Source organism: Cnephaeus nilssonii, assembly GCF_951640355.1.
Source record: "Cnephaeus nilssonii genome assembly, chromosome: 13".
Classification (NCBI taxonomy): Eukaryota; Metazoa; Chordata; class Mammalia; order Chiroptera; family Vespertilionidae; genus Cnephaeus; species Cnephaeus nilssonii.
In genome coordinates this window covers 81,380,490-81,449,834 of record NC_137084.1, presented here as the reverse complement: position 1 = coordinate 81,449,834, position 69,345 = coordinate 81,380,490, and the positions used below count along the sequence as shown (strand labels likewise).

At 59.4% G+C, this 69,345-nt stretch overlaps 1 protein-coding gene across 1 annotated transcript; it reads left to right on the top strand.

The window, feature by feature from the left end:
* Positions 1–24,670: 24,670 nt before the first annotated feature.
* TMPRSS13 (transmembrane serine protease 13) lies at positions 24,671–49,815 on the top strand. Its single transcript, XM_079786979.1, has 13 exons — positions 24,671–24,794; positions 34,360–34,681; positions 35,024–35,128; positions 37,439–37,561; positions 38,455–38,584; positions 39,967–40,059; positions 41,020–41,063; positions 42,273–42,435; positions 43,212–43,384; positions 46,351–46,449; positions 47,512–47,654; positions 47,779–47,931; positions 48,550–49,815. Exons 1-13 carry the CDS (start codon positions 24,774–24,776, stop codon positions 48,574–48,576), a joined length of 1,596 nt encoding a protein of 531 aa, XP_079643105.1. The 5' UTR covers positions 24,671–24,773; the 3' UTR covers positions 48,577–49,815.
* Positions 49,816–69,345: the final 19,530 nt, after the last annotated feature.

The window sequence follows — 69,345 nt, the reverse complement described above, 5'->3', positions numbered from 1 at the left end:
AATCATTGGTCGGCTGCCTCCTGCACGCCTCTTCCCCCACCCCACCCCGCCCCGCAATCCCAACTGGGGATGAAGCCCACAATCCCGGCTTGTGCCCTGACCGGAATGGAACTGGGACTCTTCAATCTGCAGGCGGACGCTGTAACCACTGAGCCACACCGGCTAGGGCGGTGCTGAATTTAAAAAGTACCTGCCTGTGGCTCGCACTGTGGCCCGGCGGGTATTTCTGTTGGACATGCTGGTCACAGGGCAGGCGTGGCCACTTCCCACGTTCCGGATGAAGGAACCAAGGGGTCAAGTAACCGTCGGGGCGGAGACTAGCAGGTGGGAGGCAGGACTGACTGGGCCTTGGTCCTGGCCACCACGCCTTCCTCTGCGCTGTGAGGCCTGCCCTGCGCTGGCGGACTCCCGGACTCCCGTGTGGGCGAAGCCTGGTGAGCCCGGAGTCCGCGCTCCCTGGGCACAGGCTGCCCTAAGGCCCGCTCCCCTGGCAGGGCCCGTGCAAAGCGGCAGCGTGGTGGGAGCTGGCATGAGAGCCCCCGCCCGCCGGCACCGCCCCTTCATGCGCATGCGCTCCCTTACCCTCATGCCCCCTGCACGAGGTTGCGGGGAGCCCCGACTTAGGGCGGAAGGAGGGAGAAGCGGTGGCTAGATCCAGCTGTTGCCCAGGGCACAGCCTGTGTGTGGTGTGGCTGGGTCTCAAGCTTGGCTCTGCCCAAATGGAGAGTTGGTGCTGTTAACCCTACTGTGCCCACCCCAGGCAGGCGGGCCTCGGGCACACTCAGGGCACCCCAGGCGGGCGGGCAGGCCTCGGGCACACTCAGGGCACCCCAGGCGGGCAGGCCTCGGGCACACTCAGGGCACCCCAGGCGGGCGGGCAGGCCTCGGGCACACTCAGGGCACCCCAGGCGGGCAGGCCTCGGGCACACTCAGGGCACCCCAGGCGGGCGGGCAGGCCTCGGGCACACTCAGGGCACCCCAGGAGGGCAGGCCTCGGGCACACTCAGGGCACCCCAGGCGGGTGGGCAGGCCTCGGGCACACTCAGGGCACCCCAGGCGGGCAGGTCTCAGGCACACTCAGGGCACCCCAGGCGGGCGGGCAGGCCTCGGGCACACTCAGGGCACCCCAGGCGGGTGGGCAGGCCTCGGGCACACTCAGGGCACCCCAGGCGGGCAGGCAGGCCTCGGGCACACTCAGGGCACCCCAGGCGGGCGGGCAGGCCTCGGGCACACTCAGGGCACCCCAGGCGGGCAGGCCTCGGGCACACTCAGGGCACCCCAGGCGGGCAGGCCTCGGGCACACTCAGGGCACCCCAGGCGGGCGGGCAGGCCTCGGGCACACTCAGGGCACCCCAGGCGGGCAGGCCTCGGGCACACTCAGGGCACCCCAGGCGGGCAGGCCTCGGGCACACTCAGGGCACCCCAGGCGGGCGGGCAGGCCTCAGGCACACTCAGGGCACCCCAGGCGGGCGGGCAGGCCTCGGGCACACTCAGGGCACCCCAGGCGGGCGGGCCTCGGGCACACTCAGGGCACCCCAGGCGGGTGGGCAGGCCTCGGGCACACTCAGGGCACCCCAGGCGGGCGGGCCTCGGGCACACTCAGGGCACCCCAGGCGGGTGGGCAGGCCTCGGGCACACTCAGGGCACCCCAGGCGGGTGGGCAGGCCTCGGGCACACTCAGGGCACCCCAGGCGGGCAGGCCTCGGGCACACTCAGGGCACCCCAGGCGGGCAGGCCTCGGGCACACTCAGGGGACCGTCCCAGTGGCTGCCCAGGCAGGCTCTCGGTTTCCCGGCGGAGATGTTAAAGGCAAAGACGGGGCAGGAGAGGGAGGAGACAGGCAACCCAGCAGGACGGGGCGGGGCGGGGCCGGGTGCCCTGAACTCCCGCTGGTAAGCAGGGTAAGGAGCCTCGAGAGCTGCCCGGGAGTCAGCGCATCCCATCGGACCCAGAGGTTCTGGCTTCAGGCTGCAGGGCGCTCCCCACAGCCCAGCCCGTGCCCACGGAAGGTGTCGGTGTCGCGAGGAGGGGGCTGCAGGGTGGGACCCAGGGCCTGGCTGAGAGGCAGGGCGTGCTGTGTGTGGGCAGTAAGCACTGGGGTCTCTCTGGAAGGGTCGGCTCAGTGAGTCCTGGTGAGAAAGGCCTGAGAGCCTGTTAGGTTTACTCCTCTGCATGGGTTCGCTCACATTGAAGGAGCAACTAGTTCTCCGAGGGTTTGCTCCAGGGGAGAGAGTTCCTGTCTCTGCTGACGAGAAAATTCTGGGCGTGTGGCCCTGGGCTTCTGGGCGGCTCATCCCTGAGTGCAGCCGGGACGGTGCACTGGTGTCCCTGGAGGCTGGCCCGGCTGCTCCCCCTGGCTTTGTCCCTGTGGGTCCTGGACTGTCCCCAGGTCTGGATCTTTCTAGAAGGGCTGCGTCTGGTGTCTGCTCCCAGGTGCCAACGCAGCAGCCGGGACAGGGGTGCTGGGCCGCAGGTCACCTGCCGGGAAGGAGGCAGGCGCCTGAGGGCCTTGAATGGACTCACGGATTCTTTTCACCTCTTCCTTTTGCTTCCCAGCTTCTGTGCAGCGCAATCGCTTCTACGAATACGTGGACTGTTCTTGCTTATCTTGTGTTGAGGGTCCATCTGCTTAAAAATTGAAAAACTTAAGTTTATGCTTTGGTGCCCATCATCTTCAGGACCCGATCTTCTCGGAGAATTCGCACACTAAGGTCTGGGCTCTGCAGCTGAGACGGGACGGAGGCCAAGGCCTCCCCATGGCCTCAGGCTGCCAGCTGCCACTTTCCTGGACGACGTCCACATCCACGTTTCTCACACGGCACCAGTGACATTGTGGTCTGGATGGCTCTGTTTCGGGCCTGTCCATGCTCTGAGGGATGTTGGCAGCATCCTGGCAGCACCCATGTAACCGGACAACCAAGGGGCCTGGGCCGCCCGTCACTACCTGAGCCAATTCAGCAGAGACAGGGTTAAATCATATGAGCATTTATTCCAATCCTGCCGCAGCGTGGGAGAGCAGCAGGTCACCGCCCCCCCCCCGACATCTGCTCTCCCCCCACCCCCCAGCCAGCTACTATATTGGGTGGAAGGACAAAGATTACATGGGGAAGGGTGTGCCAGATGGGCCGGTCACAGGTAATGGGGGCTGGATTTGCAAAGGCCTGTGGGTAAGCAAAGGCTGGGGGCCTCAAAGGGCTGGCGGCTCTGGTCTCTGCAGCGAGGTTGCTCATCTCTCCATGATCACAGGAGCTCCCAGAGGGGGAGGATGGGCTGCATTTCCAGGTGAGCTCCCAGGTCCCACTGCAGCTCCCACCAGGTTAGCCTGCGCCTTCTGTGATCAGAACAAAGCGATCCGGCCACAGAGCAGGACTCCCGTTCCGTACAGTCACAGCTGGCCCCCACATTCTATCTCTGCCCCTGTCACCCATTGGATGCCAGCAGCACCCACCACCAGGGTGACAACTAAACCTGTCTCTGGACATGGCCAGGTGGGCAGGGTGACAGCCACTCCAGCAGGCGAGGCTCCTGTCAGTTTGCACAGACAGCTGCTCTGGGGCTCCCAGGAGGGGGCCTGCTCGCGTCTGCGTGTGTCTGCGTGGCAGGCGGGTGGGCAGGAGAAGCGTTCGTTGGCTTTTGAGTTCCTTCCGTGTGTCACAGGGTGAGGTTCAGGGTCAAAGGCGACCTCTCCCACCCACTAGCCATGTCATTGTCAGCAAGTTCCTCAGCCTCGCTCAGCTTCGTTTCCTCATCGTTAGCGTGGAGATGACCGCGGTGCCCGGGGCGGAGATGAAATGAGATGCTGAAGCAAGGACGGTGGGGTCCCGGTGCCGCGGCAGCTTGTGAACAGGCAATGGACATTGGGAAGTCGCCCCTCAGAGTCAGCCGCGCCTCCCTGCCCTGGGGACCCGGCTCGGACAGCTCAGCCAGGGCCAGGCCCGTGTGATCACAGGAATCCCCGGGGCCGGGAGCCCTGCTCGCCTGAGCCTGTTTTCAGTTCTGCTCCATAGGGGGCAATTTCAGTTCTTCCCTGATTTCCACCAAAACCAAAACAGAAACAAACGTAAAAGAAAAACCACCCTTGCAAAATACCATCTGTGAGTGAGGTCAGTGTGCTGAGAACGAGGAGGAGGGAGAGGAGGAGGGGGGGGAGGGGGAAGAGGAGTGGGAGGGGAAGGGGGAGGAGGACACGTAACTGAACTTGTCCATCCACGTTCCATCCTTTAAAGGCACATGGTCACCTGGCTCTTCCTCCTGAGGCTTCGCCCTGATGGTGAAGGGCCAGTGCTAACACCTTTACTGCTCTCCTCCCCGCCCACGCCTCTCCTCCCTCTCTTTGGGTCTCCTCACCTCTTGGGTCTGGCTGGGACCCTGCAGCCCGGCAGCACGCAGGAGGGGGAGTGAGCAGGAGAGCCTCTCCTAGAGGCGCCACCAGGGGGCGCCCTCGGCTGACCACTGGGAGGCCAAGTGAGCCGAGTGGGAGGCTGGTCTCCAGGCCACTTCCCAGGAAATGACTCCCAGGATGACTTCACAGTGGGTGTCCTTCGCGGAGCCAGTGGGCGAGACCCAGGAGCACTGTCACCCCATTCTACCTGAGGTGACAGGTGCGGCCGGGGTGGTCTTACTGGCTCGCTCATCATTCTGCGTGTGTCACGTTCAGTGAGTGCCTGGTCCAGAGAAACCGCACACACGTGTCTCAGAGACACCGCCTTGTTCCCCTTTAAAAACGTATATATATATTTTATTGGTTTCCGAGAGGAAGGGAGAGGAGCAAGAGCTAGAAACATTAATGATGGGAGAGAATCATTGATGGGCTGCCTCCTGCACACCCCACACTGGGGATCGACCCCACAACCCAGGCATGTGCCCTTCACCAGAATCAAACCCGGGACCCTTCCGTCCACAGGCCGACGCTCTATCCACTGAGCCAAACCAGCCGGGGCTCCTTTTGAGTTTGGGGAGTGAGACAGAGGTTGGGGGTGAGGGCTAAAGACCAGTATCCGATCATGAAACGGGGGGTGTGGATGACACAGTGGGGAACAGCCACCCGCCCCACCCACAATTCTCTCCTGCACTCTCCCTCCTCTGCGATGGGCACCTTTATCGACGGGCCACATCTCTGGCAGTGATGACAAACTGCCTTCTAGCCTGATAAGCTTTCCGAAGTATATGTCTTATCTCTGCGGCCCGCGGAACGGCAAAACACGCGAGGTCAGGAGTCACGTCCTGTGCGTCACTATCGGCCAGTCCGCCCCCGGCCGCCACCGCTCCCAGCACAGGGGCTGGGACCTGGGATGCTCCCTGGGGACCTGGTGCGGCTGGGGCTGCGGCCTCTGAGTGCGGCCCTGGGGAGGTGGCCTGCCAGCCTGAAGGTCACAGCTATTCATAAAATGCCAGCGGCCCCGACGCAGGGTGCGTGGGCTGCACGCCAGCCGCTCTCTCAGCGGCACCAGGTCTCAGGAGGCCCGCGTCCCCCTCATTGTCACTCCTGTGCCTCCATAGTCGACCCTTTGAACAACTTGGGTTTGAACTGCACAGGTCCACAGAGAAGCAGATTTCCCCCCAACAGGTACCTGTTTGATTTGATCGGGAGCCCCCGGATGCTCGGTCTGCGCAGGACTGGAGCGTCTGCAGAATCCGGTAGGGGCGGGGCGGTGGGTGCTGGAGCCAGCCCCCCACAGATACAGAGGGGCAGCCAGGTTTTTGTTGAGTCAAAAATTACACGGGAACTTTTTACTGCAAAGTGGGTCAGTATGCCTAACCCCCACGTTGTTCAAGGTTCAACTGTGTATCTCAGATGAATAGGGATTACATTTATCCTAACAGTGTGGGCCCCATGGGTTTGAAATCTCCCAGTGATAAAAGGAGACAAGCCAATGTTATTCCCTGGGCGCGACAATAGGTAATGATAGTCATCATTCATTCATTCATTCATTCATTTGTTGAGCACCTACTGTGTGCCACTTATATGCCCGGTACTGGGGTGCAATAATAAACTGGAACGGCATGGCCCTGTCCTCACTGAGTTCACACTCTTGGCAAACAGCAATCAAGTTATCTCACAAACACAAAGTCACTACTGTGACCAGTGCTTCCGAGGAGCGGTGACTGGCGACAGGAGAGCTGGTCCCCGGGGAACCTGGCCAGGGAGGAAGCCCGCCCACCCCCAGAGGCAGAAGCCAGCATGGACACCGGGCAGAGCGAGGGGTGCCCTCAGTGAGACCCCCACTCCCACGTGACCTCTGTCCCCGCAGAGGCTAGTGGACTGGCCGCTTTGTTATGTTTATTTGTTTGTTTGCTTTTAAATGTATTTTTATTGATTTCAGAGAGGAAGGGAGAGGGAGAGAGATAGAAACATCAATGATCAGAGAGTCATTGATCAGCTGCCTCCTGCACCTCCCCCACCGGGGACCAAGCCTGCATGCATCCCTGACCAGAATCGAACCCAGGACCTTTCAGTCCACAGGCCGGCGCTCTATCCACTGAGCCAAACCAGCTAGAACCACTGTGTCCTAAGTAGGTCCTGGGAAAGGCGTCCCTTGAGATAAGCTTAACCGTGCAGGTGTTGGGACATTTAAGTAGTTGCTAGCGAAGAGGCTACTCTACACAAGCAGGACCAAGGGCAGGCTTAGGACCGAAAAGATCAAAAACCTTAGTCTTAGTTTCAAGTGTATGCAAAACAAATTAATTAACTGCCGGAGGAGTTACGCCACATGAAACATATGCAGTTGCAAATCACACAGCATTTTATTACTCACACAAGTTCGTGGTGCTGCGGGTACAGGCTTAACAGGATCCCGGTGGTGCTGTCCTCTGGGGTCCGGCAGCTGGGCTGGTCCGGTCCGGATGCAGGCGGCTGGCGTTCCTCACCTTCGGTCGCGTCTGGATCGGGAGGTACCAGCCGTTCTGTGGCCTGTCAGGGAGCGGAGCGTGGAGCGGCACAGTGTGGTGTCGTCTGTCGGATGGCAGAAGGACGTGCCTTCGTGGCGGTCTCAGCAGGCGAGCACTGCCGGCTGGTCAGGACCCGTTTTTACAGCCTGTTCGTACCCGCAGCAGTTCAGGTGCCTATCAATGAGTTATGTCAATGCACACAGGTTAATCTTAACAGGGCGAGGGGCTACATGTGGTTACCAACCAGGGTGTGCACTCGTGGGTGCATGTCTGGGGAGAGGACGTCACTCACACATAGGGCTCTCATAGCAAGTCACTCTAAGTCAGTCACCGAAGTTCAGATCCTTACCTGTGGGGTACGCACGTTTAGGGCAGTGCGGAATGTGTCCTTAATGTCACGCCTTAGGTTTCAGGAAAGTTAACTCAAACATTGTAAAGCCTTTTTAACAGTTTAGATATTTCTGTATCTTACTACAACACTCTGGCTGCTTTGAATTGGAATCGGGAGAAGGGCCTGCCGCGGGGAGCCGCGGCCACAGAAGCGGAACCACCTTACGGGTTTGATCAAACAGCAGGATGCCGGGCTGTCGGACGGTGGGCACTCTCCTGTCACGTCCGGTGGGAAGAGCTGCTGGCAAGAGGGCGGTGAGCGGCGGTGGGACGACCCCCTCGTTCTGGGTTCCCCAGTCCTGCGACCCCAGAAGCCCCAGGGTCCTGGGCGACCAGGACGGTCACCCATGCCCCGTCCCACTCGGCTCCTCAGCCGCCCCCATGAGGAAGGTTGTCCTAAATAGCAGTTCTCGGGCCTGGCCGCCATTAGAACGACCTCGGCGCCTGGAAAACACCCCGTCGATTTGGTCGGGGTGACCCAGGGATCGGGGTGCTGGGGTGAGGCCTGGATCGAGAGCCATTGCTCTGGGCCCTCTCAGGCCTTTCTGGTGTCCTGTTCCTCCTCCATGCAGAGTAGCTATGCTGACTCATGTATGATTACATGTACATGTATGATTACATGTATATGACATTCTAAAAAGGCACCAAATAATGACTCTGAGGCTGTCAGGGCCTGGGGATGTGGACACAGGGTTGACTGAGAAAGGGTATAAGAGAAATTTTGGGGGAGGTGAAAATATTGTGTATTTTCAATGTAGCAGTGGCTATGCAACTGTAGTATCTATCGAAGTTTATCAAACTTCATATGTAAAAAAGGTAAGATTTATTGTGTATAAATCATACTTCACTAAATCTAATTTTTAAAAATATATATTTTTACTGATTTCAGAGAGGAAGGGAGAGGGAGAGAGAGATTGAAACATCAATGATGAGAGAGAATCATTGATCGGCTGCCTCCTGCACGCCCCACACTGGGGATCAAGCCCACAACCCAGGCCTGTGCCCTGACTGGGAATCGAACCATGACCTCCTGGTTCATAGGTCAACACTCAACCACTGAGCCACGCTGGCCGGGCACTAAATATACTTTTTAATTTTATTTTATTTATCATTATTTTTAATAAATCTTCATTGTTGAAAGTATTACATATTTTCCCCCATTGCCCTCTTCCCCTGCCCCCAAACCTTCACCACCCACTGTCTGTGTCTGTGGGTCATGCATATATGAGTTCATTTGATCTCTTCCCCCCTCTACCCTTCCCTGCCTTCCCTCTGAGGTTTGAGGGTCTGTTCAGTGCTCTATGTCTCTGCATCTATTTTTGTTCATCAGTTTATATTGGTCATTATATCCCACATATGAATGAGATCATGTGATATTTATCTTTCTCTGACTGGCTTATTTCACTCAGCATAATGCTCTCCAGGTCCATCCGTGCTGTTGCAAATGGTAAGAGTTCCTTCTTTTTACAGCAGCGTAGTATTCCATTGTGTAGATGTACCATGGTTTTCTAATCCACTCATCTGCTGATGGGCACTTAGGCTGTTTCCAAATCTTAGCTATGGTGAATTGTGCTGCTATGAACACAGGGGTGCATATAAGAATCAGCTCAGGCCTCCCCGCCCCCCCCCCCCCCCCCCCCCGGCAGCATTTACTTAAAAGGGCTCAAGGCTTCTCCGTGTGCTTGGAATGAAATTCAGGCTCTGCCTGTGGTCCGCGGAGCCTGGCGCTCCTCTAGGCCCACCCCCGCCCTGGCGCTGTCTTTTCTGTCCCTCACACCCACCGAGCTTCCTCCCACCTGGGGCGCGGCCTCCAGCCCTTCGCCTCCTGGCTCTTATTCCCCAGGCTGTCCTGGCTGCCCGCCCGAGGCCGCCCCTCACTGCTCGGCGAAATGCCTGCGTATTTCCTCTCCTCGGCTCACTGCCTGTTTTCCTCAGTAGCAGCTCCCCAAGGACAGGGCCTCCTCTGTTTTGTTCACTAGAATTGGTTCAGATTTTCCACCAGATTATTTAGAACCCCAGCTCCTAGGCTAAGCCTGGCGCACTGGAAATTATGTGTGTGGGAAAGTTCCTTAAGAGATTAAACACAGAGTTCAGCCTAGGACCCGGTAATTCCACTTGCAGACATAGACACAAGAGAACTGAAAACAGGAGCCCATGCAAAACCCCGAGCAGACAATTTCGTTCATAGCAGCATCGCTCCTGAGGGTCAAGAAGTGGGAACAGCCCAAATGCCCACCCCGACGAGGGGTGAAGGAAATATGCTATCGCCGCGCCCTGGAACATCCACACAGAAAGGAGGAAGCAGTGATGAAGCCACAGCGGAAATACACGGTGCAAATACCATGCGTGAGCAAAGCCAGTCACTAAAGGCCACGCGTGTGTCCAGGGAGAACGTGGATTGTGGTGGCTGACAGCTGGGGAGGGGGAGGAACGCAGAGTGCTGCTGACAGGTTGCTTCTTTTGGGGTGACAAAAGGCTTCTACAGCAACTTGTGAGGGTTGCCTGACTAACACGAGGGTCCTGAAAGCCACTTGATTGTGTACTCTGGTGGGTGAATTGTACGGGATGTGACTTCTCTCCCAATAAGGATGTTACAGTTTAGCCTGAACCGGTTTGGCTCAGTGGATAGAACATTGGCCTGCAGACTGAAGGGTCCTGGGTTCGATTCCGGTCAAGGGCACGTACCTCGATTGCAGGCTCAACCCACAGCCCTGGGCAGGGCATGTGCAAGAGTCAACCAATTGATGTGTCTCTCTCACATCGATATTTCTCTCTCTGTGTCTCTCCCCCGCCTTCCACTCTCTCTAAAAATCAATGGAAAAATATCCTTGGGGGAGGATTAACAAAATAATAAAAACACTATTCTTTAAAAAAAAACAAAAGATGTTACAGTTTTGTTTCTTGGGATGAATGGATGAATGTGTTCCTTCTGACAGCCTCCCGCTGCCGGGGAAGTGAGCTGGTCACCGGGGCTCCGGCCTGGGCCTGGACTGGACACTCTTCTGGAAGCACAGGCGAGCAGGCACCTCGCTCCGTCTGCACGGCCCCGCCCCGCTGGGGTTCCGTCCCGGCAGCTCTTCTGGGTCTGTGGCACCTCCTGGGAAAGGGCCCTGGAAGGCTGGACAGGGTCTGGCCCAGGAGGGGTCCCGGGACGTGTCTCTCCTTTCCTCTCCGCCAGCTGGGCTGTCGCCGCCCAGTAATTGCCGGGCCGGCCCCTGCGTGTGTCACCCGCACTTGTGGCTGATTAGCTGCAGGCAGGGCTGACTCCGCATTGCCTCACACCTGGGCCGTGCTGACCCGGGGAACCGGCTCTTCAGGACACGGGGAGTGGGCCTGGCACGGAGAGCAGGTGGGAGGTGTTGGCACAGGCAGGCTCTGGTCTTCCTCACTCCCCACACCAAGGCTGGACCCAGCCCGGGCCGCGTGGCTCCGTGGTTGAGCGTTGACCTATGAACCAGGAGGTCACGTTAGATTCCCAGTCAGGGCACATGCCCGGGTTATGGACTCAGTCCCCAGTGTGGGGCGTGCAGGAGGCAGCCGATCAACGATTCTCTCTCATCACTGATGTTTCTATCTCTCTCTCCCTCTCCCTTCCTCTCTGAAATCCATAAAAATATACTTTAAAAATAAAGAATAGAAACTGGAACCCAAAGCAGGTGGGGCCAGGCTGGCTCCCGCGGGGCAGAGGACTGCCGGCTGGTGAGCCGTTCGGTTAGCCTGGATGCTCTCACGCGGTGAGCCGGGGCCTGTGGTTCGGCCGACGACGCCTCGGGCAGCATCCAGACTCCAGGGGATGGGCCACCCTGGAGGAAGGCCGCCGGCAGGAGCAGCTCTCCGAGTCTGCCCGGGACGCTGAGGGTTCCCCGACCAGAGTGATTCAGAAAAGACGACCTCGGGGCCGAGTCCTCCCTGCGCACTTGATCCAGGACGCTCAGACCGCCGAGGCGCACCGTCCCGCCACGCGTCTCTGATGCGCAGGCAGCGGCGAGGTTTCGTTCTTAGCAGCTCCTACTCGACACAGCGGCGTCAGTGCAGCCTGTGGACTGACGGACCGGCCGCCAGATGGGCGCCGGGTGTTGTGGGGCGCGCAGAGGAGTTCTGTTAACTGACTGCGTTCCCAGCGAGGCCGTGTCTGAGCAAAGCATTGGCCAACTTGGAATGGAGACCAGACTTCCTTGAAGTTTTACGTTTTGGCAATTAATTGAGCTAAAAATAACCCTGTCCAAAGTGGTTGAAAGGCAGTGACACACTGTGCCACAATAGGAGGGATCCCGGCTCTCTGCCTTGTGAACAGGTACTGCGTCTCGTGTTCCGTCCGTGACCCGCGTCCTGACACGGAGCTCTGACCCCTCGGGTGTGCTGGGTGACAGGTGTCTTCTGTCCTGTGAAGTGACTCTCGTGGGCCCGGGATGAGGGCTGCCCCCAGGGCGATGGAGCCATGGTCAAAGCTCCGCGTGTTCCGCCCGCCCCCCATCGTCTGGAGAGGGGCGGGGCTGGGAATGGAGCGAGTTGATCAAGAGGAGCCTCCATACAAATCCCAGTGTTCTGGGGTTCGGGGAGGGGGGGCAGGTGGGGAGCACAGCCACATGCCGGGGAGGAGCACCCAGCTCCCCAGAGACAGAGCTCCTGAGCGTCTCTCCACGGCGCTGTCCATGTTTCTTTAATAAGCTGGTAACTGTTTGCCTGGGTTCTCCGAGCTGTTCCAGCAAATAATCAAACCCCTGCAGGAGGCGGTGAGGGAGGGGCATTGGATCCAGGAGCAGGGGTCATGGGAGTTGGTAGCCAACTTGAGCAGACGTTGGGGTTCCCTGGGACAACTACGCGTGTGGTTAGTATCTGAAGTGGGGGCGGTCCCCTGGGACTGAGCTCTTGCCCTGCGGGCCTGACGCTACTCCAGGCAGGTAGTGTCAGGAGTGGGTTAAGCCCGGCTGGTTGGCTCAATGGCTGAGCATGGACCTATGAACCAGGAGGTCACGTGTTCCATTCCGTGAATATGTCCAGGTGTCAGGCTTAATCCCCAGGAGGGGGCGTGCGTGCAGGAGGCAGCAGATTGATGATGTTTCTCTCTTGCTGCTGTTTCTATCCCTCTCTCTCTAAAAATCAATAAACATTTTTAAAATGCAGTAGCCCACCCCTGTAAAGCCTCGAATTGAGACCAATTCCTTAAATCAGCCCCACTTCATTAAAAAATGTTTTGAGTTAAAATGTAGGACACCCAGCTGTGTAAGGGAGAATCGCTTGGGGGGACCCCACACTCGGGTCAGGAGTGTGAGTGGGAAGTAGGGTGAGCGGGAAGCAGAGACACGGAGGGACACGGGGCTTCCCACCGGCGTCTTCACGGCTGGAGCAGCCAGGGCGCGGCGTCTGGTTTAGACTCTAAACCTGCTGAGAAGCTCCATGCCCAAGCTGTGGACGGAGGCGTGATAAACGATGGTTGTGCTGCATGCACGGCCGCATACGTGGCCACTTTATCAGGTGTTGTCTCATGTAAGCCTTTGCCCACGGACAGGAATGGGAGTGCATGAGCGGGGGATGCTGTTATCAGCCTCTTCCTTTCACAGATGAAGACACTGAGATTCAGAGGAAACTTAGGAATAACACGACCAGCATCCCCACCTTGGATGCGGTTTTGTGTTTTCACATGCTTAGCCGTGATGTTCTATTGCCTCACAGGGCCTTAGGCCAGAAAGCAACACAGAGAAGATGGGAAACTTCTACACAAAGACTGTCAGTAACACCCTCCAAGGTCTCTGAGACGACAGACCGTGTCCAAAGCTTCCTGAATTCCTGGGACGACAGAGAGGCCACGGCAGTCTCCGCTGAAGTGGATACTGGCTGGGAGACTGTCCATAGCGTAGCCTTACAGGCAGTTTCAGCCCTGGCCGGTGTGGCTTCGTGGATAGCGCGTCGGCCCACGGACTGAAGGGTCCCGGGTTTGATTCTGGTCAAGGGCACGCACCTTGGTTGCAGGTTCCCTGGTCGGGCGTGTGCAGGAGGCAACCAATCAATGTGTCTCTCTCACATTGATGTTTCTCTCTGTCTCCCCCTCTCCTTCCACTCTCCCTAGAATCAATGGGGAATGTCCTTGGGTGAGGATTGACAACAACAAAGCAGTCTCAGGAGGGAGACAGAATTGCGTGCAAACCCCTTTTCAGCGCGTGCTGGGTATGTGGTCTGGGCAAATCTGTTCCTACGGCTGGTGTGGCAATGAACGAGGCACTGCTCCTACAGGGGTTCAATGCACATGCGCTCTTCTTTCCTGACGGGAAAGTCCTGAGTGAGGAGGGCGAGGGCCGGGGACGGAGCTCCTCCTAGGAGGGCGAGATCCCTCAGGGCAGGCGCGCTGCTGGGCTGTCCATGAGCGTTACCAGGCCCGCGATGGCCGCCTAGGGAAGAATTACCCACAGACGTGTGGACAGGGAGCAGATGTCAGGGGCTGCGTGAATGGGCTCTGGTTTGGGACGTGGAAGGAGCACAGCACGGTGGTCCGTGCACTAGCTTTGGCCCGGGGGCCTGAGCCTTCTGTTGGGACTGAAGAAAGGGATCTGGGAGTGGCTGCAGTGCGGGGCGCAGCCTGCTGGTGGGTGGTCCCAAGGTGCCCAGCACCAGAGGCCAAGGAAATGGATGGTTCCCGGGAGGGTGGTGGGAATCAACTGGAAACGTGTCTTGCTTGAGTGCTGTTCTGCCCTCAGTGCTCTGCTGCAGGGGCTCCATCAAGAACCACTGGGGCCCGGCCGGCGTGGCTCAGCGGTAGAGCCTCGACCTATGCACCAGGAGGTCAGAGTTCGATTCCCGGTCAGGGCACATGCCCGGGTTGCAGGCTCAATCCCCAGTGTGGGGCGGGCAGGAGGCAGTCGATCCATGATTCTCTCTCATCATTGATGTTTCTCTCTCTCTCCCTCTCCCTTCCTCTCTTAATTCAATAAAAAAATATATATATATATATATTTTTTTTTTTAAAAAAAAAGAGCCACTAGAAACATCCTGAGTGTGGGAACTAAGGCTGAGCAGAAAAGCGTGAGGACCTGTACAACCTGGGAAGCTGAACTGAACGTGGATGTGCGACCAAGGACGCATCTCAGAGCGCGAGCGCGTGGAAGGGGGACTGACTGTGGGAGGGCCTGGTCGCGTGTGGAGCTGATGGTCACGGCCCATGTCCTTGGAGGGCTGCCGCGGTTCCCAGCCGCAGACGCCGTCTCTGGTCTCCAGGGGCAGGCGGAGGAGCCCTGTCGTTGCTGGGTCACCTCGGGAGAACTACGGTGACGTCATGGCCAGCGAAGCTTTGCTGCGGGGAAGCGGCCCTGCCGGGCTGGGCCTGTCAGGACGCGTTGTCCCGGGGCTGTTGGTGGGAGCTGGAGACGGGTTCGAGGGAAGTATTCATATCTTTATGAGTTTCACGTGGACCTCGTTCCCGAGGGCTCTGAGGCTGCGTGGGACGTGCCACCAACGTTGCAAAGTGCCCCGTCTCAGAGACACTCGGACGCAGCCAGCTCAGCTGGCCGCAGCCCTGGGACCGCGGGCCGCGCTGGGCTCTCCCAAGCTCACACCGTCCTGCTTACCTCAGAGGGTTGTCTTAAGGGCTGGCTGAGATCAACAAAGAGAAAGCGTGATTATTCCAAGTCTTCGTATCCACGCGCATAGAAGAAACATATTCTTTTAGATTCACTTGTTCTTAACTGAGTCTTTTTTTAAAATGTTTTTATTTATTTCAGGGAGGAATGGAGAGGGAGAGAGAGATAGAAGCATTAATGATGAGAGAGAATCATTGATCAGCTGCCTCCTGCACACCCCCCACTGGGGATCAAGCCTACAACCCGGGCATGTGCCCTGACCAGGAATAGAACCGTGACCTCCTGGTTCATAGGTCAATGCTCAACCACTGAGCCACGCTGGCCGGGCCTTAGCTGAGAAGCCTTTTGAGAGCTGAAAACGCAGCTCACTTTCCTCTCCAAACTCCAATGACCCTCAGGAGGACAGATGATGCAGCCGCCTCTTCAAATACCTGAAGCTTCTCGAGTTAACGAGATGTGAAGTCTAGTTAACTGTGTATCTTTTTTAATGATTCGCATTCAAAAGCAAAAAATTCAAAATGTACAACTTAACTGAGCAAACAACATAAACATCTATCTTTTGGTGACAGTTGGCCAAACACAGCATGTGGGGCCTCAGGGGGCTCGTGGGGGGCCTCAGGGGGTTTGTGGAGGGGCTGCAGGGGATCAGTGGGGGGCCTCAAGGGGTTCGTGGGGGTCACAGGGGGTTCGTGGGGTCACAGGGGGTTCGTGAGGGCCACAGGGGGTTTGGGGGGCCACTGAGGGTTTGTGGGGGCCACAGGGAGTTTGGGGGGCCTGCAGGGGGTTCGTGAGGGGCCTCAGGGAGTTCGTGGGGGTCACAGGGGGTTTAGGGGCCACAGGGATTTGGGGTGGCCACAGCGGATTTGGGGGGCCACAGAGGGTTCGTGGGGGCCACAGGGAGTTTGGGGGGGCCACAGAGGGTTCGTGGGGGCCACAGGGGGTTTGTGGGGGGGTCACCGATGCCCAGCCAAGGGCCCAGTGTCGCTTTCCCAGCTGCACACTTGCCACCTGCTCAGATCCAAACACATTAAACAGCGGAAAGACAGAACTGGGGAAGCATTGCATCAGAATCAACTCGCCTTTACAGATATCCACGTCTCGGAGAAAGAGAACCGTTCTGATAAGAACGCGCACGTTTAACACCTCGAACTTTATGATGAAAACAGCATATTGATATCCAAGAACATTTAAAAATAGAATCACCCACTCTGCCTCTCTGTTACAGCGACACCATCAGGTTGAGAACGGGACTGGGAGGCAGGGACTGCGATGGAGCGCAGCTTCCTCCCGGCTAAGCTGCTGGCGCTGGAGGTTTGTTTCTCTGAGCGTTTGCTCCCTCGGTGCCAAGCGGGAGAAGGAGAACTGCATGCAAGTGTGCCTGCGGACAGAGCGAAGTCAGACGCGTGCCACTGCTGGTACATGTGAGATACTGGCTCCTGGTGCTTTTATTTTAGCGATGAAAAGTACACACACACACACACATATATTCTCTCCTCTCATGGTTATTGGTTGCACACTACGCCCGCCTTGACCATCGCTGCCCTGTCTCTCTGACCACGTCTGGACATTTTCTTCCTCAGGGAACAGCTGCTTCCCTTCAGCCTCTGTCCTGCTCCCGGCAAGGCGCTCAGACCCCTTGCCAACTCCGGAGAGAAAGTGCAAAGCCCATCCACGCCTCGGCCCGGGTTGTGGGTTTGATCCCCAGTGGGGGGTGTGCAGGAGGCAGCTGATCAATGATTCTCCCTCATCATTGATGCTTCTATCTCTCTCCCTCTCCCTCTCTGAAATCAATAAAAAATTTTTTTAAAAAGACTCAGTTAAGAACACGTGAATCTAAAAGAATATGTTTTCTTCTATGCACATGGATACGAAGACTTCGAATAATCACATTGCAGGCCTCTCTGCTAGAGACCCTGAGCTGCGGGGTGAGAGGACCTCACTTCTCAGAGGCTGGAAAGCGAGAAACCGAAGCCCCAGCCACCCGGGGGGCGGGGGGCGGGGGGGAGGGCGCGGAGGACGAGGCTCCAAATGGCAGAGCCCAACTGAAGCCCGTCCACGCCCCGGCCCAGGGCTCAAAGCCCAGATCTAACTCTCTCCACAGCTGCTCAGGCTCTGTTTGTGTCCAAGCAACTTTAGGAATGATAATCCTATCACAATGGCCACTATTTAGCGATGGGCACCACGTACCAGGTCCTGTGCCGAGGGTTTTGTACAAATGATTTCCCTGAGTGGACAGAAATACTCCACTGGAGAGGAGCCACCATTCCCATTTCATGGATAGGGAAACTGAGGCTGGGAGACGGTAACTCCCCAAGGACACAGAGGCCGTCGCTGGGAGAGCTGTGGCTCTGTCGCTGTCTGGGATGAGGTCTGGCCCAGACTGCTCCGTGCCCCCTGCTCTGGGGGTTGGTCCCAGGCCTGGGGCGCCCCCGACAGCCGCCGAGGGGCAGGCCGCCTCCCTGCCTGTCCCCCGCCTTGGAGCGGCCTCCTCAGGTGGGTCGGAGAGGGAGGATGCCTGCCTGGAGGTGGGTCTCTGGGCACAGCATTGCGCTCCTCATCGCCCTGCCTGTCAGGTCGCTGTCTACCTGCGGCTGCATCCGCTCCTCGAGCACCAGCAGCCCAGCCGGTGGGCCCGGGGCACCTGGCAGCTTTACCGGAAGCAGCAGCCATGTGCACGCGGCTGGGGGCCTGGGCCACCGCCCAGCAGGGCCAGGGTAACCACCTGTCTGTTCTGGAGAAACCAGGGAGGTGAGGGGACTTAACGTGACTCACTGCCCCCCGCCAGGAGAAGTGGCGGCCGGGGTGGCTCGGGTGGGAAAAGCGCAGAGTCCGGAGGCGGGCACACGGCTGCCTGGAGTGCGGGAAGGGCTGCGGCCCGGCAGTGGGGTTTCACTGTCTCTCTGTGTCCCATGGAGGGAAGGAGGCTCCGGGGGCACGGGGGTGGGTGAACCCCAGGAGGAGCGGCTGTCAAATCCTCCTTCGGAATCAGGTGGCAGCTAAGCAGGATGGACGGACGGTGGCATTTTCCACTCCCTGGAGCCCCCGGCACCGCGGGGCCGCTACCAGGTCGGGCCTCTGGGAGCGGCCGGCTGCCTGGCCTGGGGGTCCTCGTGGCTCACCGCCCACCTTCCCTGCGGTGGTGCCAGGGCTCTGACCTGTCCCATCTGATCGTGGGCTCTGATGACGCGAAAGGAGCATGACCATCACGGGAGAAGAGGGGGGTGTCCCTCTGCCCATCTTGGTCCTGAACAGGACACAGAGGGAGCAGCGCCAGCCGCTGGGTTTGGGTTCCGCACTCTCAGGCACAGATGCGGGGCAGCAGCCGGCCCTGGCCAACCCCACGCCCCCCCGCGTGGATATTCTGGTTCCCTCCTGGGCCTCCCTCCCTCGTCCCCGATGCCCAGCCAAGGGCCCAGTGTCCGCGGAGGAGAGGGGCCCACGGCTGCCCACCAGCAGGGCCCGGGCCGTATGGTGCCTGAGAGGCAGCTGGGGACCCGGGACCCTACTTAGGCTCACAGGCGGTTTTCTCTGGGCTTAAAAAATAACCCCTCCCTGACCTGGCCCCCTCACAACACCCAGGGCCCATGCGAGGGCCCGAGGCCTGCACAGCAGCCCTGCTGGGCGGGCAGAGGGGGCTCTGGGCTGGGGCAGGAGGCGGAGCTGGGGTCACCCAGGGGGAGCTGCTCTTCCGTGTCCCCCTCAGGGCTGGAGGGAGCCCTCCCTGTGCTCTGAGCCGTGAGGACCCCGGAGTGGGGGGCAGAGGAGGCAGGCACTTAGGGGCTCCATGGGGAGCTGAGCAGGATGAGGCTCAGGAGGAGGACTGGCAGAGGACCCCAGTGACGAGGCCGGAGTGATGGCCTGGAGCCCTGCATGCCGTCTGCGGCCCCAGGAAGGCGCTCCCGACGCGCTGGACCGTGGCGGCTGTGCAGCCCAGAGCAGAGAGTGGGCCTCATTCTCACAATGGCGCGGATTCCGTCCTCCTCCCCTCACCTGGCCGCCTGTGCCCTGTGCCCGGGAACACATGTGCCCGCAGGTACACAGCTGCTACGGACTCCCTCCGCCTCCAAGGGAAGTGTCTGGGAGGGGGCAGGGGACCGGGCACGCATGGGGCTGATGGCTGGCCTGGAGTCCCGGCCTGGGGCAGGTACAGGGTAGGCAGCTGAGCATGAGGGTCTGGGCAGGCTGATGGAGGGGAGGGGGCGGAGGAAGGGGGTGGTCAGAGGGAGGCATACAGAGCAGAGCCAGGAGCCCAGGGTAGGGCAGGCCTGTGGGGGCAAGAATCAGGTCTTGTGCCTCCCAGTACCTTCTCTGGAAATAGAAAAACCGCCAGCAAGAGTTCCCTGCCTCAGGGTCCCCTCCACCCGACACGTGTGCCCTGGAGCCCGAGCAGTGCGGCCTTGGCTGAGCCCGCCCTCCCAGGGCTCACGCCCACACGCACGCCGGCACACGGCTCCTGTGCTTTCTGCTCTGAGGGACGTTTCCCTCCTCTAGCTCACTGCATAGAACTGACACAACACAGGTCACAGCGCAGCCTGTGTTCATCGTGTTTTGGGGAGTCATGTTATGTTCGTATTTTCGACTGTGGGGGCCCTGGTGCCCCGCCCTGCATTGTCTAGGGCCAGCTGAACTTGGTGCTCCCCAAGGCAAGGCTTTGGCAGCTCTATGCCATCCTGTGCCCACTGCAGCCAAGTGAGGCCTGGCTGCTCTGTGCCATCCGGTGCCCACTGCAGCCGAGTGAGGCCTGGCTGCTCTGTGCCATCCGGTGCCCACTGCAGCCGAGTGAGGCCTGGCTGCTCTGTGCCATCCGGTGCCCACTGCAGCCGAGTGAGGCCTGGCTGCTCTGTGCCCTCCTGTGCCCACTGCAGCCGAGTGAGGCCTGGCTGCTCTGTGCCATCCTGTGCCCACCGCAGCCACCATGAGGCCTGGCTGCTCTGTGCCATCCGGTGCCCACCGCAGCCACCATGAGGCCTGGCTGCTCTGTGCCATCCTGTGCCCACCGCAGCCACCATGAGGCCTGGCTGCTCTGTGCCATCCGGTGCCCACCGCAGCCACCATGAGGCCTGGCTGCTCTGTGCCATCCGGTGCCCACCGCAGCCACCATGAGGCCTGGCTGCTCTGTGCCATCCTGTGCCCACTGCAGCCGAGTGAGGCCTGGCTGCTCTGTGCCATCCTGTGCCCACTGCAGCCGAGTGAGGCCTGGCTGCTCTGTGCCATCCTGTGCCCACTGCAGCCGAGTGAGGCCTGGCTGCTCTGTGCCATCCGGTGCCCACTGCAGCCGAGTGAGGCCTGGCTGCTCTGTGCCATCCGGTGCCCACTGCAACCGAGTGAGGCCTGGCTGCTCTGTGCCATCCGGTGCCCACCGCAGCCACCATGAGGCCTGGCTGCTCTGTGCCATCCTGTGCCCACTGCAGCCGAGTGAGGCCTGGTTGCTCTGTGCCATCCGGTGCCCACTGCAGCCGAGTGAGGCCTGGCTGCTCTGTGCCATCCGGTGCCCACTGCAGCCGAGTGAGGCCTGGCTGCTCTGTGCCATCCGGTGCCCACTGCAGCCGAGTGAGGCCTGGCTGCTCTGTGCCATCCGGTGCCCACTGCAGCCGAGTGAGGCCTGGCTGCTCTGTGCCATCCTGTGCCCACTGCAGCCGAGTGAGGCCTGGCTGCTCTGTGCCATCCGGTGCCCACTGCAGCCGAGTGAGGCCTGGGTGCTCTGTGCCATCCGGTGCCCACTGCAGCCGAGTGAGGCCTGGCTGCTCTGTGCCATCCTGTGCCCACTGCAGCCGAGTGAGGCCTGGCTGCTCTGTGCCATCCGGTGCCCACTGCAGCCACCATGAGGCCTGGCTGCTCTGTGCCATCCTGTGCCCACCGCAGCCACCATGAGGCCTGGCTGCTCTGTGCCATCCTGTGCCCACTGCAGCCGAGTGAGGCCTGGCTGCTCTGTGCCATCCGGTGCCCACTGCAGCCACCATGAGGCCTGGCTGCTCTGTGCCATCCTGTGCCCACCGCAGCCACCATGAGGCCTGGCTGCTCTGTGCCATCCTGTGCCCACCGCAGCCACCATTAGGCCTGGCTGCTCTGTGCCATCCTGTGCCCACCGCAGCCGAGTGAGGCCTGGCTGCTCTGTGCCATCCGGTGCCCACTGCAGCCACCATGAGGCCTGGCTGCTCTGTGCCATCCTGTGCCCACCGCAGCCACCATGAGGCCTGGCTGCTCTGTGCCATCCTGTGCCCACTGCAGCCAAGTGAGGCCTGGCTGCTCTGTGCCATCCTGTGCCCACTGCAGCCGAGTGAGGCCTGGCTGCTCTGTGCCATCCTGTGCCCACTGCAGCCGAGTGAGGCCTGGCTGCTCTGTGCCATCCTGTGCCCACTGCAGCCGAGTGAGGCCTGGCTGCTCTGTGCCATCCGGTGCCCACTGCAGCCGAGTGAGGCCTGGCTGCTCTGTGCCATCCTGTGCCCACTGCAGCCAAGTGAGGCCTGGCTGCTCTGTGCCATCCGGTGCCCACTGCAGCCGAGTGAGGCCTGGCTGCTCTGTGCCATCCGGTGCCCACTGCAGCCAAGTGAGGCCTGGCTGCTCTGTGCCATCCTGTGCCCACTGCAGCCGAGTGAGGCCTGGCTGCTCTGTGCCATCCTGTGCCCACTGCAGCCGAGTGAGGCCTGGCTGCTCTGTGCCATCCGGTGCCCACTGCAGCCGAGTGAGGCCTGGCTGCTCTGTGCCATCCTGTGCCCACTGCAGCCACCATGAGGCCTGGCTGCTCTGTGCCATCCTGTGCCCACCGCAGCCACCATGAGGCCTGGCTGCTCTGTGCCATCCTGTGCCCACTGCAGCCACCATGAGGCCTGGCTGCTCTGTGCCATCCTGTGCCCACCGCAGCCGAGTGAGGCCTGGCTGCTCTGTGCCATCCTGTGCCCACTGCAGCCGAGTGAGGCCTGGCTGCTCTGTGCCATCCTGTGCCCACTGCAGCCGAGTGAGGCCTGGCTGCTCTGTGCCATCCTGTGCCCACTGCAGCCGAGTGAGGCCTGGCTGCTCTGTGCCATCCTGTGCCCACTGCAGCCGAGTGAGGCCTGGCTGCTCTGTGCCATCCTGTGCCCACCGCAGCCGAGTGAGGCCTGGCTGCTCTGTGCCATCCTGTGCCCACTGCAGCCGAGTGAGGCCTGGCTGCTCTGTGCCATCCTGTGCCCACTGCAGCCGAGTGAGGCCTGGCTGCTCTGTGCCATCCGGTGCCCACTGCAGCCGAGTGAGGCCTGTTGCTGCAGTCACACCGCTTATTGAACGGAAGCAAGGCCGATGGGAATTCTGATGTGTCTGATGGATGGCTTGGTCCGCAAGGACTCGGGGTGGGGCCAGGGAGCAGAGCGAGAAATAAAGCCGATCCCTGCAGAGCCAGAGGTCCCTGGTCGGCTGTCATCACCATTTCCCAGCTGGGGACTCGGGCGCCCCATGTGCACGCGCTGGCCGCGCCTCCCCCTCGGACACAGGGCTCCTCTCCGGCCCGGCTCCAGGCCTGAGCTCTTCTTAGAGGGCAGTGGGCCTTCCCGGGAGTGAGGCTCAGGGTGACCCTGAGGCCAGGCGCCTGCCCAGGGACCGAGGGAGGCTCCTCAGGCCTGGGCTGTGGGAACCAGGGCTCAGGGACAGCCGGAGAGCGCCCTGCTGAGCACCCATAAGAGGGGGGAGGAGCAGCAGCAGCCAGAGGAATTCCAGCACCTTCTAGGGCCAGAGGAGAGGAGGGTCCGTCTGCTGGGGAGAGAGCAAGGAGGGTGTGGCTGGGGCTGAGTTCTGAAACTGACCCCCCGGATACCCTGGGACTGGAGGCCCCGAGTCCCCTACTCTGGATTAGGTCACCCCAGCTTCCAAGCTGAGCTAACATTCCTGTTTGCTCACATGGAAATGGGGGTGGTAGTCATTTCCTTTAAGTCTTTGCTTCAATGTCACCTCAGGGAGTTTCAACCTGCAACCTTGCGCCTGTCACCCTCCTACTCCCTTCCCTGCTTTGGACTATCTGTCCATCTGTCTGTCTGTCTACCTGCTTAGCTATTTATGTTTGTGTGCCCGCTGCTAAGGACAGAGGCCAGGGTCCTTGCCCTCCTTGCTCACGGTGCCAGCGCCAGGCACGTCAGAGCCCTGCATAGGTGTTGGGGGCGCAAGCGAGTGAGGGTGCAGGGCCGGGCTGCAGGGAGCCTCCAGGAGGCCAGCTGTCTCCCCGGCTGCGGCTGTCTGCTGAACGTGGCCTCTCCTCCGTCAGCCAGGAGACCAGGTCACTGGTGCTCTCTGGGCTTCCTTCTGTTCCCAAGACCCACAGCTCTCCATCGTTCCTCCCACAAATGCTCGGCCAGGTGGGGAGCTCCCTCTGCGCCCGCTGCTCCCAGCAGCAGCTCCGCAGGGTTTGGAGGGCTGAGCACCCCCGTGGCAGTCTCCTTCATGACCGAGAGTCGGGGGCACAGGTGTGGGCCTGCGTCAGCCCAATACTGCTGGGAACAGTCTCCATGCGGGTGCTTGTAGGTTTCATTAATTGGCTGTGGCCTGTTGTCTCAGCGCATTTCAGTGTTTCCAATGGGCACAGTTCATCATGGGCACCAAGAGCGGTCATCTGGGCGAGTGCCTCTGTTAGGGGTTTTTGTAGAAATAGAGTTCAAGGAGACATTGCCAGCCACGTGCCCTGCTCTGGGATTTGGACACGTGGTCCTCAGAGGTTGTTAACGTAAAATCATTCCAACCTGCAAAGAATTTTTGTGAGTTTCTTTGAGCCAAACTGTCAACAATTGCTGGGAAGCAGAATCTCAAAGGATTGGGATCATGCTGTGGAGAATGGCGGGTTTTCACCTTGTTTTATACCTTACCTCAAAGGAGGGGATGTGAGTGGGTTACATGAAATCCATTGGTGATAGATTAGGGGGTTACAGGAAATCCATTGGTGATAGATTAGGGGGTTACATGAAATCCATTGGTGATAGATTAGGGGGTTACATGAAATCCATTGGTGATAGATTAGGGCAGCAGGAGAAAGCCAAGCGGGGTGGGAGGGGGGAACCTCTGGGATTGGATAAAAAGTAAAGTGATAGACACATACTTAGGTGGGTGCAGGATAGTTAACAGTCAACCGTGAACATGATAACAGTGACAATGAAGGAACTTATGGTCTCTGACCTGGCGCCCAGATGCTTTTGGTTGTGCCTGGGTGGGCGGGGGGGAGGGGGAGCTGTTGTTGGGTTGTTTACAAGTTACCCTGACATTTCATAGGTATGTTATCTCAGATGCAAAAAGGCAATGGGCTCAGTTCAGGTAAAGGTTGACCTGGTCAGGGAAGATACCCGCCTAGGAGGTGACTACCCACCATCACTGCTTTAGTTAAAGTTTCATTTCAGACCATCCTGTGGTTACTTTAGGTCTTTGAATTTGTAAGACCGCCATGCAGGCCTCCCCTGAGCCTGTCAGGTTAGCACGTGGCCTTTTTTTCTTCTTCACAAGGTGAAGGTTCCCTGCCCGATCCTGGTCCCTGGCTGTGGGCATCCCCTTCTGGGGACAGGTGGTACCTTAGGGTGCTCGAGAGCACCTGTTTTAGGGGCTCAGGTCGACTGGGCTTAGAATGTCTTCCCAGGGCCTGGGCCTACTTCCAGAATCTCCTCTGCGGAGGCTTCTGGACCCGGGTTCAGAGGCAGCTGTGGGGGTTTCAGGAGTAGAGATGGCCTGGCACTCATTGGCATTCGCTGAGTAACCGGGATGCCTCGGAGGAGGGTGAGGGACAGGTCTGGCTAGTTCTGCCCTGTTGTTTGTGCCTGGGATTACCTCACACTCCCGACCGGCTTCCCCGCCCCACCTGGCGGGGGCCGGCCCTCGGCCCTCCAGCCCCCTCTCCCCACATGCCCGAGGAGCCAGGGGCCAACATGGACCTTCCTGTCACTATCAGCTGAGTCTGGAAGCCTCATCCCCGGGGAGGCCATGGAGAGGGACAGCCGCCCGGTGAGTCGCTGGGCCGCGGGCCAGGCCTCCTGGCGCTGAGAAGGCAGGGCTGGGCTGGAGGCGGGCGGGGCCCTGCCTCGTGGGGGCCTCAGGGGTGGGGGCAACTGAAGGGGCCTTTTCTGCTGAGAAGCTGCTGGAGATCAAGACCTCTTGGACCTCTAGGGAGGAGGGAGGCTGACAGGCCGGGCTGTTGGAAAGCACCCGGGGCTGTGTGGCTGGCGCGGGCTGGCGCTCTGTGGCCTGGGAGCACCCAGCCAGGACACTTCTGCTGAGATGTCTCCTCTGCTGGTCTGAGGGTCACGGAACCTTCGGACTCTAACGGGGCTCCTGGGCTCCTGGGCTCCTGGGCCCTCCTCACTGGACTCCTAACCCTTCCACAGTGTCACCATGTGCTTTCCAGATCAAGGGCATTTCCCACCTCCCTGGGCCACTCGCTGCGCGCTGAATCACCTGCATGCCTGGGAGGGCCTCCGTGGTCTGTCCACAGCCCTCCCGCTGCAGTGCCAGCTCCTCTCCTCGCCGCTCGGGGGGGGGGGGGGGGGGGGGCGGGCGGGGAGCCTCCGTGGGAAAGCCCGTACGCACTCTGGTTCCCCTGTGTCCCCGCGTCCTCCTCCTCAGGAGCTCTAACGCCTCCTTGGCCTCATGTCTCCGCCCCACCCCTCTGGCTCTGCACTGCGCTGGGGCAGGGACTCTGGGAAGCAGGGGGTGATGTTCAGATAGAACGGAGCGTTGTCTGGGGCGTGAAGGGGCTGTGCCCACAGTCCCAGCCATGAACCTTGGCAACGTGCTGGGGTCTAACGTGGTGTCCCTAAACGCAGCAAGGGGGAAGGGTGAGCTCTCCGAAGGGGGCAGGCCCGTCCCGGGTGAGGTGGCGGCAATGAGCCTGGGAAGCACCTCTGTCCAGGGCCTGGGGCCACATGGGCGGGCACCGGGGGCACAGGGTGGAGAGCAGGCTTTTCATTATCGTGGAGCGAGTGTCGATGGTGCGGGGGCGCCATGTGCATTTGGGGCTGATCTAACATACCAGAATGAAAGATGTGCCCCTGACTTCCTTACTTAAGTTTCTCGAATGTAGCCCTGTTTGAGGTAGAACTGCCAAGACAGGAGCTGGGGGTGGGGGTGGGGCGCAGGGGGAGCTGCCGGGGGTGGACATTAATGACACTGAAGAGAGGCGGCTGGGGACCCGCCCCTCCAAGGCCCTGCCTCCTGGCCAGGGCTTCCTTGCAGAGCAGCGCCCGCCCCTGCTGCTCTCCATCAGGGCTGTGAGGAAGGCGGCCACGGCCGGAGCCTGACGGAGCGCCTGTGAGGGCCGGGAGGGTCTCAGGGGGGTCTTGGCAAAGGGGTGAGAAGGTTCTCTGAGCCTCTGTCCTCAAAGGAGGAGCTGCGGGATGTGGTGGGCAGAACACGGACCATGTCCCAGCTCAGCTGTGACTCGGCCTCTGTAACATGGAATAAAAAGTGTTTACTTGAGGGTCTTAGAACAGTTCACCTGGAGGCTCCTTTAGAATAGTGTCTGCCATCGCTGGGGACAGAGAGACAGACAGGGGCAGGGGCAGGGGCAGGGCCAGGGGCAGAGACAGAGGTAGGGGCAGGGGCAGAGGCAGGGCCAGGGGCAGGGGCAGGGGCAGGAGCAGAGACAGAGGTAGGGACAGGGGGAGGGGCAGGGACAGGGGCAGGGGCAGGGGCAGGAGCAGAGGTAGGGACAGGGGCAGGGGCAGGGGCAGGGGCAGGGGCAGGGACAGGGGCAGAGGCAGGGGCAGGGGCAGGGGCAGGGGCTGGGGCAGGGGCAGGGGCAGGAGCAGAGGTAGGGACAGGGACAGGGGCAGGGGCAGGGGCAGGGGCAGAGGTAGGGACAGGGGCAGGGGCAGGGGCAGGGGCAGGGGCAGGGGCAGGGGCAGAGGCAGGGGCAGGGGCAGGGGCAGGGGCTGGGGCAGGGGCAGGGGCAGGAGCAGAGGTAGGGACAGGGACAGGGGCAGGGGCAGGGGCAGGGGCAGGAACAGGGGCAGGGGCAGGGGCAGGAACAGGGGCAGGGGCAGGGGCAGGAGCAGGGGCAGGGGCTGGGGCAGGGGCAGGGACAGGGGCAGGGGCAGGAACAGGGGCAGGGGCAGGGGCTGGGGCAGGGGCAGGGGCAGGGGCTGGGGCAGGGGCAGGGACAGGGGCAGGGGCAGGAACAGGGGCAGGGGCAGGGACAGGGGCAGGGGCAGGGGCAGGAACAGGGGCAGGGGCAGGGGCAGGGGCAGAGGCAGGGACAGGGGCAGGGGCAGGGGCAGGGACAGGGGCAGAGGCAGGGGCAGGGGCAGGAACAGGGGCAGGGGCAGGAACAGGGGCAGGGGCAGGGGCAGGAACAGGGGCAGGGGCAGGGGCAGGGGCAGGGGCAGGAACAGGGGCAGGGGCAGGGGCAGGGACAGGGGCAGGGGCAGGGGCAGGGGCAGGGGCAGGGGCAGGGACAGGGGCAGAGGCAGGGGCAGGGGCAGGGGCAGGGGCAGGAACAGGGGCAGAGGCAGGGGCAGGGGCAGGGGCAGGGGCAGGAACAGGGGCAGAGGCAGGGGCAGGGGCAGGGGCAGGGACAGGGGCAGGGGCAGGAACAGGGGCAGGGGCAGGGTCAGGGACAGGGGCAGGGGCAGGGGCAGGGGCAGGGACAGGGGCAGGGGCAGGGGCAGGGGCAGGGGCAGGAACAGGGACAGGGGCAGGGACAGGGGCAGGGGCAGGGGCAGGGGCAGGGGCAGGGACAGGGGCAGAGGCAGGGGCAGGGGCAGGGGCAGGGGCAGGGACAGGGGCAGGGGCAGGGGCAGGGGCAGGGACAGGGGCAGGGGCAGGGGCAGGGGCAGGAGCAGAGACAGAGGTAGGGACAGTGGGAGGGGCAGGGGCAGGGGCAGGGGCAGGGACAGGGGCAGGGGCAGGGGCAGGGACAGGGGCAGGGGCAGGGGCAGGGGCAGGAGCAGAGACAGAGGTAGGGACAGTGGGAGGGGCAGGGGCAGGGGCAGAGAAAGACAGATTGATTCACAGAGCCAAGGTTTGTTGTTATCATCCTCTATGCTCTAGTCCCGGCTCCTGTCAAAATGTGGGCAAAGTTTTCCCTCCATGACTATGTTTTTCCACCGTCAAATCTGAGGATTGGACACCTGGCCCCTGGAGGCCCCTGTATGGCCCCCTGACCGCCTCTGAGCCCACAGAAAAGGGGGTTACAGGTGCACCATATCAGTGTGTACTGGTGTTTTAAAAGTGTGCACTTGGTGTGTGTTTAAATAAGCCACATTCTCCGTGCTTATAGAGGGAATGTGTATTAGAGAGGCCGATGTGGACCCGTGATGGCAACAATCCTTTGCAGATTGTTGCCATATTTTCTTAACATGGCGGCTCCAGCCAGCCCGAGCCCGCGGCGCTGTGGCCTGGACAGGGCTGGAGGCCCCCGGAAGGGCTCAGCTGAGGCTCCTCCCAGAGGGGGCCGGGCAGGTTACCAAGATGCCAGACCAGCAGGCTCAGGTCATGCCATCCCCCAAACTAGTGCAGTCACCCTCAGGACCCGGCACCCGCCCTGCATCCTGCAGGCATGCGTCCTCACCTCCGACCTCTGTCTCACGTCGTCATGGTGCCCGGCAGACCTCCACCCACGCCATCCTGCCCTCTGCCCCCTGCGCCCTCCGCTCTCTGCCCCGCCTCGTCCTGTGCTGGCCGCTGGGCACTGGAATGTGTGGGAGTGTGTGTGGGCCTGGGCGCTGGGCCTGGGCAGGAAGGCGGCTGATGTAACAATAGCCACTTAACCTAAGTGTCTTGTTTTGGCAACACAGCTTCCTCGTGGCGCACAGCACGGAGGTGGACCGTGCCCAGCTGGGTGTGCAGGGTGCTGGGTGGGGGCGCGAGGGGAGCCAGAAACCCCAAGCCCTGGGCTTTGCCAGCCAAGGGGAGGCCTGGCGGCACCAGCTGGCGGCCGGCTTGTCTGACAAGGGAGCCTCATCATATACCGGCATCGGCAGAGAGGGCACTGGGGGGACCGAGGCAGTAAGTTCCTAGATCATCCAAAGCTCTTGGCGTGGCAGAGTGGCCACTCAAGGTGTTTACATGATTTGATGAATGAATAAATAATAAATGAATGGAAAATGAGTGAGTGGCCCTGGCTGGTTTGGCTCGGTGAATAGAGCATTGGCCTGCGGACGGAAGGGTCCTGGGTTCGATTCTGGTCAAGGGCACATTCCCGGATTGCGGGCTCGGTCCCTAGTGTGGGGTGTGCAGGAGGCAGCCGATCAATGATTCTCTCTCATCATGGATACTCCTCTCTCTCTCTCCCTCTCTCTTCCTCTCTGAAATCAATAAAAATATATTTTTTTAAAAAGAAAGGAAAACAGGGAACAAACGAAGGGACGGGGGGGGGGGGTGCTCTGCGTCTGGCCTTTCCTGTGTGTATGGGAGGTGCCGCTCTGCGGCGACCTTAGCGCTCCCGGGCAGTGGCCCTCACGCTCTTGGGGGCAGCAGGCGCTTCCTTTGCAGGGGAATCTGAGGCGGAGCCCTTGCCCACAACTGGAAACTGGCTCTTCTCTGCTTGAAGTGGGCGAGGGACCCCAAGCCCCTGACCTGTGAATCTGGCTCCCAGGCCCCTCCGTGCGACTTCGATGCCCCGTGGACCCTGCTGGGACGCGGCTGCTGTCCAGCCCCTGGTTTTACAGACCTGGGAGCTGAGAGGAATTGACCACCCCGTAGGTCACGCAGGAGCGCAGGAGCAGAAGCAAGAGGCCGCGTGTCTCCCACACCTGGAGAAAAGAGGACTCGTGGCCCTGGCTTCTTAGTCTGGGGCCTGCTTGATTCCAGGCTGACCAAGACCCTGGGGTTAACATGCTGGTGGCTAGGGGGAGGAGGTGCTGGGAATCGGAGGGGAGCCCATGGTTGTGGGGTTTCTCTCGGTCCAGGGAGAGGAGAACAAGGGGAGCCTGTTGTGGAGCGGATGTGAGTGAATGACCACTGGAGCCCAGACCAAATTAAAATGTAGGGAGCCTTTATTAGCCGGCCTGGCGACCAGGCGACTGCTCTGCCTTTCTCCACGCAGGGAGACCAGAGAGCAGCCCCGACCCTTTGTGTAGGACCGCTTTTAAGCACATTAACCACATCTGGTTTTTGCAGAACAAGCAACCCAAGACAAAACGGTTTTTCCCAAGCAACGTCAGGGTCATGCCATTGACGACCATGTTGTTCACAGGGTCACCCTGTTCTTCAGAAAGCTGACCGTGATCTGTGAAAGAAGGCCTACGTGCTGGGAAGGGGCCATGAGACCCTATCTCAAGGCCTGGCCTGGTGTCAGCTCTGACAGCTCTGTTTGGGGCACAGTCCACGGCCTCAGTAGCGCTCAAATATTCCCGCTCTCCAACACAGCCCTCTGTTGCTGCAGGTACAGTGAGCCTGGGCTGAGCAGCGCGAATGGGAAAACTCATGATCCCCCATCCCAGTGCGGCCAGCGCCACGGAGGCCCGTTCAGTCCCTGCAGTCCACACCGCAGTGGGCTCTGCGGGCAAGGGGGCTGTTCGGTCCCATCAAAGGGACCCCTGAGCTTTCCGGCACCCCAGTGCTTCCAGGGGGGCTGGGAGCACTTCTTCCTGCCTGGCCCAGCGCCCTGGGGGGCCGGCCTGGGGCCCTGCCTGTGCCCATTCCTTTGAACACCCACAACGCTCCGGGTCCCTGGGAGAGTGGCGCTGCCACAGGGCCTAGGTCTGGGGAGGGCCTGCCTGGCACACTGAGCGGGCAGCAGGCAGCGGGCAGCGGGCAGCAGGCAGCGGGCAGCGGGCAGGGGGCAGCGGGCAGCAGGCAGCGGGCGAGCGCTGTGCCGGGCAGCAGCCCAGGGGCGGGGCCGGAAGATGCCACGCTGCCTTCTGGGCCTCCGCTGCCTCAGCAGCAGGATGGAGATGTGGACTAGAGAGTTTGCAAGGCCCTCGGGGCTCTGCCAGCCTGTGCCCGCCTGCCCTGGGCTGAGGCTGAGGGGGGCCCCAGGGTGCGGGCTGGACTTGCCCTTGGGCTGTGAGGATGCATGGGAGCCGCTACTGCAGGTGGACATGGTTTAGGGGGGCCCGGGGAGCAGTCTCCACGCAGAGCCCAGGGCTCGGGCCATGGCTGTGGCCTGGGGGCCATGACGTCACTCAGCACAGCCCCTCCACACAGGCCAAGGGGTTCATGGGCTCACTCCCACCCCCACCAGGCAGGGCCTCTGGGTAGAGTCTGCTCAGAGTGGGTGTGCAGGTCCCCGCTCACCTTGGAGTCGGAGCTACCACTGGACACCGCGGACAGAGGGAGGGAGCTGGGTACCAGGCGCCTTGGGCTTTCGTCCCTCCTGGCGCCAAGATATTCCTGAGTGACTTTGGATAAAGCACGTAAATGGTTTGGGCCTCTACTTCCTTGTCTGTGAAATGGGAAGAACAATCCTCATGGGCTCCTGTCCAGGAAAGTTCTTGGAAAGAGCCCCTGCTCTCTCCAGCCCTCCCCCCCCCCCCCCCCCCCCCGCCTCCTGGGCCCTGCCCCGCCTGCTGCCAGCCAGGCTGCTCCTGCCCACCCCCTTGAGGGGCTGGGTGAGTTTTGAGTGGGACGCTTGGGAGCAGCCTGGGGAGGCCTGGTGATGATGTGGGGAGGCTCAGGCTGTGTTCCCCCAGGCAGTCATCACAGAGACCGGCCCGGGGGGCTGGGCAGGACAGGCAGGGCCAGGAAGGAAAGATTGACAATGCCGGGCCAGGCCATGCCGGCGTCACCTCCGTCTGACTCTGCCCTGTCACACGCTGCCCGCCCGGCAGGTGAGGACCCTCGAGCTGCAGGCCAGTTGGGGGAGCCCGGGCCCCGGCCCAGGAGTTGTTGTCTGAGCCTCGTTGCTGGTTGTCTGTGTGCTGGAGGGGGGCCGAGCTCTAGGCCAGGGCTCGGAGCGGGGCCGGCCTGCGCTGGGCTCTGCCCGGGAACCTTGGCACCTTGAAGGAGGTGTCTGCGCAGAGGTGCAGCGGGCCTCTGGAGGGAGCATCCGCTCCAGGAGTTGAGGAGAGGACGTGAGTCCCTGGGCTGTAGGTTGGACCCCAGGGGAACGTCACGAGGGGTGGCAGCCCGCGGAGGGGGAAAGGGCGGCTGCGGAGTCTCCCGTTCGGGGCCCCAGAACATGGGAACTCCTCGCTCAGCTGGGGTTTGAGCTGAGGGACGGAGGAGGACCTCCGGAGGCCGAGACAGGGACGCGAGGTGTGAGCTCTCAGATGCTCTTGTGTTGAGGGATGGAGTGCCCTGAGGCTGGGGAAGACTCGGGGTGAGAACAGGGACAAAGGCCTGGCAGGCAGACGGCCACAGTGCCAGGTCCCAGGCAGGTGCCAAGGTTTGGCCAGCACTGTGCGGAGGGTTTAAGTCTGGCTTTGTCCAGCACCTCACGTCTCCCTAAGCTGAGCTGGCACAGCCCATCAGCCCTCTGGTTGTGCCCCGCGGCCGTCACCGCTCAGCACGCTGGCGCTGGTTGTGCTGGTACAAAGGGGGAGAGGAACGGCCCTCCCTGCCAGCGGCCGTGTGCCAGGTGGGCAGGAGCGTTCCCGCTTACCTCAGTGAATCCTCGGAAGTACCGTCCTATTCTCCAGATCCGAAACAGGAAAAGGGAACATAAGTGGCTTTCCCAAGGTCACACAGGTCATGCTGGTGGCCCAGGATCGGCCTGCCCGCCTGGCCCCCATGTGGTCAGCAGATGCCCACCACCTTCCACATGGCCTCGCCCGCTCTCCTGGCCCCCGAGTCCCGTTCCCTGGGGGCCTCCAGGGGCTGACCTGTTTTCATTCTCTGGAACCTACAAGCGCCGGGGAGGGGGGCCGAGCTCTGGCCACTGGGCTCAGCGGTGGTAAGCAGCCGCCCTTCGGGTTCCTAAACACCCGCTGCTGTGTGCGTTCACCGCGTGTGGGATCAGGACCGAGGCTCCTCGTTGAATTCATCCCCAGGCTCCACGGCCATGAGGCAGTGACCACAGCAGCGGCCTCTGACTCTCCGAGAGAGAACAAAGAATGAATGACAACCGCCTGCCTGGAGGGGCAGGTGCTGCCGGGGCTGGGTGTGTGCGTGAGGAGGACTTTCACCAGCTGGTCGCTGAGAGAGCACGTCCAGGGCGGGGAGGGCGGAGACAGGTGCCGGGTCCAGACCCGTGCCCTCCGCTCACCGCAGGCTGAGCCCCCACATTCCTGCGGCTCCCGGAGACCGTCTCGGCACAGCCGGTCAGTGTCCGCAGAAATCACGGGGAGGGCAGGTGTGCCCCTGGGCCGGGCCAGCTCCCAGCTTCCGCTGCGCTCTGCGGGCTTCTGGAGGGGACCTGAGAGGCAGGGCTGGTGTGAGGGGGGACGGAGAGGTCCCCATAAGGGGCAGAGGGAGGTGAGAAGGGGCCAAAACTGGTGAAGGGCCTGGCGTCCTGCAGACCAGGGCTCAACGCCAGCAGAGGCTGCGGACGCCTCCCCAATAGCCCGACTGCCGCCCCCCTCCAGATGGAGACCATCGGAGGGCTCAGGCGCAGGCGCAGGCGCAGCCGGTCTCCAGGGCCAGCAGCCCCGTGTCTTCGACCGCCGGCTGTGACCATGGCTGCACCATCTCACACGGCCCCCCTCAGAGGCAGCCGCCCAGGGGTCAGGGCAGGGCCCCCAGAACCTGCCTTCCTGGGCTCACATCGGGGCTCCGCCAGCTTAATCGCGTGGCTTAGTCGCTCTGCCTCTGCAAAATGGGGTGAGAATCCCCCTCAGAGGGCTGTTCTGGCGACGAGATGAGGAAATACACACCAGCACTCAGAGCCCCCTTCTCGGCAGCTATGGGTAAATTAGTGCGCCCGCAGCTGAGTGAGGTTACAGATCACGTCCGAGGGGGGTAGGCTCAGCCCCGTCCGCACCTTCTCCTCCCCCTGCACCTGCCTTCCCATGTCCCTCTGTGCCGCTGCCTGCGTGCTACCCATGCGTGTGCATGCGTGTGTGCGTGCATGTGCGTGTGTGTGTGTGTGTGCATACTGTGGTAATTCTGGGGTTACTGAGAGTGGGGGGTGTAAGGTAAGTCAGGGCTTTTCTTAAGCTGTGCCTTTCACACGTTTTGATGACAGCTCACAGTCAGACCAGTGTTACAGGCTAACACACACACCAGAAAGGGGCCGGTGCGGGGAGGGGAGTGGAGAGGGCAGGAGGGCTGGTTACCGCCCCCACGTGGACCGCAGCTCTCGGCTGCCTTCGGGGGAGGAGCTGGCCCAGCTGCCTCTCCTGTGAGGGGCCTTAGACATGTGGAGCCAAAGCAGGTGCCCCCTCTCCCCAGGCAGATGGCACTGCCCTCTGCCCACCTCTGCAGGGCCTGTGACGGGGAGAGACTTTAGGGAGCTGGGACTCTGGGCTTATTCCATCCCTGGGCCCTCCTGTCTTCCCACATATTCCCCCTGCCCCAGCCCTCCCCCCTGCCCTGGCCCTGCCCCCCCTGCCCCATGGGGTGACCCTGCACCCCTGCCCCGGCCCTGCTCCTCCAGCCTCTTGCTTCAGAGCAGTTCCCTGGAGCTCAGAGGGCTTGCAACTGGGTGGCTGGCAGGGATGCAAGCTGAGGGACGCCTTTGCTCCGCTTTCAGAATGCTTCCCCGGCAAGGACTCCAGCCCGGGCATCACCTTCCAGGTCCTCCTCTGGCACGTCACCGTCCGGCACGTCACCATCCAGCAGGTCACCGTCCGGCAGATCACCGTCCAGCAGGTCACCGTCCAGCAGGTCACCGTCCAGCAGGTCACCGTCCGGCAGGGCACCATCTGGCAGGGCACCGTCTGCCAGGTCGGCCTCCACAGCATCCCCTCCGAGGAGAGTGCACCTGGTCAGAGCAACACTTCTGGGGGCCACTCCCATCCGGGCCTCTCCTGCCGTGTCAGCACCAGCCACCAGGGCCGCCGGGGAGACGCCAGGTGAGGGGCAGCTGCAGGAGGAGGAGAGGGGCAGTCCGTGGGGGGAGGAAGGCTTGGCCTTGGCTCGCCCCTCCTCCTGTCGCCCTCTGGCCATGTGTGGGAGGAAGGGAGCATCGGGGGCAGCAGGGGACTGGCAGGGAGGGGCCAGAAGGAGTCATTAATGCAAACCCGAGACAGCCAGCTTTGGGGCAAATGGGGAGGGGCTAGAAAGCAGGTCCACCAGGCGAGTCACTGCGGAGGCTGCTCAGTGGGGTTGGTGCCCATCTCAAGGGCCCGGGTTCCAGCCAGGCCCCACCGGGCAGGCCCCTCCCACCCTCACCTCCCACTGCCGCCTGCCCCTAGGTGCCCGCTCGCCCAAGTTCTCCTGGCAGGAGGGCCAGAAGCGGCTGCCGCTCATCGGGTGCATCCTCCTGCTCATCGCGCTGGTGGCTTCGCTCATCCTGCTCTGTGAGTGGACGGGGGAGCATGCACCTTGCGGGGGGGGGGGGGGGCGGGGGGAGGAATGTGGCCATGGGGCCGGTGCTGGGGCACAGCAGGAACACGGAGGCCACCACTGCAAACGGCCTCGGACACGGTGCCCCCAGACCCTCTGGAGCCTGGGGTTAGGAGTGTGGGAGTCAGAGAAGCCGGGCTCCCGGCCCGTCTGTCCTTCCCGCTGTGCCGCTTCCTGGACAGGTTGGTGCACCACTCAGAGCTCAGGTTCTGCATCTTCAAATGAGATGAAATTCATTCGTTCACTCATTCATTCGTTCACTCCTTCATTCAACTTTCTATGTGCCCAGGAAAGTCTCGTAAAGACTTCACGGGTGATGAGGAATCTGAGATTTGGCACAAGGCCTGGCACAGCATCCCCCTGGGAAAGGCCAGTTATTACAAAACAAACAAACACTCCCATTAGGAAAAGTTTCTCGGCGTTTCCCGTCACCGAGATAAATTGTTCTGGTTCAGGAGTTCCCCTCTTTGGAAACGATACTCAGGACGTGTCCCGGGCCCTCTGTCAGGGGGCCTGGGAGTGGGAGGGGCACCCTCCTCTCTGTGAGCAGCCCTTCCCTCTCCCCAGGCACCTGCCACCTGCCTCGTGTGCCTAGAGAGCCCCCGTCTGTCGCGTGTGCGCGCCTGGCCAGGGTGGGAGAGCTGGAATGCGGGGAGGGCTGGGTGCTGTTCAGTGCCAGCTGTGGGGGCTGAGGGGGCAGGGCCGTTGGAGCGAGGGCCGTGATGGGGGGCCGTGTGCTGGTTAGAACACGGCTTCGGTGCCATGCAGACCTGCCGAAGCACGGGCTCTGCGCCTACCCAGCTGGTGACCCGGCAAGTTAGTAATTCCCTGAGCCTCACTCCCCACCTGCCCACGAGGTGCAGGCGTGGCTGTCACGGTGCCTGTAAGCCCGCCCCGTGGGTCCGCGTGAACCTCCTCCAGGGCTCGGGGCTTGCTGCCCGCTCTCCCTCCTGCTCCCGCACCAGGCACCTCCAGGGGACCCCCCCCCCCCCCCCCCCCCGTCCACGGACAGCCCGAGGAAGAGCCTCCTGGCAGAGCTCCCGCGTGCTCCCGCGTGCCCGAGTCCTCTGGCTTGTAGTCCTGCCAGCGCCAGGGAGGGGTCACGACTAGAGCCCAGGCCTGACTCCCACCCGAGCTTTCCCCACAGACGTCAAGGGGATCAGGGCTCGTCCGGGACACAGGCCGTGGGCGGGGAGTGGGGCACGGAGGAGAGGCACGTCCTGCAGATCAGGAGGGATTGGCGTCTGAACCTGGAAGGAGCAGTCACACAGGTGACCTTCACCATGGGGGTCACAGAGGGCGACCTTCACCCTGGGGGTCACACAGGTGACCTTCACCCTGGGGGTCAAACAGGTGACCTTCACCCTGGAGGGGTCACACAGGTGACCTTCACCCTGGAGGGGTCACACAGGTGGCCTTCACCATGGGGGTCACAGAGGGCGACCTTCACCCTGGGGGTCACACAGGTGACCTTCACCCTGGGGGTCACACCGGTGGCCTTCACCCTGGGGGATGGAGAGAACGGTGGGGGCGGGGAAATAGGGTCAGGGCCGGGACAGGCAGGGTGAGGAGTCAGAGCCCCGGTTTCTCTGGCTTCCGAGGGCCAGTGTGCCAGGCGGTGGGCTGACAGCTCTGGTGTGGAGTCAGGTCAGAGACAGGGAGTCAGCGTGAGGCGGAGATGGTTTGTGAAGTATGTGTATTTGGGCGCCAGCAACTCCGGTTGCTCTTTGAGTGGGAAGACATTTAAAAGCACAGCGACAAGTCGTGGGGCAGGAGCTGAGTGTAGGAGACATCGCTTGTCCAGGAGGAGACAACATCCAGGGGCTCCTGAGGCCGAAGGACCTCGTTGGAGAGCAGGCAGGTGTTAGCCATGTCTCTGCCGTCACCTGCAGAGCAGAGGCCCGGAGGCCGAGGGCTCTGAGGGGCCCTGGGGCCTGCAGGAGTGGTTCCCCGGCCACCACTCTGGCCAGCATGCAGGCAGGGGAGCTCGCGAGGCCGTCCCCATGTCCACACCTCCCTCCCTCTCTCCTTTTCTCTCTGGGTGGCTGCTCAAGCCGGCCTGGTGCTGCCCTGCTTGCAGGAGCTTTCTGGAGCATTCTGGAACATTCCTGAGTAGCCTTTTTCTCCATACAGATGGGGGACGAGAGCCCCAGAGTCCGAGAGGGAGTGCAGGTCGGTGTCTCAGAACCCCGGGCCTCGGGCTGCTCCGTGTCTCCTCGCCGTGGGGCTGGCGGTGACCGCGCTGTGTGCTTCATCTTTTCCAGTCTACTTCTGGAGGGGCCACACGAGGATCAAGTACAAGGAGGCGGTGGAGAGCTGCCCCCGGCACGCTGTGCGCTGCGATGGCGTGGCCGACTGCAAGCTGAAGAGTGACGAACTGGGCTGTGGTGAGCGGGCTGGGCGTGCATGCGTGCACATGAGTGTGCATGTGTGAGTGTGTGTGTGTGCACGTGAGTGTGCATGAGTGTGCGTGTGTGTACCGGAGTGTGTGTGTGTGCGGGTATGTGCATGTATGTGTGTATGCGTGAGTGTGCACACCCATGTGTGCACTCTGGTGACTGCAAACTTGAATGGGAGGTGATGGACAGTGAATCGGAGGATTTGGGTTCTAGTCCCGGAGGCTTGTGTTTGAAACCTGGCCTTGAGTGCTGTGTGATGCGGTCAAATCGCTTACTTTCTCTGGATGTTAGCCTATGTGCCCCTCCTCTTTGCCCAGCACGTAACCTCTGACCCCCCTGCGGTTTCATGGACGCACGTTTGTGAGTGGCCGGCCTAGATGAGCGCAGAGGTGGTGCTGAGCTCCGGTTCTTAGTGGCTTTTGCAGGCTGTCTGCGTGTGGCCCCGATGTGGGCGATGGTGGGGGCGGGACCCTCCACTCTGCCTGCACGTTTCCATGTGTCCTGCCCATGGCCGCGTCCATCTGTGACTGAGCCTGTCTAGTGAGAACACGGTCGGATCATAGATCACACACCCCGGCGTATAGCAGTGACTGCGTCTCGGGGTGACAGCGCCTGCCCTCGTCCCAGCGATGGCCCAGGCCCTGCTGGATGGAGAGCCCCTGCCCCGCCCCTGCCCCAGCCCTGCCCTGCCTCTGCCCTCACAGAGTGTCGTGGGCTTCTAAGCACTGGCTGATGCCCCTCGCTCCGGGGCCAAGGTCCGGGCATTTCCCAGGCCTCAGCGAGGGGTCTCAGGACAGGTGCCTCTCAGAGCCTTACTCAGCTCACCCCCAAACGAGGCGCCTCCTGGGTGCTGAGGGCCGCTCTGCCCTCTCGCCCTGCAGTGAGGTTTGACTGGGACAAGTCTCTGCTCAGAGTCTACTCGGGCTCCTCCCACCAGTGGGTCCCCATCTGCAGCGACAGCTGGAACAGCTCCTACTCCGTGAAGGCCTGCCAGCAGCTGGGCTTTGAGAGGTAACTTCCCGCAGGTCCTTCCGGCGCCAGGGACGGCTCAGCTCTTTGCAAGGGCATCAGGCGCCTTGCAGCGATCTCTTATTAACATGACTCTTGGGGACCAGGGCTGAGGTGACTAGCTCGGGGCCCTGGGGCCTTACAGGTCTGGGCAAGCTGTTTCCCTGCGGGCAGCCCCGTAGCTCTGCAGTAGGACCCCCTCGTGCGGTCCTGGGCACCTCGTGCCCTCCCTCACAGTGAGTGGTCACTGCAGGCCTCCGAGGGCGTAGGCATCTAGCAGGGCTAGTCTCCTCGCTTCTGGAACTGGAAGCTCGGGCTGGCAACCCTCCAGTGGACTCTGTGCTGTGGCAGGGTGGCTCGGGCTTGAACTCACAAATGGGAGTGAAGTGGGCAGGGGCGGCCAGGGACAGGCATACGAACCGCCGGCTGATGCCAGGAGGGGGAGGAGGGGGAGGGGAGCGCTGACCTCTGGGGTCCCAGTTTGCAGGCCACATGGTCACATGCTCTCCTTGGTCCGTGTCTTGAAGTCAAGTAATGTTGGGGTCTGTCCATGTGTGCGAGGTCGTGGGGAGAAGAGCTTAGGACCTCACTGAGGGCTCTCCGTGGAAGAAGCTGCTAGAAAACCAGGTTGGGGGATAAGGACTTAGACCCAGCTCTGTCCCTGCCTCAGGCTTAGCATTCCCACCTGGGAAGGGGAGTCTGGGTGATCTCGTCAGGAGACCTTGGACATTTTTAAAAAATATATCTTTATTGATTTCAGAGAGGAAGGGAGAGGGAGAGAGAGATGGAAACATCAATGATGAGAGAGAATCATGGATCGGCTGCCTCCTGCATGCCCCCTAACTGGGGATCAAGCCCACAACCGGGCATGTGTCCTTGACCAGAATTGAACCCAGACCCTTTAGTCTGTAGGACCCTCTATCCACTGAGCCACACCAGCCAGGGCTGATGAGAGTCTTTAGGTGCAGGGTCTGGGTCTGCAGGTCCGCGGGTCACGGTGCCGGTGGAAAGGGCCAGGTCAGCTGTCTCAGGTGGAGCGTCAGAGTCCCCCGCAGAGCCTGTTCCAACCCAGGACCAGACTCCCTGGTCCAGGAGGGCTGAGGCAGGGCCCGAGTCTGCATTTCCAACAAGTTCCGGAGCCGGGGGGGGGGGGGGGTGTTGAGGCTGCAGGGCTTGGCAGAGAACACACTGGGCGTGATCGTAAGTGGGCTAACTATAGGGCTAGTGGGGGCAGTCAGGGTTAGGTGGGCGGGGTCAGACCATATGGAGCCTGACAGCCCCTGCCCCCCACCCCCTCCCCGTCACCAGGGCTGGCCAGGACCATGCTGGGGGGATGGAAGAGGACCCTGTATCATGAGGGCTCACTCGCCCCTCTCCCCTTGCAGTGCTTACCGGACAGGCGAGGTGGCCTCCCGGGATGCCATCAGCAGCTTCTCCGTCTCCAAATACAACTCCACCCTCCAGGAAAGCCTCTACAGGTGAGGGGGGCAGGCCAGCCGCCTGGCTGGGAGCGGGGGTCGGGGGGTCAGGGGCTTTGACGTCAGGGAGCCCCTCTTCCTGGGCCTCTCTGGGACCTGGCCTCCAGGAGCCCATTGTGAGTGTCAGGAGCATCTCAGAACCGGAACTCATTCGCCACCTGCCTCCTGCCTCCTTGCGGAGGCTTGGTGCAGAGAGCACCACGGGGTCAGGGGTGTCCCCAGAGTTTACCTGGTTGCCAGAGACAGTTAGTAAGTTTGGGGGCCAGCAGTCAGCCAGGTGTTTGGAGTGAACCCTGCTGCAAGGTTTGCGGGGGAGGAGCAGCAGCAGGGAAGTGCCAGGGGCCTGCGGGCAGGGGCAGGGGCCGACCCGGGGGGCATGGCCTCCTCCTGAACCTCCTCAGGTGTCAGCTTCGCACTGTGGCCCCGCCCAGCCCCATCCCACTGAGAGGGCGGCTGGGGACACTCGACCAGCTGGCAGTGTCCACCTCAGGAGACGGGAGACAGAGAAGCAAGGCTCCCAGGGAAGGGGTGGGAGGGAGGGAAGGAGCCGGCTGCTCCCGGTGCTGCCTTGTGCCAGGCAGTGCCTGCTCTGTGCCAGGTGATCTGCAGGCACCTTTGCTGGTGAGCATGGCGGAACCTGCCAGAGGAGGGTGAGGCGGCCTGCTCAGTTGTGGAAGAAGCTGGAACAACAGAGGCACAGTTCAGAGGATGGGAATCCGGTCAATGTGTGCAGCCGCCGCTGGAAAGGAGGGGGGGGGAGAGTGGGGAGGGTTTGACTGAGCTGTTTCCATTCCTGGTGAGCGCACTGGAGGGGCCTCCCACCACGAGGGAGAAGGTCAGAGTCTCCATGTGTTTGTGCAAAAGAAATGGGATAGGAGCTGAGCAGGAGTCAACCAGGGAAGGCTTCTTGGAAGAGGTGGCTAATGTGCCCTTTCCCCACCTCTGTCTTTCCTCCTTCAGATCGGAATGCCCTTCCCAGCGGTACGTCTCTCTCCAGTGTTCCCGTAAGAAGATGCTCTTCCTCCTGACGGTGGCCTGTGGGGGTGGGAATCTGGGGCAGAGAGGTGGGGCCGCTCTGGGGGCCATGGCTGGCCCGGGGTCCACCAGGAAGAGGGGCTTAGCCAGCAGGCCTGCTTCAAGGCCAGGGTTCCCGGAAGGCCCCTGGACAGTTCCAGCCCAGCCTTCTCTTTCCCTGACCTCAGCCCAGCGGCTTCGCTCACACCAGAGAAGCACGTCTGGACTCTGGACTCTGGGTTCTGGGCGGGGCAGAGGCCTGGAGAGCAGGGCCGGCCGCTGACAGCCCCTCTAGCCACAGGCAGGAGCCTGGATCCAGCGTCAGCACCCCGCCGTGTTGTGTGCAAGGCGCTCGCCTGCCTCCTTACAAGCATGAGCAAGTTTGGTTCTCGGGAGGCAGGGACTACCACCGTCCCCGCATTGAAAGGAAACGGAAGTGTTTACTAGCTTAAGGTCAGGCCTCTGGTGGGGGAGGAGCTGACCTCTGACCAAGGGTCTGACCCCTAAGCCCAAGCTGGTCATTGGTCCCCGAGTGGACAGTGTTCTCAGCAATGGCCAGGTGGGGTGCTCCCCTGAGCAGGACGGAGTGCCACCCCAGACCCTCTGGTTCCTCACTCTGTCCCCCGCAGAGGAAAGAACACATCTGCACGGACTCCAAGGCTGCCCCCCTTGTCCACGGTTTTGGGGGGCCGACTCACTCCAGGAGGTGCCGGGGAATGTTCCCTGGGATGAAGGGCCCTCAGCCGCATGAGCTGAGCCACTGAGGAGCCACGTGGGCACAAAGCCACCTGTACTCGTGGGAGGCTTATGTCTGCTCTGGTTTTAGGGCGGGAATGGCGGTCCCAGCACCGCACCCACTGACTGAGGGCCACGGGAGGTTGATCTGCTTCCTGGGCTCCTGACAGCGGGCGTATCGGGCACTCACTGGGCACTGGGAATCTGAGGAAGAGTGAGCGGGCAGAGGGCAGAGGGGCCTGCCCAGGGTCGGACTTCCTGCTGGTGGTTCCGGGTGGCCGGCCGCCACGGGGCCTCTGCCTTGGCAGGAAGCACGGAGCCGTATCAGAGCCAGTGCGCAGAGTGGTGTCCACGGGCCGGTGGGTGCCCTCGGACCGGGCTGCCTGAGCCTGCCCTGGGCCCGGGGAGCTTGGCAGGGCTCGGAGAGCAGCAGCGCTCACGGGTCATCTTCTCTCCTCCCCCAGACTGCGGACTGAGGGCCCTGACAGGGCGGATCGTGGGAGGGGCACTGGCCCCCGAGAGCAAGTGGCCTTGGCAAGTCAGCCTGCACTACGGCACCACCCACATCTGCGGGGGCACTCTCATCGACGCCCAGTGGGTGCTCACGGCTGCCCACTGCTTCTTTGTGTAAGTGCCGAGGGGCAGGTGATGCGAGGCTGCAGGGCTCGGGGTCCCGGGAAGGGCTGTGTGAGGCCGCCCTCCCTCTCCAGCGGGCCGGGGCCCTGCCGTGGCAGCGTGCAGCAGGCCCTGGGCCCTGGGCGTCTTGTTCTGCACCAGGCCCAGCATGAGACGCTGCTGCTGCTTGGTGGCCCCAGGGAGAGCGAGGCGGCAGGAGGAGCCTGCCCTGAAGGCCGGGCGCTGGGCTCCTGGCTGCTGGTTCCTGGGACCAGAACTTACAGGAGAGGAGCCTGGGAAATCAGGACCCTGTCTGGGGACCTGAGGGATGGGGGAGGGGTCGGAGTGGCCGCCAGGCTTGTCTGTGAACGGAGGGCAGGGATGGGCTGAAGAGCCGCCTCGGGGCACCGGCCCAGCAGGGAGCCCTTAGGGGGCCACTTTGTCCTGCCGAGAACTCTGGTTCCACTGAGGACAGTAATACTGAGAGGTGTACTGCCCCCTGCTTTGGTCTTTGGGGCGCGCAGAGGAGACAGTGGGGTGACTGCTCCCAGCGATCCTGCCCGGCCCTTCCCTTTCTGTTGGAGGGTGCAGGGCAGGCTCGGAATGGCTTGTGGGAGAGGGGGCATTGCTTTGGACCCCTGAGCTAAGACAGGCGCCTCCGGAGGCCATGTCATCCCTCCTCCTGCCGCCAAGCCGGGGCCCGCCGCGCAGCCCTGTGTGCAGCACACACCGCCCTGCGGTGGGCTGGCGGGCAGGTGACCGGTCTTGCTCCCCTGTGGCTCCGGCAGGACCCGGGAGAAGATCCTGGAGGGCTGGAAGGTGTACGCCGGCACCAACAACCTGCACCAGCTGCCCGAGGCGGCCTCCATCTCCCAGATCATCATCAACGGCAACTACTCCGACGAGCAGGACGACTACGACATCGCCCTCATGCGCCTCTCCAAGCCCCTGACCCTGTCCGGTGCGTGAGTCCACGCCGGTCACACCCTGTCCGGCTCATCGGCAGCCCTCGCCGGGCAGCATCTGCCAACCCAGGGGGTGGGCAGAGCTTCAGTGTCCGAGTCGGGCTCAGAGGTCACTTAAGGGGACATCTTTGTGTTACAATTAGGGAAACTAAGGCCCAGAGGGTGGAAATGAGTTTGCCCCAAATGACACAGCCTACATTGAAGTTGGTGCCGGGCCAGGGCCTGGGTGCGGTATCATCGGGTCCCTAACCAACAGATCACATGTTTTCCCCGTGGGTCACGGAGCACTCGCGAGGGGCAGGCACTGGTAGGCGTGTGGCAGCCATGACTTCGTTGGCTCTGCACAGCCGGTCCCGCGGGGCAGGTCTGTCGTCGGCTTGGTTTACAGGGAGGAGATGGAGCTGTGGCGGCAGCTCCAGGACCGGCTCCGGGGTCCGGCTCCCCGGCAACGCTCTTCCCACTCAGCTCCGGGCGGCGGGGCTGGCCCGCGGGACCCCTGGGAGTCATACGCAGACAGCCTATTGCCATGCGGTGGGGCTAAGGACCGATGAGGCACACGAGGAAACGCGACTGAAGGTCTCAGGGGACCCAGGAGGGCTCCACGCACGAATCCACTCACTCGGTCGTTCACTTGCTGACTACGGAGCGCCCGCTTCGGAGTGGGCTCCGCGGTTGCAAGTGCAAATGGAGCAGACAGCCAGGGGGCTGAAGGTGGGGTGCCGAGGGGCGGGGGCCGTGGGCTCCAGTGGGGGCCGGCGGGACAGGGAGGCTCTCAGAGGCAGGCTGGCTCGGCGGGCCAGGGCTGCCGGGGGCCTTGGACGGCTCTCTGGTTCTTCCGGCCTTTCCTGTGCTCTGGCCTGTCACTGCCTCTCCCGCATGCACCTTGCCTCCGGGGCGGGTGGTGAGTCAGAGCAGTGAGCGAGCTCCTCGGGTGGGGTGAGGAGGAGGGAACCCTGGCGGAGCCTAGCTGGCCGGGGCTGACCCAGAACTACCCCCACCTGAGCCACAGCCGCCTGTGGGCGAGACCTCCGTCCTCCTCCCGCTCCTCCGGAGCAGGCCTTTCCCGCCCTGTACAGCCATCTCCACGCCCCGCGAGGCCCGGAGGAGTCCCAGCCCCGGTGAGGGCCACCCTGGTCAGACCCTGGACCTGACTCTTGGTTTAGAAATCAGAGCAGGTCCAGTCGGCCACATGCAGGCTACGGACCTTGCGATCACAGAGCATCAGAGAAAACTCATGGAAACTCACTGGGAAACTTAGTTTCCCCATAAAATTAGTGGGATATGTAACAGTTACAGATGTTCCAGACTCCGTGTTGCAAAAATAGGGACAGCATATTTTAAGAGACGGTGTTTTGCATATTTTGTTAATAATTGATACTATCCCTTCACTTATTTCTTGTTTGTTTACTCTGAGGCAGACAGGTGTGTTAGATGTCAATGTGCAAAGCCCAAATTATAAGAGAATTTCTTTAAAATATGTTTTTATTGATTTCAGAGAGAAAGGGAGAGGGGGAGAGAGAGAGAGAGAGAAACATCAATGAGAGAGAATCATTGATCAGCTGCCTCCTACACACCCCACACTGGGGATCGAGCCCACAAACCGGACATGTGCCCTGACTGAGAATCAAACAGTGACCTCCTGGTTCATAGGTCGACGCTCAACCACTGAGCCATGCCAGCCGGGCTGTAGGAGAATTTAACATTCATTCTCCCTTCCTCCTTCTCTCTCTCTTTCAAAGTTGCTGAGCATTTACACTGAGTGGCTAGATTATTATGATCTCTGAACGCATAATAATCTGGCCACTCAGTGTATATCCTATATAATAAAAGGCTAATATGCAAATTGTCCCCGCAACCAGGAGTTCGGCCAGCAGGCAGGCCGGCCAACCGCCCATGTCCCCTCCCCATGGCCAGGCTGGCCGGACCCCACCCATGCACGAATTCATGCACCGGGCCTTTAATATATATATACATACACACACACACTGAGTGGCCAGATTATTATGTGTTCAGAGATCATAATAATCTGGCCACTCAGTGTATATTCCAGGTGCAGGAAGCTGCAGTGAGCAAAACAAACAGCTGAGAACACGGCAGACGTGTATCAGTGCACATGTTCTTCTCGGGAACGGGATGTGGTGGTCCGTGCCCGCTGCATCAGGAAGAGCGTCCCCAGAGGAGCGCACGGAGTGACCCACAGCAGCGCCTGCACCGGCTCATTGTCTCTGACGCGGGAGCAAGTGAGCAGCGATGCTGTGGCCTGTGCCTCGGAGGGCGCGCCCTTCTTGCCGGGAGAGGCTGTCTGACGCGGAGGGAGAGCCTCGGGTCCTGGCCACCGGCAGGGGCCCTCCCAGACCAGGCTGGGCACTCCCTGAGACAGCGTGGCCATCACACTGGACTTAGCCTGTGACTGCTCCTTGCTCTGATGGGCAGGCAGGGGAGCCACTCTGGGGGTAGAGCCCCCAGTTACCAGGATCTTCTTGGTCCAGGGGAGCTTCTAAGGCACAGACCTCTGTCCACATGGCACCCCTGGCATCAGGATGCTTGGGGACTCTGGAAGCACCCTGAGGACTGGGGGGTCAAGATAAAGTGATTGGCTCTAGCTGGTGTGGCTCAGTGGATAGAGCGTCGGCCTGTGGACGAAAGGGTCCCGGGTTCGATTCCGGTCAAGGGCATGCACCTCGCTTGCAGGCTTCTCTCCGACCCAGGCCCTGGTCAGGGCGCCTGCAGGAGGCAACCAATGGATGTTTCTCTCTGTCTTTCCCTCTCTCTTCCACTCTCTCTAAAATCAATGGGAAAATATCCTCGGGTGAGGATTTAAAAAGAAAGGAAGAAAAAAATAAGCCCTGGAAGACTCAGAACTGCTCTGGGGACGGGGAGAGGCTCCTAGGCCATTAGTCCCCTGTCCCTCCACTCCCCTCCGAGAGCTCGGTGCCGCCACTGACGTGCGGTCTCCTTGCAGCTCACATCCACCCGGCCTGCCTCCCCATGCACGGACAGACCTTCAGCCTCAACGAGACCTGCTGGATCACAGGCTTTGGCAAGACCAAGGAGACAGATGGTGAGAGGTGGGGGTGCTAGGCTGTGTGCATGTGCACATGCGTGCCTGTGTGTGTGTCGCGCGTGTGTGTGTCTGTGTGCAGTGTGTGGGGTGACGTGCTGGGTAGGTAGGTAAGGGCCTAGCTAATGAGGGTTTGGGTCTCTGACCTCACGGGCCTGGGTGGGACTGTGTGACCTGTGTGTACGTCAAAGCAGTCATGTGACCGTGCCCTCCGGCTAAGACCACCAGGAAACTTCTAGAACTGAACATGTGGGGCTCTGCTCCTGTCCGAGTGGGACAGTCGTCATGGAGAGCCAGGGCGCCTCTCAGCAGGGGCGTCAGGAAGGACTCGGCACAGGGCCTGGGCTTGGGTTTCAGGGGAGCATGTGTTTAGACCGGATGCTGTCGGGGAGCAGGATAAGTCTACGATCGGGTCCCTAAGTCATCTCGTCTGGGGCTGTGGCCACATGGGGTCTACAGCTGCCATTGGCGAGGAAGCGGCGGCCGTCCCTCCTGGTGGGAGGTGCTGGCGCTGCGGTTTGCATGGCAACCTGCGTTGCTTGCGCCTGTGCCTGCCCAGGTTGGGGAGCGCCCACGGCCCTGGAGCGGCCTTGTCTGGTGTCGGCCCTCTAGGTTTGTTTCCGGGCGCAGGAGACCGCCCAGGCCTGTCCGGCGCCCATGGACGCAGGCTGGGCTCCCCTGCTCAGCGTGCCTGGCCTGGGAGCCACTCTCTCTGACCTCGGCTCCCGGCTGACCAGCTGGCCTCCTCCATCTGCAGATGGGTCAGCTACACCTCCTCCAGCTCATAGTTACTGGGAACAAAGGGAGGGGGGGCCCTAGTGGATGGTGCTTTGAACACGGAAAAGCACTGTGCAACATGCAAGGCAGACTGGGAGGCTGTGTGTCCATGTCCGTCTGTCTTTGTCATGTGTAGTGAGCTGTGTCTGGCGTGAGGGTGTGTGTGTGCGCACATGTCTGGGTGGCCAACCCCAGAGATGGTGCCTTCCACGAGGGGCTGAGTCGGGGTCGGGGCCGTTGGAAGGCCGGAAGCTGACATCTGACCCCCCCCTCCCCTCCCTGAAGAGAAGACTTCCCCCTTCCTGCGGGAGGTGCAGGTCAGCCTCATCGACTTCAGGAAGTGCAATGACTACCTGGTCTACGACAGCTACCTCACCCCCAGGATGCTGTGCGCGGGGGACCTGCGGGGCGGCCGCGACTCCTGCCAGGTGGGCTGCTCCGGGACCCAGGGCCGTTGGGAGGCAGAGGTGCTGGATCAGAGGGGAATCGGGTGCCCAGCTTTCCTGCACAAGGCCCCCTCCCCCACTCTGCTGATGCGTGTACTCCCCACAGGGGGACAGCGGGGGGCCCCTGGTCTGTGAGCAGAACAACCGCTGGTACCTGGCAGGGGTCACCAGTTGGGGGACGGGCTGTGGCCAGAGGAACAAGCCGGGCGTGTACACCAAAGTGACGGAGCTCCTGCCCTGGATATACAGCAAGATGGAGGTGAGGCTGCGGGCACCACCAGCCGGCGGGCAGCGCCCACAGGGGCACTGGGAAGAGGGCTCTCAGCGGCCCCTCATGTTCCCCTATCAGGGGTCACAAAGCGCAGAAGACAGGCCAGGACAGGGGTCACACCCTGGGCCAGCCCCGCGTCCCGGGTGCCCTGCGCTCCTCGTCCTTGGACGGAGCAGGGTCCGAGGTTCAGGGGTGGGCCTGCGGGGTGTGGCCAGTGTTGCTCCTCTCCCCGGGATGGGGGCGCGCCCTGCATCACACAGGCCGCGGACCACAGACAGCCTAGGGAGTGGGGAGGGGCCGGGGAGGGGGGCCCGGAGGGAGGACTCTCCTGGAAGTGGGTCCCTGGCGGGATGGGGGTGTCAGGAAGTGGAGGGTCACCTGGGGCAGAGTCTACGCCGGAAGGCCGGCGCTCTGCCCGCTGAGGGCAGGACAGTGGCGCTCAGAGGGGACAGGGAGCCGCCGGGGCTCGGAACCCACCGCCATGGCTGTCCCTTCCCTCCTCTCCGAGGGCCGCCAGCCGCCAGGCGGGTTGTGGAGGCTCTGAGCCGCCGTGTCTGTGTCTGGCTCGTGGGCCCCAGCTCAGCCTCCCCTGTCCCTCCTCCTCAGAGCGAGGTGCGCCTCCGGAAGGCCTGAGCGGCTGCCTACCTCACCACTGCTGCTGGAGGCTGCGCCCGACCCTCCTCCGCCGCTCCCTGCCTGCTGCTCAGCGGACATGCAACGTGCGTGTGCGTGTGCGTGTGCACGTGTGTGTGCATGTGTGTGTGCGTGCGTGCGCGCGTGGGGTTGTGGGCATGCATGTGTGCATGTGTGGGTTGTGCGTGCATGTGCACGTGTGTGCTTGCTCTCCCAAGGTCTTCAGAAACCAGGAGGGTGGTCAGCTCTTCCCAAACCCCAGGCTGGACATACCTGCGAACCACAGTGTGGCACCTGGGCACACCCACAGGTGTGTCCGCGCGGAGGAGACACGCCGGGAAGGGCCTGGAGGGTCACGTCGGGAATTGTCGCCCCTCCTACCTGGGCTCTGAGACTGGCCCAGAACACGCAGCGCCCGGGCGCCCGGTGACACCAGCGCGGTCCGGGATGGTGGCGGTCTCGTCTGAGTGCCCGGCTGTCCCTGCAGGAGGAGGCTCCGGAGCGTGGCCGCCGCCCCGGCCGGGCTGACCTTGTAGACAGGGGTCACCAACCCGGCGGTTGGGTGTGGACTTGACTTTATTTTTATATTTAAGAAACAGAGTTGGATGTATTTTTAAAGATTCTCCCCAAAGGCCTGCAGATAGGAGAGCGAGCGCCGGTCACGCCGAGAGCTCCGCGGGCCCGCGGGCTGAGCCTCTCCGGGCTGAGCCTCTCCGGGCTGAGCCTCTCCGGGCTGAGCCTCTCCGGGCTGAGCCTCTCCGGGCTGGGCAGGTTCCCGGCTCGGGCTGAGGGGCTCCTGTGCTCCGCAGGGAGCGGACCTCGGGGAGGCGGGCAGACCAGGGCGGAGAGAGCCCCGCTGGCTCACTCGGGCTCCTCCCGGGGCCCCGGAGGCGGGGAAGCCGCGCACGGCCACCCTCATTCCCAGCTGTCTTCTGGGGACTTCGGAGTTTTTCCTCTGCTTTCTCCATCTTTCCATTTCTCAGCTGTTTCCGAAACCACACTGACATGAAGTTGCCATGGAGAGAACTCGGACACTGCCCCCAGTCCACCGCCCCCCCCCCCCCCCCCCGGCCCTTCTGAATGCTCCCCTGCCCCGCCCCGCGAGCCCTGGACCTCCCAGCCTCACTCCCGCTCCGGCCGTCCCGTTCTCCTCACCTGGCCTGGGCCTGTCTGGTGGTGTATGGCTCCCAGAGGCAGGGTCCAAGCAGATCAACCCCACCCGGCCATGGCAGGCAGCCGCTCGGGGGGAGGGGGTTCCCCTGGAAGAGCAGGCGGAGTGGCTAGTGACTAGGCAGCGTCGGAGGGGCTGGCTACGTGCTCTGAAGGCTGGGGGGTGGAGGGGCGGCAGCCGTGACCTCCCCCAGCCCCAGCAATGGCCGTCAGCAATAAAAGTTGTGTGAACATGTTGTCGCTGGATTTGTCCTGGTACCCGAGGTAGGAACTTGAGATGGTCCACGCAGCTGCCCAGACATCCTCAGCGTGGTTCTGAATTTTGGTTCCTCGGCGTTGGGTTCGGCTCACTTCATCATCCATTCCTTTATGGATCCATGCACCAACCGTATCAGGCTGGGCTGGACCAGGTGCCCCGACCAGGCCCGGGGATACGAAGACACAGCGGCGGCCTCAGGGGCTCACGGCTGCGTCGACATGGTGGAAGCTGTGGTTGAGTCTGGGCACCGCCCGTGGAGCACGGATGGAGCAGCCACCAGTGGTGCCTGAGAGGCGAAGGCCTCCCAGAGGAGGCCAGGTGTGAGGTGCATCCTAAAGGGCGGCGAGCAGACAGAGCGGACGGCGATGGGAAAGACATTCTTGTTCTGTCCTTTCTTCCTTTCCTGCGCCTGCCTTTCTCCGCCTCCGACTTAGCGGCTCCGGGAGAGGCACGTTCACAAGGAAGCCCCAGAGCTCACTCAGCTTTCCCAAGAGAAACGGGTGGGTGGTGCCTGGCTTCTTCGGAGAGATGGGTTTCTTCTTGCTCTGCGCTTACTGTTTCCTGCATTTACTACACTGACCTGCACCATTGTGATCCCACTGATGGGTGCCCAGCTCCCCGGACCTCCAGGACACACGCAGCCTCCGGCCACCAGCCGAGAACGCCCCAGGCGGCCCCGCCCGGGCCTGGCCGTGTCTGCTTGCTTTGGTCTCTCATTTTGATGCCAGGGCCAGACCTCCCTCCAATTCTTTTTTAAAAAACAAATAGTTCATAAGGTTCTTAAAAATATTTTTGTTGATTTCAGAGAGAAAGGGAGAGGGAGAGATAGAAACATCAATGATGGGAGAGAATCACTGATTGGCTGCCTCCTGCATGCCCCCTACCAGGGATCAAGCCCACAACCCGGGCATGGGCCCTTGACCGGACTCAAACCCAGGACCCTTCAGTTCACTGGCCAATGACCTATCCATTGAGCCACACTGGCCAGGGCTCCAATTCTCTTTTTGCTTCATTCAAATAAGAAGGTCTGAGGAGAGGGTAGATGCTAGGCCTACTGTGTCTCCAGGAGGTGTAACCAGCTCCTGGAATGGATCTAGCATTTCCCACAATCTCAGTGGCTTAACCCAATCAGTTTCCTTCTCACCCGCCTAGCCATCCAGTGAGGGTGTCTGCTCAGGGCAGGCTCTCCTCCACGTGGTTTTCCAGGGATTCAGACTCTTCCCACCTCATGACTTTATCGGCTGCTTCTGCTTGGGCGGCGGGGCGGGGGAGGGGAGTGCGGGGGGAGAGGAAAGGAAGCTCACCCACTCCCTACATGCTCTGCTCAGACAGGTGCACAGCTTTTTCACCCACATTTTACGGGCGTCGACCTCCCTAGGGCGCCGCCTCAGTGAAGTGGGCCGGTCCCACGCCAGAGCATTGGGGGACAGCAGCCGTCTCTGGTCATCGGAGGAAGCTGGTCCTTCCAGAAGGAGGCCTAAAGGAAAAAATCGGGCTCGGGCCGTTTCTGTTCCTTTCTCCTTAGACCCAGACCTGGCCTCCTCTCTCAGGCTTCCTGGCGTAGATGGATTTGCAGGGTGGGGAGCGTTAGGGAATGTCTGGGTGGGGAGCAAGAAACACATTCCTTAGCCCCGGACGGATGTGCATAGAGACTACAAACATCAGGGAAGGGTGATGGCACTTCCCAGATTGGTTCAGAATCTCCAGGGACGTGTGTGTGTGTGTGTGTGTGTGTGTGTGTGTGTGTGTGTGTGTGATGGTGGGAGAGGTGATGCTGTCCTGTGGTCCCTGGGTCCCAGGCACCTCCAGGTACCAGTCAAAGTCTCTGGCTTTGTCAACCCTGTTGACTGCTGTGTTCCCCTGGGGAGGGGGAGGGCGCGTGAGTGGGCGGGGGTGGGGCAGACGACAGCTCTTGGGAAGGACAGCCGGTCCCAGCTGAGCTGCCCATCAGCGGCCTGTGGGGCCCGGTTAGATCCGAGGCTGTTGTTTCCCATCATCGTGCAGACGACGCCCTGATGCAGGTGGGAGGACACAGACGCAGGCGGAGAGCTCCTGGGAGTGACAGCGAGGGGACGTGATCACAGCGAGCCCTCGCTGAATGGCTGCTGTGCGCCAGGCGCTGAGCTGAACACCTGATGTGTGACCGCCCGTCGCATGAAGCAGGCGGTTATTGTTGCTACTTTATGCAGGAAGACACAAGGGAAATGAAATAAGTGTCCCCAGACTTTAAGTAGTGGCGCTGACCTTTGAATCCAGGCTGTCCCGTTTGAGAAGCTACTTTTCAAAATCAGGTGGAATCCAGCGCTCTGTGACCTCATGGGGTCTGCCTCCTGGCCGTGGGGGTCCTTCTATTCTCCGCTGGACCTCTGCTGTGGGAGGGGCCGGGGGCAACTCCCCAGAGCGGCTGGCACACCCCTCAGAGTGTCACATGGCCAGAGGCTTGGACCATGCAGTTTCCAGAACCTGGGACAAGTCATCACGAGTGGGAGGAGGCCCCCTGCACCTCCCACCCTCATCCCAAGTGGGTGATTTCCGGAAGGCTCGCCCAGGCCATGACAAGCTGTCAGGCCAGACACCTCCATGTCACCTTGACGTGGGTGGGTGGCTCTGAGAGGCACATGCCACTCATTCCCTACCTCCTCCGCACGCCCAGGCTCCCTGTTCCTGGTAATCTACGCCCCACCCCCCGCCCAGGCAGCAGGCTCCATGCTGGTCTTACCAAGGGCCTCTCCGAGAACATGGGGGACCATGCTCTGCAGAGAGGCAGCTGGACTGTCCGGGCAGGAGGCTTTATCAGATGAGTCCTCCCAGAGGGGCGGGCAGGGCCTGGCGTTGGCCTCCACAGCTCCCACTGGGGATTGAGCCTGCAACTCAGGCATGTGCCCTGACCGGGAACTGAACCATAACCTCCTGGTTCATAGGTCGACGCTCAACCACTGAGCCCCACTGGCTGGACTGGGAATCTCCTTTGAATAAACCCTTCTAATTATACACGCTGTAGAGGAGAGAGCACTGGAATCAGAATGGAAGTATCTGGAGGTACAAATTCCAGCTCCACCACTTACATAGCCGTGTGATCTGGGACAGGCCGACCTCTATTTCCTCGTCTGTGAAATGGGTGTGTCTGTCTCACATGTTGCAGGATTAAGTGGGATGTTACAGGTAAACACTCAGGGCAGTTATTGGTGTAGTGTGACCTCTCAAAAATGTTGAATTTGCAGCAAGAGGGCCAGGCCCTTCACCTCCAGGTCCCTTTACAGACAAATGAGATAGGAGAGGAAAAATCGGATAAACCTTCAGGTCTCAGGAAATTTACCATTCCTCTGCATGAACTGCCCTCTCGGTCTTATTATAGGAATGGGCTGATCTTCCCTGGAGGTGACATGGGCAGATGGACGCCCCCTAGTGGTGGTTTCTCTAGCTTCACTGAGTGGAGCTCACCCTGCTCTCTCATCCAATGGACCAGAATGGCTACCTGGCCCTGGCCCTGCTCCAGTGGCATCTGACTGATTAGCCAATGGAGCCAACATGCAGGGCCGTGAGGGGACACACATTCACGTCCTCCACAGACCCCTCAACCACTGGCCCTGGCCCCATCACGTCAGCGAATCGCCACGTGGCCACATCTGGTGGACACTGTGGTTCTCATCTTCCTGGCACTTTCTGCAGCGTTTCACGGTGGAGTGCTCCCTGCGTGGTGCAACTGCCACGGCTCCTCCCAGCTCCCCTTCTGGAGCGCTGGCGGGGCCTCCTGTTGCCTACAGGCTCCTCCACAGAGCTCCGGGGGGGACCCCCTCAGGGATCTTCTCAGGTAAAGGCTCATGGGGTTACCTCATCCATCCCTGGGGCTTCCAACTGGCATCTGTGGAGCCAGCAGGGATTTGCTCCATGTCAATAAGATACAAGAACCATCACCTTTCTTTTTGAAATCAAATCAGCCCAGCCAGCATGGCTCAGTGGTTGAGTGTCGACCTATGAACCAGGAGGTCACGGTTCGATTCCCAAGCCAGGCACATGCCAGGTTTGTGGGCTTGATCCCCGGTGTGGGGCGTGCAGGAGACAGCCAATCAGTGATTTTTCTCTCATCATTGATGCTTCTATCTCTCTCACCCTTGCGGGAAGCCAATCCCAGCATGTCAGCAGGGCTGAATCAACTGGAATGGCTGAGGGCATTTCCTCAAGCCTGAAAGGGATGCATGAATGATTGCTGGCTGCCAGACAGCTAAGGGCATCTTAATCTGCATGTTATTGCCTCCTCCTGGCCAAACACCTGGACAGCCAGAGGTAATTCACCAATCTGACAATGGACCCTGTAGACTAAACCCTGGCCTTTGATGTGTGTATCTACCTTCCCTTAGACAAATGGTGTTAATAAAGAGCAAGGGGTCCTGAGACAGGGAGAACTTGGTTTCTTTAGCCAAGCTCCTCTGCGCCCTGCCCCCCCCCCCCCAAATGCCTTTCAAAATTATGTTTCGTCTCTGGACTCTTCTTTAATTTATGCACAGCACCTCTCCAGATTCCTGAACCCTTCTAGATGCTGGATCAAGACCACCGGCATTACTCCCTCTCCCCTTCTTCTGTGAAATAAAAAATATATATATATTAAAAAATATATACATAAATTAATAAAAGCAGATTGAAGCCTGGTGAACGGCAGCAGCCTGGCCAGAAAACATCCCTCGCCATGTTCTCCCGGGACACGCCACCTGGGAGAGCCTGCCCTCTGCTCCTGGGCTGGCGGCCTTCCCAGGCGCCCGCGGGGGCTTCACAGGCCAAGGGAGCAGCGCACACACCTGCTCTTCTCTGAACCCCTGGCCTCAGGGGTCCCACCCTCCCCGGTCAGGCTCAGGCCTGCCTCCTACTCACATTGCCCAGAGGCCTAGACATTCTCTTTTGGGTCAAAGCCATTCTTTCCTTATGAGATCACGATAGAAAATGAAGAGGAGCATAGATCTCCAGAACTTCGTACAGATTTCCACGTCCCCTGAGTTTCCGTTCCTCTGGGTGCGATTGTTGGTCGTACGGTAATTGTATGTTTGACTTTATGAGAAACTGGCCGGCTGTTTTCAGAGGGATGTACCATTTTCAATCCCACCAGCAAGGCAGGAGTTCCAGTTGCTCACGTCCTCGTCAGTAACTGGTATTGCCAGCATTTCTTATTGTAGCCATTCCACCAGGTGAGTAGTGGCATCTCATTATGCTACTAATTTGCATTTCTCTCATAAGTAGGTACTAGTCTTTGATAGACATGTGATTTGTAAATATTTTCTCTCCATGTGGCTTGTCTTTTCATTCTCTTAATTTTGTCCTTACAAAGCAAAATTTTTTACTTTGGTGCCTTCTAACTTAGCAATTTTTTTTCCCTTTTGGATTGTGCTAGGAAGTCTTTGCCAAATCCAAACTCATGAAGAATTTCTCAGATATTTTCTCTCAAGAATGTTATTGGCTCATGATTTACCTTTGGACCTAGGATCCATTGTGAGTTACTCCTTGGATCCTGTTGAGGTGGCGATGAAGGTCCACGGTGTTGTTTGTTTGCTTTCGAGGGGAGCCCATTGGCTCCAGCGCCATTTGTTGGAGACTGTCCTTCCCATCCAATTCCTTTGCATTTTGTCAAAAGCCAACTGAGCATCTCTGTGTGCACGTAGTTCAGACTCTTCGTGCTGTCCCACGGATCTATGTGTCTGTCATTTCACCAGTGCCACCCTGCTCCACGGCTATTGCTTTCTAATAGGTCTCAAAGTTGGGTAGGTGAGTCCTTCAAATTCGTTCTTTTTTAAAAATTATCTTGGCTATTCTAATTGCTTACATTTCCATAGAAGTTTTAGAACCAGATTGTCTATAGCTACAAGGAATCCTTGGAATTTTGAGGTTGCATTAAGTCTGCAATCAATTTGGAGATAATTAACACGTGACCTATTGAGCCTTCCAAACCATGAACACCGTATGTCTCTCCATTTTTTAGCTTTTCTTTCATTTATTAAAAAATCTATGTTTTATAGTTTTCAGCATTCATTATACTGAAATGTACCTATTTCATTATAATTATAACTAAGTGTTTAATTACATGTTAACATAAATAATATTTTTGTTAACATAACTATTTTTCAAAACAAAATAATTAAGGAGAAGAGTGGCATTGTTTTACATTTTTGCACATCTCTTCGGTGTCTGGCTTCCTAAAGTAGCTGGATCCTCACACTTGCTTCAGTTTTCAATCTGTTCTAATATGTTGTTTTGGTTGAAATATATAAAAAAATTCTAATCTCACACAGATGTAGGGTTGGAAAGTGGAAGATTATTTTTTTTATTTTATTTCTTTAATATATGTTTATTAATTTCAGAGAGGAAGGGAGAGGGAGAGAGAGAGAGAAGCACCAATCATGAGAGAGCCACGCAGGCTGGGCAGAAAGTGGGAGGTTATCGTAACAGTCCTCTCAGATAATTGTGGAAACTTTTCTTTGCTACGATGCTCAAGCCGACGCGTGAGCGCTTCTTAAAGGTGAGTTTCGCTGTGGAATTGAAGCCTGTGGATGAGCTTTGTGCACTTGGTTACATTAAAATCTCGGTCTGTGTGCAACTCAGTGGGTCTTGTACCAGGTCTAACGCTGTCATATTTGGAAATGTTGGTTTTGCCTAATGAACATCTTCCAGCTGTTGACAGTTTCATTATACACGAGCAAAAGCAATACGTATTAACATCCGCACTCACCTCATCAGGAAAGCCTCTCAGGGCTGGGCTGTCAGGCTCATGGTGAAGGATGCACATTTTCCAAACTTTTCATTTTCAGCTGGAACGTTAAACTGTTTCATTAGCAGTAAATACTGTCAGATGTTTTCCTGGAGGTAACAAGCTCATTTTGTTGATTTTTGAAAAAATGATTGCCAACTACTGAGTCTGGATCATCGTAGCTTGTCAATTTTCACCCAGTAAACATGGTGTTTCGTGAGAGGAGTGGCTCGTCGAGCGTGCAGCTCAGCAGCACAAGTGCTTTCATATTCTGGTTTGCAGCACAGTGCTGTATGCAGACTTCCCATGCTTCACCTCAAAACTTAAAAACACATGCATTCTGGATTGAGGTAATATTGTTAATAGTAATTTTTAATAATTAATGCTTTCTACTGCTTCATCAAGGGTGTTCCTTTTTTAATATACTAGTACATTTTTTATTTTAGAGATGAGGGGAGAGGGGGAGAGAGAAAGAAACATCAATGATGAGAATCACTGACCAGCTGCCTCCTGCACACCCCTCACCGGGGATCAAGCCCACAAACCTGGCATGTGCCCTGACCGGGAATCGAACCGAGACCTCCTGGTTCATAGGTCGACGCTCACCCCCTGAGCCACAGGCCGGGCCTTGGAGGGTGTTCGTAAGTGAGGCGGCACGCCCGTGGTGGTGAAGGACACTGACCGCAGCCCGCTTCCTGCTGTTGCCTTGATGCCTGTGAAGGAGCAAGCAGTGTCGCCCACCTTTTGCTGTGCTCCAGAGAAGCCAACCACGTGGAAAAGGCAAATGCCATCAGAGCATTATTATGACAAGCCTCTGCCGCTGCGGATCCCCGGAAAATGTCTCGGGCGGCCCAGGGGCCTCACACACCCCTGGAGCACTGGTGCCTCAGGCCACGCACAGACAGAAACGGGCGGGGACCTGCCGGGGTTGACTCCCAGGCACTTCCTGGGAATTCTATTGAAAGTGGTTAAAATATATGAAATATCATATATAATTAAAGGCTAATGTGCAAATTGACCCTCACGCCCTTGCACAAGATGGCCACCCCCGTGTGGTCAAAGATGGCCACCATAAGATGGCCGGCAGGGGAGGGTAGTTAGGGGTGACCAGGCCAGCAGGGGAGGGAGGGCAGTTGGGGATGACCAGGCCTGCAGGGGAGGTCAGCTAGGGGGGACCAGGCCAGCAGGGAAGGGCAGTTGGGGATGACTGGGCCTGCAGGGGAGGAAGGGCAGTTGAGGGGGACCAGGCTGCAGAGGAGGTCAGTTAGGGGTGACCAGGCCAGCAAGGCAAGGCAGTTGAGGGGACCAGTCCTGCAGGGAAGGGCAGTTGGGGTGACCAGGCTGGCAGGGGAGGGCAGTTGGGGGTGATCGGGCTGGCAGGTCAGGGCCGTGGGGGCAATCGGGCCAGCAGGGTAGCAGTTAGGCGTTGATCAGGCTGGCAGGGAAGTGGTTAGGGGGTGATCAGGCTGGCAGGGAAGTGGTTAAGGGGTGATCAGGCTGGCAGGCAGGCAGGAGAGCGGTTGGGAGCCAATAATCCGAGATTGTGAGAGGGATGTCCAACTGCCAGTTTAGGCCCGATTCCACTGGCAGTCGGACATCCCCCGAGGGTCCCAGATTGGAAAGGGTGCAGGCTGGGTTGAGGGACCCACCCACCCCCCGTGCATGAATTTCATGCACCCAGCCTCTAGTATGAAATATATTTCAGGGTCTCTCCCTGAAACCCTGTCTTTATCTTACCCTCCCTGCCTACTCTCACGAAAAAGTAAGCAATCTCTCATATGAGGTCTGCGGCTGGTCATGTTTATGGGAGGGCACTGAGCTTGCTGAAGAAGAGGGATGCTAATTTAACTGTACTTTAATGAAGAGCTCAGTGGGTGGGAGAATGAAGAGTGATTAAAAATGTGCATTTTCTTAACTTCCTGAGCTTATGCATCCCAGGGGACTGTACTAATTCTAGTTAGAAGCACTTCAGTTACTCTGCCCAGGATTGGGGAAGCACACGGGTGCCCTCCACATCCCAGGCGAGGTATGGGTGGCTGGAACTAGAGACCAGAACCCCACTAGCTTCTTCTCTGACAACGCCTCAAACTGGACTAATAGTTTCCCAAATTCAGATGAATTCAACAAGTTGTCACCAGTACTTACTGGCTCTGAGGACGATGTTAAACTCTGGAGCTGGCGGGGAGGACACCCATCTGGGGTCATCTATCCTGATGTTCTCTCTTTGGCCCTTTCAACCTGGTCTCTTATTTTAAGCTTCATTGTTTTAATAATCTTCTAATTTAACTCTCATACAGGAGCATTCTGAAAAGTCCCAACAGCATGTTCTCTCTCTCTCTCTCCCTCCCTCCCAGCCTCCCTCCCTCCACTCTTCCCCTGTTTGTTGCGAGTTTGCTCTCCATAGCAATCGTGTGGCCCTGGCAGCCGCCTGGAGCCCATGACAAACCCCATGGGGCTGGGCACAGCGCCAGCCGGAGCTCAGCCGGGAAGCGTGAGCTGAACCAGTGGCACAGAATGTCCGGCGCTGGCCGTATTTCTGGGCCTGATGAAGACAAGGCGGGACTTGTGTCCCAGGGCTGGGCTGAGAAGAGTCATTGGGAGACCAGGGCGGTCCTTGGGTTTTGCACCTGGTGCTACAATGACCCTTACTTACTGCGCCTCAGCCCCCTACGCATGGGCCCCTGGAATGCGTCCCGTGCAGCTCCGTGGAAGGGCTTCATTTCCACTGGCAACATCTGGTGAGCCAGCCAGGAGGGCGGAGCTGTGGCTTGTGGTAAGGAAACCGCTGGAAGGTCTTCACTTCATTGGCCTCCCCACCCCCCACCACAGGCTGCATCGCTCCAGCTCCTCTTCTCTCTGTTCCCTCCCCATTACCCAGCCCAGATTGCAGGAGCCACTGCCCAGCCCCAGGCCCGATGCTCCAGGATGAAGTCTCCTCTGTAGGCGGTCGCCTGCTGTTACCCCTGGGCTTGGGCTGCAGCTCCCAGAACAACTTGCGGCCTCACCCACCGCTCCGCGTGCCAGGCTGCCTTCTGTATCCCTGCAGCTGCCTCTGAGAGGTGGCAGGCTGCGCACCCTTGAGCTCTCTCTCCCCTCTGCCTCCACCTGGTGGCGCACCCCTGTCTGGGGCCCCTAGCCCAGGGGCCTGCCTCTGTGCAGCGGGGCCAGGAACCAGGGGCGGGGCACCAGCTGGAGTGCTCCAGCCTGGCACATGCAGTACAGCCTGGCAGCCTGGGCGAGAGCTGCTACTCACCTGTGGGCACAGGGCGATGCATTCTTGCCCCCAGCCCCACAGCCCAGGTTTCCCCAGCTGTGCAGTTAGATGTGGGGCCTTCATGAATGCCCCTGGAGAGACACAATAAGTAGGAAGCCTCAGGTGCAAACCTCACAAAATGGGAAGGATGATGTTAAACTGATCTAGAGACTGACTGAATGAGTTTGCTGGAACAAACACCACTCCTGTGCCCTCTCATGCCCAGGGCAACCAGCATTTTTTTTTAAATATATATATATTTTTAATATATTTTATTGATTTTTTACAGAGAGGAAGGGAGAGGGATAGAAAGCTAGAAACATCGATGAGAGAGAAACATCAACCAGCTGCCTCCTGCACACCCCCTATCGGGGATGTGCCCGCAACCAAGGTACATGCCCTCGACCAGAATCGAACCTGGGACCTTTCAGTCCACAGGCCGACGCTCTATCCACTGAGCCAAACTGGTTTTGGCCGCAACCAGCATTTTTGAAAATATGTTTTTATTGATTTCAGAGAGGAAGGGAGAGGGAGAGAGAAACATCAATGATGAGAGAGAATCATTGATTGGCTGCCTCCTGCACGCCCCTTACTGGTGATCGAGCCCGCAACCCGGGCATGTGCCCTTGACCAGCATCAAACCCGGGACCCTTCAGTCTACAGGTCGACGCTTTATCCACTGAGCAACACTGGCCAGCAACCAGCATTTTATGATCTTCCCAGAGAAGGACAGAGTTACAGGGCGATTTTCCACCAGAGGCAGCAAGGTGCTAGATGGACACGAAGGCGAGAACGTCCAGTGAGGCTAGTTAGGGCCAAAAGCCACCGGAATTGCCACGTGGAGTTGAATCCAGCTAACGAAGCAGCGCCGGTCACCACTGAGGGCTGTAAGGCTCCGCACCTGGGCAGGCATCACGCTCTCCCAGAAGGTCTGCACCGCTGGGGGCGGCTGAGGCACAGGCTGTGGGACAGACACCAGGGCTGGCACAGGCAGGAGCAGGCCTTGGGAGCCAATGGCCAGCAAAAAAGGGGTCACACACCATCCCGAGTTTTGGTCATGTGACCCGGGGCTGGGGAGCAAGGAGGATGTTCAGGCCTCTTAGCGATCTGATGTCTCCCTCTTTCACTGGGAAGAAAGCTTCCTCTCCCTGAAGACAACAGGCAACACTGCCCCCACCCACAGTGCCCGGAGAGACCCTTTGGGGTGCATACTCACTAGATGGCAGAAATTTAATTCTGGGTCCCTCAAGGAAATGCTTCGAGATCATTGGCTTTATGAAACCAACATCTGTACCTTTAAAATGAAGATGCCAGGTCTCCAGGAATTCTTATCTGAGCCATCTTTTGAAATGCAAATTTCTGGAAGGTAAATCTTTGAGAGAAAAACCTTAGCCAGCTGAGCAAATCAATTTAACTTATTTTAACTGTTTCTTTCCGGATCAGTAAGTTTTGCTTTATAAGACCTGACTCATGACAATGTATGTCTCCCAATAAAGGTGCCTATGCGTCTAGAAGTAATGAATGTGTTTGCCGATCTAAAGAATGCCAGTTGCTTTCCTTTTAGTTGTCTAACACAGAATTGGAGTCCGGTCCCCTTCACTCGGTTAAGAGACAAGAATTTTGCTTTTGCTTTATATTTTTCTCCTTACCCAACCCCTCCAGAATTTGGCAATTCTTAATGAGTGAGTCATGGCAATATGTTTGTTTGCACGAATCCAGTAGGACCAATTTCCAATTGTGGTTTTATTAACCAAGACTTTCACTGGATTGTCATGTTAAGAGAGATGTGCCTGAACTCTGAATGTCACCAGCAAGCTCTAAGGAATTAAGACTGACTGTCAACGCTAATGACAGCCCATTGGAGAAACCGCCAGGCACCTTGCTTACTCACGTGGCTCTTGGGAGTCTTTCCAGGTAAGGAACGAAGGTTGCTTTCCAGAGAAATGGCAAGGAAGGAACCTGGAGACATATTTGGGGACCTCAGGAACGTGAGGAATTTACTCAAACCGATGGTTATTGCAGACAAAGCCTGATGGCTGCTGTGAGGCATGGCTTCTTTGTCCCGAGGGGCTGATTTTTTAATTTCAGTCTGAAGCTCAGTCTGAAGAATCCTTACAAGACTCCAGCAAAGCAGATTTAAAAGAGCCTAAATAATCAATTGTTGTTCTTGTTGTCTTTTTGCAAGTAATCAGGCCAAATTAAGACTGACCTTAATGTAGCCTCTTTGATGGAAATAAAGGTAATTTTAGGGAGAAAAATTGTGTTTCAATAGGAACCATATTTCCAGGTGTGGGTAGTAAACTCTAGTTCAGTTAATTGCCTTCAAAGTTTTATTTTTTATCTGTAGCTGAACTGGCTCCTGAATTCCTCTGGTTTGCTTTGATCTTCCAAGCCAGCGGTCGCCAACCTTTCGGGCCTCACGGACCATCAGTGATCCGCGGACCACCGGTTGGCGACCGCTGTTCCAAGCCAATGCTTCATTTTGTTCTCCCATCTTTGACTAGGAATTGTTGAGAACTAAAGCCTTTATGGTAAGGCTGTGTCTGTATGCACACAGAGAATTTACCTCATCACCTGATGAAAGATGCTCAAACTGTAGACAGGAGGGTCTAGCAGATTGTCACCGCTGGATTTCCTTCCCACAAAGCCTTGCATAGAGAAGTCTTCTCCCCTGACAGTCTCGCAGACGCAGAAACTGGTTTATGATGTGCCGTGTGCCTTCGCTTCCATGTTCTGTCCCCTCTGTGCTCACAGCGTGTGTGCTCTGACCTCTTTACCTGGCTGGCTGCTTACACAGCACAGGCCTCACGTGCGACGCCCAGCTGCAACCACGGCCTTCGGAGGTGAGACCAGCCGTCGTGCTGGAGGGACTTGTTGGCAGGACTAGACAGTGAAATATAAGGTGGTCTATCGGCGTCGCCAGAAACTGCTTTCCCTTTTCTGCCCAAATGGTTCGGACAGAAAGGCCCAGCGTTCTTCCTGAGGGAAATCTTAGATGTTCCCTTTAGCCTAATTTAAATGAAGTACAGAACACCAGAGGGCCTCTGGGGTGACGCAGCTTCCTGCAGGGAAGCCCCGCCCCCAACCTGATCGGGGACACGGGAAAGTTGGTCCCTCCCTCTCACCAGACCGTTAGGCTATAATCCTCATTTTTGGACCATGCCTTTTCAATCTTCTTGTCACATGTGTCATCTCTAGAAGACAACAAGGATGCCAGCTTGTCCAGCAGGACCAGCCTCTGGACATCCAGGAGCTTCCTCCCAAGGACAGCAGACTGGCCTGGACTTTGCAAACCCCTCTCCCCTGCATGCGTCTCCCCTGCCCTTTTTGCTCCTTTCTTCCTCTGGCAGATAAAAAGAATCTCTGGGCTGGGAATCTGCAGGACTATGCCCCCTGACAGCAAGAAGAAACTATAGATGAGACTTCCATCCATTTACCCTTGTAAGATTACAAGGCCTGCCCGGCTGGCGTGGCTCAGTGGTTGAGCATCGGCTCATGAACCAGGAGGTCACGGTTTGATTCTCAGTTAGCACAAGTCCGGGTTGCAGGCTCGATCCCTAGTAGGGGTGTGCAGAAGGCAGCTGATCAATGATTCTCTCTCAGTTATGCTTCTATCTCTATATCCCTCTCCTTTCCTCTCTCTAAAATCAATAAAAATATATTTAAAAAATATATTGACTCTTCATAAAAAAAAATTACACGGTCCAAGGTTCTTCAGGGAGTAATATGTTAGCATGAGTAGCTAAATATTAATAAAGGAAGGAAGCAAAGGGGGAAATCCAAACAATCCTGAAAGTTATGAAAATAACATAAAGAATACCGTATATGTGTGCTACACATTTGCTATAAACTCCACACATCATAACATACTGTATCTCAACTACATTTTCAAGTAGATACTCTTGCAAAGAAGAAAGTAAAACTCACCTTCAATCCCACCACCCAGAGGTAAATATTATTAGCATTCTGGTAAGTTCTAGAACTCTCTATGCATCCAAAAAGAGAGGTTTATAATTTTAAATAAATAGGATCATCTGATTCAAATTATTTTGTACTGCTACTTCTTTTTCTCAATGACACGAGAAAGGGGATGGGTATTATCATTATCTTTAATAGTTGTAGAATGTCTCACTGTGTAGTTGCGTCAATTTACTGTCAGTGGACATCTAAGTAGGGTAGCTAGTTTCCAGATTTTGATGGTGTAACACTCCTCCGTGAATTTCGTTGTGCTTGCTTTATTCTGAAGCAATGATTTCCTGCGGGTCAATTTCTGTAAGTGAGGTTGTTTACACTTTTATCCAGAATATTAAACCATTGTCAGAAGAGTTGAATTAATGTCTACTCCTCCAACATTGTCCCAGTCTGCTACCCTACACTTCAAAGGAGGCTAAAGGCGGTCATCAAAGCACGTGTTAATGTGTTCTTATGTGACTGCCGTGTGGATATGTGAGCTCTCCACATTGAGGATTTACTTACTCATTTAGCAAGTATTTCTGAGCATCTGCCATGAGGCAGGCACTCACCTAGGGCTGCAACTGTGAGAAACACACAAGATCCCAGGTCTCATGGGTTCAAACATACACTAAACACACCTGCCATAAGTGTATGAAGACAAATTATATCAAGATATGACCACCCATAGGGAGGCTCTGTCTTGGTGTGGATGGTGCTCAGGGTGGCCAGGGGATCAGGGAAGGCTTCTATGACAGAGAGATGTTGGTGCTAGAACCTGAAGGGTCAGGACACACTCACTACAGGAAGAACAGGAGGAAGCGTGTTCAAGGCAGAGAGAAGGCTTTGTTCTTGTTCAGCCTCCATGGCAGCCACCTTGCTGGCAGGATCTACTGCTGTTACCCAAACACAGGCCTGCCGGGCCTGCTGCCTTCCCCTCCTGAGGCAGGAGGGGCATGGCGTGAAGAATGCAAAGACTGGCCCGGCCGGTGTTGCTCAGTGGTTGAGTGTCCACCTATGAACCAAGAGGTCACCCGTTGATTCCTGGCCAGGGCTCGATCTCCAGTAGGAGGCGTGCAGGAGGCAGCAGTCAATGATTCTCTCTCATCATTGATGTTTCTCTCTCTCTCTCCCTCTCCCTTCCTCTCTGAAATCAATAAAAATATATTTTAAAAAGAAAAAAAAAAGAATGCAAAGACTAGAGATGCCAGAGCCCAAAGAGTGAGGGGGAGGGTGGGGCCGGTGGATCCTGCAGGACCTATGTCTGGTCATGTATGTCTGAGCATGTACCGGCATGTGAGCCATGCATACCGTCTAAGTGCTGTGAGTGGGTATATCAGTGCGGGGCTCTCGGTGTGGTCCCCTGACCGGGGCCTCAGCACCCCTCGGTGGGAGCCCAGCCATCTGTCCGAACAGCCCTCTGGTTTCGGTGTCTGCGTGCCCGTGTGTGCGTCAGGCTCCGGTTGTTGGACGTGCAGGTGGAGATTTGCATCGGGGCATCCTGGAGGCAGGAAGCTCGCTCCATCTTTCTGGCCTTCGTTCTCTCCTTGCTCCGCCGAGTCTGCAGCAGGCACTCGGGGGCACTTAGCAGCTCTTAAATGATGACAATAATTATGATAGCCAGGGACGTTCCCAGCTGCGCCCTGTTTCTTACCAGCTCCAGACACTCTTCATTATTCCAGACAGAAATACAGTCTCACTAGGCACAAGCAGGAAGTGCACGGCGGGAGAGGAAGAGCAATGGCCTCTTTGGAGTGGAAAAACACCTCTCTGACTCCGCGGAACAGACCGCTGGACAGAGCAAACAGTCCTCTGCTGGCCCAGTTAATGGTGTGAACTGTGCAGAGACAGAGAGAGGAGGGGGAGTGCCAGGGCCACGGCCCCACCCAGGCAGGGGTGGGGTGGCCAGGACTGTGGAGGGTCCTTGAGTCACAGGACATGCCTGGGGGGCGCCCGGAGCAGGATCGCTCGTGGGAAGAAGGGCCCGGAGTGCAGAACTTCTGAAAGCATGGGCGAGGTCGCATCTTCCCCAAACAAAACCCCACCAAGTACCTGCCCTGCACCCAGACCTCAGCCCTGGTCCTGCCATTTCCCACTGAGCAACCAGGCTCCGTTGCCTTGTCTCTGAATCGCGGACAATAGCAGGGGCTGTGCAGGGCTGTGGTGCAGATTAAAAGGGGTGACTCTGTGACCTCATCAGCGCTGTGCCAGGCAGAGGGGAAGTGCTCCGAGTCGCTTCTGTGTTCCTAGTCCTTCCAGGTCCCCTGCGCCTCCCTCCTCCCCCCTCCCCTGCGCCTCCCTCCTCCCCCCTCCCCTGCGCCTCCCTCCTCCCCCCTCCCCTGCGCCTCCCTCCTCCCCCCTCCCCTGCGCCTCCCTCCTCCCTCCTCCCCCTCCCTCCTCCCTCCTCCCCCCTCCCTCCTCCCTCCTCCCCCCTCCCCCCTCCCCCCAGAGTTGTGCTGAGTCCTGCAGCTCTATCCTCTGAGCAGCTCCTGAGATAAACTGCCGGCCAGGTCCCTGACACCGGCAGGGTCAGGGGCGCTCCCCCAGCTGGAGCCCATGGCAGGCTGGGGACGCGCAGCCGCACGTCTTGCCGAAGCAGGGCGCCTTCCGCTGGCCTTTAGTGGCAGGACTGGTCTGACCATGGACATCTGCACCCTCGATGACTTTTGTCACAATGGTCTGCTACACGGTGGGATTCACCATAAAGAGAGTCACAAGAGCCCGGCCTCGTGGCTCAGGGGCTGAGCATCGACCTGTGAACCAGGAGGTCACGGGTCAATTCCCGGTCAGGGCACATGCCGGGATTGTGGGCTTGATCCCAGTGGGGGGTGTGCAGGAGGCAGCCGATCAATGATTCTCTCTCATCATTGATGCTTCTATCTCTCTCTCCCTCTCCCTTCCTCTCTGAAATCAATTTTAAAAATATATTTTTTAAAGAGAGTCCCAAGAAAATGGGGATAAGTAACAGGGAGCACTCGAGGTCGCTGTGGGAAGGTGAGCTGCACGCCTCGCTCTGTGCTGGCACCTGAAAGGTACGTACCAGATGGCCCGTAAAGGTGACGCTTTGTCTCGGGGCGGTCTGGTGGGTTAGTTAGTACAGAGACGTTAAGGACAAATAGTTACTGAGCAATTGCCATTGCCAGGCACTGTGGTGGGTATTTTCCATGTGTTATCTCAACCAGCCCTCTGCCCGCCCCTGGGACAGACAGTCATCAATACCTCCTCACAGGTGAGGACGTGGGGCGCCTGCCCAGGACCAGCGGCACGGGTTCCAGGAGCCACCCTCGTGCCCCCACCTGCCGCTCCGGAGAAGCTGTTCTTTGGCCTGGACGTGCAGGCAGCATCGTCACCTCTCGCTGAGCAAGAACTGTTTGCCAGAGAAATAAATTGGCGACGTCGCTCAATTTGCCCATCGGACCCAGGAGGTCTTCCCTCTGCCTGGCGCTGAGCTCTCCTGCCACAAGCCAAATCCCGTCTCTCTTGTTCCGTCCACAGCAAGGGCAGCTGGTAGCGCAAATGTGCACCCCTCGTACAGGGGTCCTTAGGGGAGAAAGGGGCGCTACAGCTGGGTGGGGTCTCTGAGGCCTCCTCTAATGACAAGGTGGGGGCTGGCTGGGCTGTGAGGGGTCGGGGCAGAGAGCGGGACCCTGCCACCAGGTTCGGAAGCCCTGGGTCTCGCTGGTTCAGCCGGGGCTGCCCTCTCCAGGCCCCGGTCAGCTTTCTCATCAGCACAGCGGGCGGGCAGCCGGGCCTTGGGAAGTCTGTCACAGGCCCTGGCACCTGGGCACCAGCCAGTCCCTCTCCCTCCGCTGGTGGGAGAGCCAGATAAGAAAAACGGAGCCTGAATGGAAACTTCACAACCCGTTCCTCCCCAGAGGGACTTTCTGGACCTGCCAACCCAACCAGCCTTACCGCCAGCCCAGCTCCTTGCAGCCGGGCCTCCCCCAGGCCCCAGCCTCGGGCTTCCTCCAGGCCCCAGCCTCGGGCCTCCACCCTGGCCCCAGCCTCGGGGCTCCCCAGGCCCCAGCCTTGGGCCTTCTCCCTGGCCCCAACCTCGGGCCTCCCCCCTGGCCCCAGCCTTGGGTCTCCCCCCTGACCCCTGCCTTGGGTCTCCCCCCTGACCCCAGCTCAGGCCTGCCCCCGGACCCCAGCCTCAGGCCTCCCCCCAGGCCCCAGCCTCCTGCTCCAGGCCAGCACCTCCCAGAAGATGTCCCTGATCAGTCCCACCTCTTGCCTTGGATGCTTTAAACCTTCTTACCTTCATCAGGACATGAATAATCAGCACGCACAAGGCCACAGCCTAGTTAATATTTTAAAATGCTTTCCATGAGTTTAGGCAGTGTGTGATTCTCACGCCTCAGTTAGGAGACAGACATCCTGAGAGGTGAGTGGGCAAGGGAAAGAGGGCCGGATCCGTTTGCGGGAGGCCTCGCTCTGGTCCGCCCGGACCGAGAATGGTTACGGGACTGAGCCCATCAGTTCCCCTCTCAGGTGCAGCGGTGCAGCGAGGGGCTGTTAAAATGCTGATACGCAGGTTCCACGTCTGGGTGGGCCGCTGGGTGGGCCCCATCGCCTCAAGTTAGCCATCTGTTGCTGCAAAACAGAATGCTCCCTGATTGGTGTTTAAAGCACCACCACTCAAGGCTCTCCTGCCCGAGGAGTAGGAAGCGGGCAGGCCAGCTGAGAGGTCTGTGGTCGGCTCGCCCAAGGGGCTGCCTTCAGCCCGGAGCTGGGCCGGGACATCCAAGGCCTCAGGGCCGCCTCCACCTGGTCTCTCTCCCGCAGGCGCTCTGCCTTACGGAGCAGCTGGCTTCCCGAGCTGGCATTCCAGATCTAAGACAGGAATTGCAGATCTCTCTTTGTTTTTTAAATCCTCACCCAAGGATATTTTCCCCTGATTTCCAGAGGGTGGAAGGGAGGGGGAGAGGCAGAGAGAGAAACATCTATTGTGAGAGAGACACATCGATTGGTTGCCTTCCGCATGCGTCCCAAGCAGGGCCGGGCATTGAGCCTGCAACTGAGGTAGGTGCCCTTGAGGGGAATCAAACCCGGGACCCTTTGGTCCGCAGGCCGACGCTCTATCCACTGAGGCAAACCAGCCAGGGCTGCAGATCTCTTAAGGCCCAGTCTCCAAAGTTCCTCAGTGATGGTTCTGCCTCTTTCTATGACTCAGAGTAAGTCAGAGGCAGCCCGGACCGAGCGACAGGAGGCAGACTCCACTCTTAGTGGGAGGGTGGAGTTGCACTGCGGGAGCCAGGGCAGGAGACGTGACTGAGGCCGTCTTTGTAAACACGGTTTACCATGACTGTGAAGCCGACTGTAGGAGTGTGCTGTGCCCATGGCCTGTGCCTGTGTCTCAGGGAGCGGCTCCCATCGCTCCCTCCTCCCCTGCCCGCTCCCACACCA

What these genes read in the sequence shown, in the direction of transcription:
- TMPRSS13 (XM_079786979.1), top strand. Translation starts at nt 24,774, where the DNA reads ATGGAGAGGGACAGCCGCCCG. An exon ending in CTCCAGGAAAGCCTCTACAG is followed by an intron (nt 40,060 to 41,019) that starts GTGAGGGGGGCA and finishes TTCCTCCTTCAG; the next exon opens with ATCGGAATGCCCTTCCCAGC. An exon ending in GCGGCCGCGACTCCTGCCAG is followed by an intron (nt 47,655 to 47,778) that starts GTGGGCTGCTCC and finishes TACTCCCCACAG; the next exon opens with GGGGACAGCGGGGGGCCCCT.